This window comes from Sorghum bicolor, chromosome 10, assembly GCF_000003195.3.
Source record: "Sorghum bicolor cultivar BTx623 chromosome 10, Sorghum_bicolor_NCBIv3, whole genome shotgun sequence".
Taxonomy (NCBI): domain Eukaryota; kingdom Viridiplantae; phylum Streptophyta; class Magnoliopsida; order Poales; family Poaceae; genus Sorghum; species Sorghum bicolor.
This window is the reverse complement of record NC_012879.2, coordinates 12,084,743-12,156,831: the sequence shown is the minus strand read 5'-3', so window position 1 is coordinate 12,156,831 and position 72,089 is coordinate 12,084,743. Positions and strand designations below refer to the sequence as shown.

The 72,089-nt window shown below is 43.1% G+C and overlaps 4 protein-coding genes across 7 annotated transcripts; 3 read left to right on the top strand and 1 right to left on the bottom strand.

Moving 5' to 3' along the window:
* Positions 26,225 to 33,762, top strand: LOC8062093 (ankyrin repeat-containing protein At5g02620). Of its 4 annotated transcripts, none has more exons than XM_021448678.1 (6): positions 26,225 to 26,442; positions 26,645 to 26,779; positions 27,867 to 28,463; positions 28,681 to 29,225; positions 32,656 to 32,870; positions 32,959 to 33,762. In XM_021448678.1, the coding sequence occupies exons 3-6, from the start codon at positions 27,902 to 27,904 to the stop codon at positions 33,326 to 33,328; spliced, it is 1,692 nt and encodes a 563-aa protein (XP_021304353.1). In that variant the 5' UTR covers positions 26,225 to 26,442; positions 26,645 to 26,779; positions 27,867 to 27,901; the 3' UTR covers positions 33,329 to 33,762. The 4 variants fall into 4 exon arrangements, with proteins under 4 accessions (XP_021304353.1, XP_021304352.1, XP_021304354.1 ...); XM_021448677.1 differs by having other exon boundaries at positions 26,225 to 26,534; XM_021448679.1 differs by having other exon boundaries at positions 26,225 to 26,534; positions 32,945 to 33,141.
* On the bottom strand, positions 33,534 to 35,138 carry LOC8065793 (tetraspanin-8). The gene is made up of 2 exons (XM_002436806.2): positions 34,181 to 35,138; positions 33,534 to 34,064 (listed from the first exon to the last, which is right to left on the bottom strand). The coding sequence occupies exons 1-2, from the start codon at positions 34,694 to 34,696 to the stop codon at positions 33,726 to 33,728; spliced, it is 855 nt and encodes a 284-aa protein (XP_002436851.1). The 5' UTR covers positions 34,697 to 35,138; the 3' UTR covers positions 33,534 to 33,725.
* On the top strand, positions 37,885 to 39,951 carry LOC8065792 (protein trichome birefringence-like 21). Its single transcript, XM_002438182.2, has 2 exons — positions 37,885 to 38,789; positions 39,003 to 39,951. Exons 1-2 carry the CDS (start codon positions 38,241 to 38,243, stop codon positions 39,777 to 39,779), a joined length of 1,326 nt encoding a protein of 441 aa, XP_002438227.1. The 5' UTR covers positions 37,885 to 38,240; the 3' UTR covers positions 39,780 to 39,951.
* Positions 46,769 to 48,167, top strand: LOC8062092 (protein trichome birefringence-like 19). Its single transcript, XM_002438181.2, has one exon. The coding sequence runs from the start codon at positions 46,870 to 46,872 to the stop codon at positions 48,052 to 48,054; it is 1,185 nt and encodes a 394-aa protein (XP_002438226.1). The 5' UTR covers positions 46,769 to 46,869; the 3' UTR covers positions 48,055 to 48,167.

The following is a 72,089-nucleotide window of genomic DNA, read 5'->3' as shown; positions in this document are numbered from 1 at the left end:
GAACTTCTTTGGTAGCACAAAAACCTCTCCCAAACCTATGAATTTTACAATCCATCGGCCTTAGCCCGTCAGCTAGCTTTCGGTTAGTTGCCGATTGCACTTCCTTATGCCGATGTGATAAAACCCAGAGAACCCATCACCAACTTTCTTGAATGGATTCGAGTAGCCAACTACCACCAAATGCCGATACAGATGTAGATCTGTCAGAATGGGTTCCAGCTGCCTTTATTACTCAGGCATACAAGCTATGGTGGGCAGAATGGAAAGAGCATCTATTCTGCAGATCGGCCCTCTCATACCGCGGCATGATCGACCCTGAATACGAAGTCCCCGATGACACTGTAAGTATTTTAAACCGATGTTTCATTTTTCAATACTATTTCCATCGGTAGTTTACCCTTGTATTCTTTTTGCAGGTTGACAACATTCCCCCATCGGTTAGTAGGAGTAGCAAGCCGATCGACTTGTTTCCATCAGGCCCGATCTCCACAATCGGCCACAACGCTCCCACTCTGGCTTCCGTCATGCATCAGGGTGTGCGCCTCAGGAAAGTCACCACCAAGAGAGCTCAGACATCACCTACGGTAGCTGCTTCCACTCTGGCGCAGGCTTTCAAGGAAATTTGTCAAATCTTCTTCTTTTACACTGACCATCTTTATATCGGCTACATCTGCGCTTATAAACCCCTTTTCGTTGTTGCAGCAAACCGGTGTATCGGCAAAAGCCAAGCGCCAAAGTGCCGATGCCCCCCAGTCTAGCCAGCCAAAGAGAAAGGGCACCAAAGGTGCTAAGGCTGGAACAAAGCGCCAGAAAGTGGCAAGTCCCCCTCCTCCTCCGGTGTCTCCAATTCCGGTGGAGTCTTCTCCTTCTTCTCCAGGAGTCCAGATACAGCAAGCACCATCTCCCCAACCAATGCAGAGAGCACCACAGATGGAAGAACCCTAGCAGGAAGAACCTCAAACAGAAGGTACATCAGCTGACGTGGGTGAACAAACAACTGGCCCGACAGGTCCAATTATATCATCGGCGGTTCCCCTGATTCAGACAACTGTTGTTCCTCCTCCAGGTAACATATTTCAACAATACTTCCGCTGATAAACTTATTCTCATTTAGTCTCATAACCCTTCCTGTCTTCTTTAGTCGATATCGTCCCATCGGCAACCTTAGCCGATCATCCTGCGTCTCCATCGGCATCTTTCAGACAAAGGCAGGAAATAGCCTTAAAACAAGTAAGCCACCCAACCTTTACCAGCATTATTTGCCGATTCTCCGAGTATGAACTAATTTTGCTCTCCCTCCCAGGAACAAGATTCTCTCGACAGCCTGTTCTCCTTCGCCATCGATCTCTCTGAAGAAGAAGGCGAAGAGGCAAGCTCTTCTCAGACAGCTGGCATTACATCGGCAGAGATCAGGACCAGACTGGAGGAATTGCCAGCTCTCCTTCACCAGGACACAGCGCAGTTGGTTGACAACTCCGACCCTACCAAGACCTTGTTCAGAACTCTCAGAGGCCAAATCCCAGCCGACGTCGAAGAAAGCCTTTTCCAAGCCGCTCATTTGGAGAGTCGCCAGCTGCAGTACCAGAGAGCTTCTCGGCGTCTTGCCGATAGAGCTGCTCAGACTCAACTCTCCGACGAAATGAGGAAAGAGAAGCTCTTGACCGATGAGAAGCACAAGAATATCGGCATTCTGAGATCTTCAGGAGACGCGCTGAAGCAGAAAATATCCGATCTATCGACAAGAAGAGAATCCTTGTTGGCAGAACTCAAGGAAGTAGAGGACGCCTTATCCCAAGCTCAACAGGAAGAGAGCCAACTACCAGAGACCATCAAGCTTCTTGAGCACGAGCGAAACGTTCATGGTCGCAAGGCACTTCAGCTGAAGAAGAAACTGAAGCCGATAGAGGGTTCTGCCGATGATGACATTAAGGAGATAGAAGCAGCCAACCAAATCCGGCTACGTGCTATATCGGCAATCCAGGGGCGCTGGTTAACACATAAAGTCTTCATCGGCATCATATCTGTGCTTTCCTGCTTCCTCAGCTTTCAGTCTAGCCGATAGGACTGTTATCGGCATTTTTTGAAACACTAAGCCCCCAAACATTTGAATCTAGCCGATAGGAGTGTTATCGGCATTTAAACTTTTATGCATCGACCCATATGCTGGGGTAGTACTTCTTTAAATATTTGCCATTTAATGCTCTAGGAAATTCAACTCCTTCGAGAGTTTCTAGAATATAGGCATTACCAAGAGCTGATCGACTTATCCGATAAGGACCTTCCCAATTAGGAGACCACTTTCCAAACTTCGCACTTTTAGTCCCGACTGGCAAAATTAATTTCCATACCAAATCCCCATCGACAAACTCCTTAGCCTTCACTTTCTTATCATACCATCTAGCAACTCTCTTCTTATTTTCTTCTATACTCATTAAAGCTTTTAACCGATGCCCTGCTAGATCATCCAACTCATCGGTCATTAAAGTAGCATAATCATCGGCGGTTAACCGATCTTGAAAAGATAATCGCCTGGATCCGGCCTTAATCTCCCAAGGCAACACTGCATCATGTCCATACACCAATTGATAGGGTGACACCTTGGTTGATCCATGACAAGCCATCCGATAAGACCACAGTGCTTCATTTAACAATGTATGCCACCGCTTAGGACTTTCTTCAATCTTTCGTTTAATAAGCTTGATAATCCCTTTGTTAGATGCCTCGGCCTGCCCATTGGCTTGAGCATAATAAGGAGAAGAATTCAACACTTTAATCCCCATACCGATTGCGAATTCATCAAACTCCCTCGATGTGAACATAGTGCCCTGATCGGTAGTAATTGTCTGAGGAATCCCAAATCGGTAAATAATGTGTTCCTTCACAAAATCAATCATATTGGCCGAGGTGACCTTCTTCAAAGGAATAGCTTCAACCCATTTAGTGAAATAATCAGTGGCAACCAAAATAAACTTATGCCCCATACTAGATGGTGGTTAAATCTGGCCGATCAGATCGATAGCCCATCTCCGAAACGGCCAAGGCTTGATAATAGGATTCATAGCCGATGCGGGTGCTCTTTGAATGTTACCAAACTTTTGACAACCTTGACATCCCCTGAAATACTTAAAGCAATCCTCAAGTATAGTCGGCCAAAAATATCCATTCCTTCTAATCATCCATTTCATCTTGAAAGCCGACTGATGTGCTCCACATACCCCTTCATGGATCTCTCCCATCAAACTCCTAGCTTCATCATCACCCAAACATCGGAGAAGAATTCCATCAATAGTTCGATAATACAATTCATCTTCGAGGAGCACATATTTGGTTGCTTGAAATCGAACTCGTCTTTCAACTTTCTTGGAAGGATCCTTTAGATAATCAATAATTTCCTTCCTCCAATCATCGGCACCGATTGCCGATATTGCATTAATCATAGGCTGATATCCCGAGGCATGCTGAGCTAACCGATTGGCCTCTTCATTATGCAATCGAGGAATATGCTCTAATCGGAAATCTTTGAATTCTTTCAGCAGTCGCATGCTTTTCTCGAAATGAGTTATGAGAACTTCACTTCGGCATTCATAGCTCCCGGCCAATTGATTTATAACCAACATAGAATCCCCAAAAATTTCAACAGCATCAGCACGAACTTCTCTTAACAACTCCAATCCCTTGATGAGAGCTTGATACTCAGCCTGATTATTTGTCGATGTAGCAACAATCGGCAAGGAAAATTCATACTTCCTCCCCTTAGGGGAAACTAATATAATGCCGATTCCTGCCCCCCGGTCACATGTAGATCCATCAAAGAAAAGTGTCCAGGGCACAATTTCCAAGGCCTCCACTACACCGCAATGCTGAGTCACAAAATCGGCCATAATCTGTCCTTTAACTGCCTTAGCCGATTCATAACGCAGATCGAACTCCGACAGTGCTAAAATCCATTTACCGATCCTGCCACTCATAATCGGCATAGACAGCATGTATCGGACCACATCATCTTTGCAAACAACAGTGCATTCGGCCGATAATAAATAGTGCCTCAATTTAATACACGAAAAATATAAGCATAAGCATAACTTCTCAATGGCCGAATACCTGGTCTCAGCATCAATTATTCTCCTGCTCAAGTAATAAATTACACGCTCTTTCCCTTCAAATTCTTGAATCAAAGCCGAACCGATAACCGTCCCATCGGTAGACAAATACAATCTGAAGGGTTTTCCCTGCTGAGATGGAACTAGAACTGGAGGATTCGCTAGATATTTCTTAATTTCATCCAAAGCCAACTGCTGCTCTTTTCCCCAAATAAACTCTTGATCGGCTTTCAACTTAAGGAGAGGACTGAAAGCACGAATCTTACCACACAGATTGGATATAAATCTCCTGATAAAATTTACCTTGCCGATCAAGGACTGGAGCTCAGTCTTGTTGGTAGGGGCCACTATTTTATTGATGGCATCAATAGATCTTCGACTAATTTCAATCCCCCTTTGATGTACCATGAAACCAAGAAACTGCCCTGCCGATACACCAAACGCACATTTATTGGGATTCATCTTCAACCCATGCTTCCTTGTGCACTCCAACACCTTTTGTAAGTCGGCAAGATGCTTTGAAAAATCCCCAGACTTAACCACCACATCATCAATATAGATTTCCACCAGCTTGCCGATGAACTCATGAAATATAACATTCATGGCTCTTTGATAAGTAGCACCAGCATTCTTCAACCCAAAGGTCATGACTATCCATTCAAATAACCCAACATGACCAGGACACCTAAATGCGGTTTTTGGAATATCTTCCTCTGCCATGAATATTTGATTATATCCTGCATTGCCGTCCATAAAGCTGATGACCCGATGACCAGCCGCGGCGTCAACCAACAGATCGGCAACAGGCATTGGGTATCCATCCATCGACGTAGCTTTATTGAGATTCCTGAAATCAATGCACACCCGAAGCTTCCCGTTTTTCTTGTAAACCGGAACGACATTGGAAATCCATTCGGCATACCGACGCTGCCGAATAAACTTAGCTTCAATAAGCTTAGTGATTTCGGCCTTAATATCAGGTAGAATATTAGGATTACATCGGCGAGCTGGCTGCTGATGTGGCCGAAATCCAGACTTGATGGGTAACCGATGTTCAACAATTGATCGGTCTAAACCAGGCATCTCGGTATAATCCCAAGCAAAGCAATCTTTATATTCCTTTAACAAATTGGTTAATTGCTGCTTACACTCAGGATTTAACTTAGCACTAATAAAAGTAGGCCTAGGCTTATCACCACTACCTATATCTACTTTTACCAAATCATCGGCCGATGTGAATCCCTGGCCTAATTTTCCATCATCGGCGAACCTATCCATTAAAAACCGTCGTCAGAACCGACTGCTTGGATCGGTGGAATCTCGTAATCGGCAACTTTGAGAAAATCCTTCTCCCAAACTTCCCCTGAAATGCACCTAGTCCTCTCATAGGTATCCGCCTCTGCTGATGCAATCACATAAGAAGAATCTCCTGGGACAATCTCAATTTTATCGCCTACCCACTGAACCAGGCATTGGTGCATTGTAGACGGGATGCAACAATTGGCATGAATCCAATCTCTTCCCAACAACAAGTTATAAGCACCCTTTCCACTGATTACGAAGAAAGTTGTCGGCAAGGTTTTGCTGCCGATGGTCAACTCCACACATATTGCCCCTTTGACTGGAGACACGTTTCCTTCAAAATCCTTGAGCATCATATCGGTCTTGGTCAAGTCCTGATCCCCTTTCCCAAGCTTCCGATACACTGCATATGGCATAATATTAATAGCAGCTCCACCATCAACTAGGATCTTGGTCATTGGCTGCCCATCAACCCTTCCTTTGACGAACAGAGCTTTGAGATGCTGTCTCTCGTCATCGGCAGGTTTCTCAAAGATAGCCGTCATCGGATCCAGAGCCAGCTGAGCTATCTGATCGGACAATTCCAACTCATCATCACTGGATGGTGCAAGGAACTCCATCGGTAACATAAAGACCATGTTAACTCCTGCCGATGGACCTCCTTTCTTAGGATCTGGTTGCTGCTGATCTCCAGACTGACCAGAATTTTCGCCCTTGTTTAGCTCCTCTTGCCTTTCACGCTGCAATCTCCTTTTCTGTGTCTTGGTCAACCCTTCAGGACACCATGGAGGGAGTGGCTTTTGCCTTACTGCCGGGCGTCGGTTCTCCCTTGACTCCATACGATACGAGTTAGCATCCCTGCAAAATATAAACTCATCGGGAACTCGCGCATTAGCCATTTCCTCGAGCTCTTCCTGGTTCCTGGGAAAATATTGGACACGATCACCAAGCCTATCGTGCACGCTAAGCCTGCCCCCCAGCCGATCATGAACCGATGCTCTTCCTCTGATCGGCCCATCAAATCGCCGATTGTCATCATGATAACGCCGATCAGTCCTGTCGTACCGATCATAACCATTGCACTCAGGGCAGTCTCTGATAGTAGGAAGTTTAATATTTTCCTCCCAACAATGGATGAAGAACGGGCAGTTCCAATGATCTCTATGCCGATTCCACTCTTGTCGGCGTCTTTCTTCCTCCCGTCGATAATCTTCTTGCTGGCGCCGATACCGATCTTCCCGTTGCTGCCAGTTCTCTCGAGGTCTTCTATGAGTTATAACGATACCAGACCGAGGGGGCCTACCCGAGCTGGTTCCTTCCTGGACCAAACCCTTACTTTTTGCATCGGCAGTAGTAACTTGATGCTGAGGGTCTACCGACGCACTTTTCTCGGCTGTTTCCGATGTTAAGACCTTGGCCTTCCCCTTGGCATCCAACATGTTTGTCGGGAAAGGATGTTGGTCTATCTTCATCGGCCTCTGGGTCTTGGAACTATCAAACTTAATCCTCCCAGACTCTATTGCCGATTGCAGCTGCTGTTTGAAAACTTTGCATTCATTAGTGTCATGAGAAGTTGCATTATGCCACTTGCAATATCTCATCCTCTTCAACTCCTCAGCCGATGGGATCACGTGATTAGGAGACAGCTTGATCTGACCTTCCTGGAGTAGAAAATCAAATATCTTATCGGCCTTAGCGGTGTCGAAAGCGAACTTCTCTGGTTCTTTCTGCCCAAAAGGACAAGACATCGGCTTCTTGTTTTTGACCCACTCTGCCAAGCCGATGACTGGTTCCTCATCCGAATCGGAGCTCGTTGCTTGATACTTTCTTGTTCCATGCTCTTTTGGGCTCGAAAGGCTTGACGTCTTGGTCAGAAATCCTCTGCACCAAATGACTTAAGCTTTCAAACTCCTGAGAAGCATACTTATCCCTGATGTGTGGCAATAAACCATGGAAAGACAAATCGGCTAGCTGCCGATCATCTAGAACCAGACTGTAGCATTTATTTTTAACTTCCCGTATCCTCTGCACGAAACCTTCAACTGATTCATCATTGCGCTGTCTCAACTTGACCAAGTCGGTGATCTTCTTCTCGTAAACCCCGGAGAAGAAGTATTTATGGAATTGTTTCTCCAGATCGGCCCAAGTGATCACTGAGTTGGGAGGTAATGATATGAACCAAGTAAAGGCCGATCCAGATAATGATGATGAAAATAGACGAACCCTCAATTCGTCCCTGTTACCAGCTTCTCCGCATTGAATGATGAACCTGTTGACATGCTCCATGGTTGACGTGTCGTCCTGCCTGGAAAATTTGGTAAAATCCGATACCTTGTACCGATGTGGAAGCGGAATCAAATCATATGCAGGAGGATACGGTGTCCGATAAGAGTAAGTGTTGACTTTGGGTTTTATCCCAAATTGTTCCCTCATTACTTCAGCAATTTTATCGGTCCAATATGCATCGGCATCCTGCCGATGAGGCGGCTGCGGGTCCGGCACTTGGTGGCGAACCTCCACGTGTCTGTTCGGGACGTGATCTGCACGAAGCATCGGATTGATCATCTGTCCTCCAATCTGCGGATCACCAAACTGCTGTCCACCGACTTGCTGTCCCCCGAGTTGCTGTCCAATATTCATTGGCTGGCTGGAGATCCCCTGATTTTGGAATCCGGGATAGATCTGTCCTTGCTGGAACCCCGTAGCCTGGTAACTTTGTTGGGGCGATTGTGGAAAGACTTGCTGTCCAAGCCATCCATTATTAGCGTTCATCGGCATAGGCGCTGCCGATGATTGGTAATTGGGTACCATCATTGAATTGACATATCCTGACTGGGCCATAGACCTCTGTTGCATCAGCATTGATTCTACCGATGCATTAGGCATCTGGAACATTGAATCTTGAGGATTCCCAGTGTGAGGCCTTGCAGTAGTAGTTGTCGTATACCGGGGACTCTGGTTCAACGGCGCATTGGGAAGCGCTGATGTCATAGGAGTCTTGCCCCTCATGTCGGTTATCTGTGATGTACCTGGCGTCAATTCTGGAGGCATACCATAACCCCACCAGTTAGGAGGGAGAGTCAACCCTGATATTGCCGATGCCAACATATCTGTAGTCAGCTTGTTCTGCCCACCTGAAGTCTGCGGGTTAGTTGTCATCGGCACAGATAGTGCACCAGTAGCTCCCGATGTACTTAGAGGGACGACAGATTGTGCACTTGCAGCCGTCAAAGTAGCCGATGGAGCCGTGACCTCTGGTGTCGTTGGCTGATGATGAGTGGGGCCCACATAATCTGGTGGGATTTGTCCTTCCTTGAAAGTTCTTGCCACGGCATTGAAAACCGTATTAGACAGTACACCAGCTTGGTTGATCAAAGCTCGGTTAATAGCACTGTCAACCATGTCTTGAAGCTTGCCAGGATTGGCTTCGAAGGTAACCTGCCGTGGTGCCGGCAATGCATCTTTCTGGATCACCTCGCCGCTCCTGTTTATGCTGAAAGACCTCAGGCATTGCAGCTTGAATTCTTCCATGGCTTGGGCAATAGCTTGCTTCTGCTCATCCTTGAGATTGGCCTCCGTCACGGGGATGACGTTCTCCTGATCGAAGTCAGCGATCGACATGTTGATCTTGATCTTGAATCTCGTCCCACCGGGCGTGCCAAAAGATGTGTTGATGCAAAACTGATCTGCAAACACAAAGGGCTAATACCCAATTCAAACGTTAAGGCGTGCCAGCCGATTTGACCTTACTATCGGCAAAGGTGATAAATCGAATACTTTAGTCCTGACAACAGCGATGCGCCCGGATGTCACGGCTAAGAGGTACTCACGCGGAACTTGAGAACACGCCGAGCTTAAGTCGACGAATTCCTAAGAACTCGTAATAAAAGGGAAAAAGTATGACGAAGTCGTCGAAAAGTAGATGCTGGAATATGAGTAAAAACGTGTGTTTGATTGATTGATAGATATCTCATTACAAAGCCCTAGGGTCCATATTTATACCCTGCTCAAAGAGCTATAACTAAACACGACCAGAATTCGAATTCCAAATTACACGGAATCCGTATACAAAACGATTTAAACAAATAAGGAAATAACTCAGCTATCCCTCGTGACAAATTGAAACTCTTCCACAACCCGATCAGCAGCTTCCAGACTCCCCCTCTGTATCATCGGCAAACTCTTTGCCATGGTCATCGGCAGACCTCCTCATCATAATCATCGGCACAGACACATCATCACCTGTAAACTTAGTCACGTCCAACCTCTCCTTTATCGGCAACCATCCTCATCGGCAACTCATCCTGTAAACCACATACTGTCATCTTATCCTGCCATCCTGGACACGTGCCCAAAAACGGTGTCAACACTTATCATATTTAATATGTGGCTAGATCAGATTAGTTATCCTTGTCACTATTATTATTTCATATATCTTTTATGTGACACTTATCCATGTATGAAGAGTTAGATATAATGTTCTCAATTATACATGCAATGATAGATGCTCAATCCCATATTCTATTCTGTAATCAATATTGATGATTGCTAATCCCTTCTCAGTGGTAAAAATATAAATAACGATACCTGGAATACTTCTCGGTTAAAATGCTGCATCGGTATTAATCTGTGCGCTTGCAAATCCCATTCATTATTTATTTAGAAGAGCAATTGCATATTTCAATACCGCGTCTCTTATATCATGCTGGGGATGACAACTTGGCTTAAGTGGTGTGAGGGATAGGTTTGGCATTTTTGGCACCGTTACTAGATTTAGAGAACTTAGTCTACTTTTGGTAATGATGTTAAGAATACCCAACAAGCATTTTTGGCGCCGTTGCCGGAGAAGGTTGATTACTAATCAGGAATGGAATAAAAGATTTTGAGTTATCATTCGCATCACTAATATGATTGAGCTTATCTATTCTCTCATACAGTTTTACCCCGATATTTTTCTATTTTATCTTATGCAGGGGAATGTATGAATAGAAGACATCTTACAGGAAATTTTGTTGACGACCCCGAAGCATTATTCAAGAAGACGAGAGCCAAGCTCAAGAAGAGATCATCAACACTTCACGAAGAAGCTTTATCCAATCAAGAAGATCACTGGAACTTGTCTTCAGAGTTCGAAGCCATGGCGAACAAATCAATCCGCGAGTTCTCAGCTCCCACTACGGACAACATCCGCACTGGACCTGCTGCAGAGATCGATGGCAACTTTGAGCTCAAGCCTGGACTTATCAACATGGTGCAATCCAACCAGTTCTGTGGGAAGGCACATGAAGATGCTAGTGCTCATTTACAACACTTCCTGGAGATTTGCAACACATTCACCATATCAGGAGTTTCCAAAGATGCTATACTATTTCGCCTCTTCCCATTCTCACTGTTAGGAAGAGCGAAGCAGTGGTTTTATGCTACAAAGGAGAAGAATACTACGTGGGCACTCTGCTCAACAAACTTCCTGGCTAAGTTCTTTCCCATGGGCAAGACAAATGCTCTCCGTGGGAAGATTACAAGTTTTCAACAACAAAATGATGAATCTGTTCCAGAAGCATGAGAGCGCTTTCAAGACTACATCCTAGAATGTCCCCATCATGGAATGGAGAGTTGGCTACTAATGCAGACATTCTATCATGGGCTCGGCAACAGTGCCCGAGAAACCATGGATGCTGCAGCTGGAGGAGCATTCTTATCACTTACTATACCACAAGCCACAGCTCTTGTGGAGAAGATGGCGTCCAACCAAAGCTGGAATGAAGAGAGGACCCAGACACGCAAGAGAGGTGGAGGTATGCATCAGCTGAAGGAGGTAGACATGCTGTCTGCAAAGCTAGACCTGCTCATAAAGAAGCTCGACGATAGAGCTGGAGACAAGAAAGAAGTTATGCACATCTATGACTCTCACATGACTTGTGAGGAGTGTGGAGACACTGGACACTCAGGCAACCACTGCCCTGAGATGCTTGAGGATGTGAACTACATCAACAACAACAACTACAACCGTCCTCAACAAAATCAAGGTTGGAATCAACAGAGGCCTAACTACTCAGGTAATTACCAAGGTAATATTTCTTACAACAATAATGCTAATAATTTTCCACCTTTGAGAGAGTTAGTGTCTAATCAAGGAAAGCTAATGGATAATCTATCTGAGAAATTGGCATCTAATGATAAAATGCTAGAAAATATAAATAATAGAATGGATAATTTTTCTACTGCCATCAAGAATCAAATTAGCTTTAATAAATTGATTGAATCCCAGTTAAATCAAATAGCTGCTGCTGTTCCTGCTACTAACCCCGGTATACCATCACAACCGGAAGGATTAGAATCTGCAAATCTTGTAGACATATTTGATGCAGGTAATTGGAGTAACCCCGTCACTGAATTCTCTACTGACCTTCTGCCGGTCAAGAGAGGAGATCCAGGACGCCCCGTCATCCCGATCTCCATCGGCATGGTGGACGTTCCAGAAGCACTCTGTGACTTTGGCTCCAGTGTCAACATTATACCCAGGGTACTCTATGAAATATTCTTTACATATCCTTTATTAGAAACAACCATGTGTTTGCAGTTTGCAGATCAGACGATAACTTTCCCAAAAGGAATAGTGAAGAACCTTTGTGTCCGAGTTGGTACCTTATATGCTCCAGCAGACTTCATAGTGGTAGAGACCAGAAATGATGAGAGAGCACCTATCATCTTAGGGAGGCCATTCTTGAACACCACGGGAGCTATCATCTACGCTAGTGCTGCCAAGATCAGTTTCTACGTCAAAGGGAAGAAGGAGACATTTTTCTTCAAGAACAAGACTACACAAATTCCAAATCAATCCAGACGTGAGTCAAGGAAGAGGACCAACAGGAGGAACAGGAATAAGCAAGTGTGGACCGAGTCAGCTAAGATGGTCACTGTAGTTCATGGAGGCCAAGATCACCAACTTAAGTCACCGCTTTTGACCAAGAAGGACGACCCAGGAATGCCAAGCATTTACTGCTCCATAAATGGATACAACTTCTACAAGACATTTTGTGACACCGGATCAGGCGTCAACATAATGGCCGCAGTCACCTATCGGCTCTTGTTCGGGACCATGCCACTAAGACCAACATACATTCAGCTCCAGATGGCAGATCAGACATTCCGAGAAGTCAAAGAAACAGTAACTGATGTCCCAGTCAAAATAGACGATCACTTTGTCTACACAGACTTTCAGGTTATTGACATGGGAGAAGACGAGTATGATCCACCCATCATCCTTGGAAGACCGTTCCTCAGCACCGTCAAAGCAATTATCTACATTGGAACCAGAGAAGTCCATATGCACTTCCCCTCAGAGAAGGTACGCCGTTATTTTACTGACCCTAACTATATTGTTGAAGAATCTAAGCAGGTCAGAAAGAGACGCAACCGCAACCAGAGGAGGCAGATCATCAAGGACGGATGGGCAGACTATGAAGGAGAAGTTGTAAGATCAGAAGACGTTGAGTTTAAACAGAATTATCCAGAGGAGATTGAAGCACCGAGTCAGGTATGGAAAATGAAGATAACTATACAAGAAGAGGAGGCGCTGCCGGAAGTACCGACTACGCCACCCAACGAACCTCAGGACGATTGAAAAAATAGAGAGTCCCGTTCGGAGGACTTAAAAACACCGAACGCCTTGCCAAGAGGTAAACTTGGTAGTTATCTTTTCTCTTTCAAATTATTTTAAATAGTTTACTTAGTTAATTATGTTCATACTATCCTAAAAAGAAAATAAAAATGAAAAAAACAGTAAGCCCCATGTGAGTATACGAGTGGCATAAAACCCATAAGTACATTCACTGTGGTGGCATAAAAATAAAATAAATATTTTTCTGCTTTATAAAATGAAAATATAAAAACAGGGAGTAATAATTATTAAGGAGTCTCAACATGATAAAGGCTAGATATTTATGCTAACACTTAATCAGTTCCACAAGCTTTGTTGTCTATTTGAGCTCCACAGAATTTAAGAATCAAGAAGACTAGCAGACGGAGGACATTCTAATCGCTGTCAGAATGCTGCTGACTTTCAAATACACCTCTGCCGCCTGTTAGCTACATCAAGAGAAATTACGTCAAAATTCAGCTTGGGGGAGAGCACCCCCATTTATCCCGATAAGTATTTCTATCTATCTTTATACTTATATTATTTTAGAATATAAATATACATAACTATGGAAAACCAAATAAAGAGTTTATGCTTATATATATACATATATATATATCTTTTGCTTAGTGTGTTTAATAAATAAATAAAGTGGCTATGCTAATCTGTATCTTAATAATAAAACTTAAGCATGGATATGATGAATAGTTGCTCTGCCTAATTTGCACATTTTAAGTTCTCTCTCAAGTTTAGATATAACTGTTATAATTTAAAGCTTGCTCTAGACCTAAACTTGTGGGATGAAAACTTGATCTAAAGTCTAAGTTGTTAACGGATAAGATATGGGAAGGTTGAGCTGCTGTTTATCTGTTCCTAGAGATGCTAGAATTCTGGAGAATTTTATCTTTGAAAATCTTTAAAATGTTGCATGATGAGTTCCTGTATGATGAGAGTTTTAAATTCCTACCACAGCCATATATACATGCTTGCTAGACTTTGAGCCACACATTTACTATTTACTGCTTATGAGTATTGAGTGTGGTCAAGCTGTGTAGACCCTTAGGAGCTTGTCATGTGGTTAAATCAAGATTTCACTTGCACATTCACTCATATATGCTACTTCTACTCCGGAAGTACCATCCACATATATCCACCCATTCCATCTCCAGAATCACCCAAAAATATTCTACTCCTAACCTGGGAGAGAATAACCAAAAATATTTCTGTTTTCCCTTGTGAAATAAATGCTCAAGTTATCTTGTTACTACCACTTGCTATATTATCTCAAGAGATGAATGGTCTAAAAAAAGGGAGAAATATGAGGATATAAAAAGGAGCAAGTGCTCGGAACCTCGAAAGAAAAGAAAAAGTGAGACGAGAGGTAAAAATGGACAAGTGTCCGACAGTAGAATTAGGGGTGCAAGATACCCACCTGAGAGAAAAGAAAAAAAAGAAAATCATCTCATTCTCCTCATAAAGTTTCAAAAAGCAAGGAAGGTATGTATCCCCTCAAAGAGCAAAAGTAGAATTAGACTTCCACCACCATTGTTTTCACCATTGTTATCACCATCATCACCATACACCATTCATTCGCCACACATGCACATCTTGATTTGACTTATTGATTTGTTTCTTTGGATCCATGGTTTGACTATGCAATAAATGTTTTGTAAGTATGTATATTTTATCTCCCACCTATGAGCTTCAGATATTAAAGCCTTATTAGAGTAGGGTGAGAGAGAAGGCAATGTCACTATGCCTTATACCACAAATACTACATATCTTGAGTGAAGGCATATACCATCACTGCCTTGGTAAGGATCCAGAAATACCACAAAAGAGAGACCTGAGAGAATCATACAAGGAATTCTGAGTTTTATTTGAAAATCTGCAAAAAAAAACCCTAGAGCTATAGCTGATCAAGAATAAGAGACATGACACTTGGCTAGACTGTTCTATCTTTTAACTGCTCAAGATGGAAGTGACGGTTATAAGTCCCATGGTGAAGGTAAAGTAAGTAAGTTTTAAGTCTTGACAGTTTACTCTAACTCAGAGATGAGATCTTATTTAAAAGCATGTGTACCATCAAATTTTTAAAAATATTGCAACAACTTATGATCCATAGCTGAGTCTATCCTTGCTCAGGGACGAGCAAGAGGTAAGCTTGGGGGAGTTTGTTGACGGTCCTTAAGTATCAAATTTAATTATCAAATAAATAAAGAAAAGGATCCGAATGAAATCAAGATCCAGACTTAGGGTTTTATCTGACAGAATTCCACGAGTTTTGGTGTTTGTCTATTTCTGCAGGGGGTTATCAGGAAATATGGAAGAAAGGCCCACACGTCGGGATTACGTAAAGATATTAACGTGCTGCACAATTATCTTACATCTAGAAGACTCCAGAAGCCACGAGACCGAAGCGGAGGCGAAACGGGGCCAGAGGCAGGGCGCCCGCCCTGTCCTACTGGGCGCCCGCCCTCTCCAGGAGTCCAATCAGGACTCTGCTTTGCGGGAGATTTCCACCGACCTAAAGGATGAATCTAAACCATACAATCTATGTCGGTTTGATCCAAGGGCCCATATTCACTTGAAGGGACTATAAAACCAGACCCCCTGGCCCCTGGAGGAGAGAGCCTCTCAACCCTAATTCATTGTTCCATCAAGGGAGAAGAAGCCTCTGATCAAGATTAGAGCCACCACATCAATTAGACATCTAGATTAGCATAGCTACATAGCATTAGAACTAGAAGGAGTCAATCTTCGATTGGTTTCCGGATCTGTCAAGAGGATTCTTGGTAATTCTCTAATTGTGCTTCTAATTGCTTTCTAATTTTCTTTGTTCTTCAATATTATGAATATGACTTTGTTCTACTTCAATATATTGCTTATGACTTTGCTCTACTTGCTTATATTCAAGATTATATTGTTCTTAGTTTATCATAGTTATGTACTTGGCTTAGTTAGATTAGATCTATATACATGCTTAGGATCGTATAGCGTTTATCCATCGGATCCATGGGTAAATGATAGATATTGTGTAGGCGTGGTGCTTATACCGTATTTATCTGCGATTGTACCCAATATGCCAGATCGTGGGGTGGTTCGTGATAGTGACAGCTTCATTGATTCTTATATAGTCCCCCTCTCGTGTATTGGGCTGGCAGAGCAACATTATTACAGGGGAGTGATTGCTATGTTTCTCATATTCCTTGCTAATATCACTATGCATGGGCGTAGTCTTGTCTCGCAATGATTGCTAAGTATGCTTGCACTAATTATGATAATGCTAGACTATATAGTTGAGAATAACTTAGGGAATATTCTTGTAGTTCGTTCTAATACCATGCTAATGACTTTCTAGAGTATCTAGTTGAGGTGCTTATCATATTTAATATGTGGCTAGATCAGATTAGTTATCCTTGTCACTATTATTATTTCATATATCTTTTATGTGACACTTATCCCTGTATGAAGAGTTAGATATAATGTTCTCAATTATACATGCAATGATAGATGCTCAATCCCATATTCTATTCTGTAATCAATATTGATGATTGCTAATCCCTTCCCAGTGGTAAAAATATAAATAACGATACCTGGAATACTTCCCGGTTAAAATGCTGCATCGGTATTAATCTGTGCGCTTGCAGATCCCATTCATTATTTATTTAGAAGAGCAATTGCATATTTCAATACCGCGTCTCTGTTGACACTTGCTAACACCACTTGAATACTAGGTTGTCATCCCCAGCGTGGCACTAGAGTGTACTATGGTATTTATACGCACACAGATAATCCGCAAGCGCACGGATACCGTTGAAGCTTTTACCCGGTTAAAGGTTTTATCGTATCCACAGGGAAACGGGAGAACTGATCTACGCTCTAACTTAACCAAGATAAGTAAATAGGTGTGAATAGGAAAGATGGTAGAATCGAATAAGAACAATATTAAAGGTAAGATAACAGTGAGTGATAATATGGGAATAGAGAGTAGAGCAATTCTAGTATATGGGCGATGGTAGCAGAATAGAGAGGATAACTATGGTTTCTCTACTTCAAAGGGGTATGTCTATGACTGGGACGAACCACCTGATAAGAGTACACCACAAAGGATGCTTATCCATAGGCCGATAAACCCTACCCGTCCTGCTAACGAGAGGTGGACTACAGGGGACCAACGTAACTGTCACCTACGCGGCCTACCACACGATCCAGCTAGTTAGGGGATATCCACAAGTAATCTAGGTCTAAGCACCACGCTTACACCTATACTACAACTCTAACCTATAGGGTCCTATAGATTAGAAGTACTCAAAAGAGTTGTGAACCAGAACATACATGATTAGTAATTGCATAATGAATTAGAAGTAGATTACCAGAGTCATCCCATGAGCAAGCTTGATTAGAGCTTGATCATGGCGAAGTACAACTGGAGGAAGAACCGACAGGCCGGCCTCTCCTCTAATCCTCCTTCGCTCTCCATCTCGCTACTATATAGATCTACTCTAGTTTAGAGAAGAGAGGAGAGCTCTCATCTCTAAACCCTAGCTTTTGCTCTGTCTATGAATAATGAATAATGATCAAGGGGTGCCTCCTCCAGGGGCCAGGGGGTCTGGTTTTATAGTCCCCTCAAGTGAACCTGGGCCGTCGGATCAAACCGACATTGATTGAACGGTTATTCTTGATCCTTTAGGTCGGTGGAGCATAATCCGCGAGATTGAGCGTGATTGGCCACAGGAGGTGGGCGGGCGCCCAGTAGGACAGGGCGGGCGCCCTGTCTCTGGCCCCGATTCGCCTCCGCTTCGGTCTCGTGGCTTCTGGAGTCTTCTAGATGTAAGATAATTGCACGACACGTTAATATCTCTATGTAATCCCGACGTGTGGGCCTTTCTTCCGTATTTCCTGATAACCCCCTGCAGAAATAGACAAACACCAAAACTCGTGGAATTCTGTCAGATAAAACCCTAAGTCTCGATGTTGTTTTCATTTGGATCCTTTTCTTTGTTTATTTGATAGTTAAATTTGATACTTAAGGACCGTCAACAGTCTCTTATATCATGCTGGGGATGACAACTTGGCTTAAGTGGTGTGAGGGATAGGTTTGGCATTTTTGGCACCGTTACTAGATTTAGAGAACTTAGTCTACTTTTGGTAATGATGTTAAGAATACCCAACACTCGGTGTTTTTTCAATTGACGCCAAGGTAGGGGGCCAAACCTGGACCTCTCTGGGTGCGCGGTGATCGCCACGCCGAGGTTGCCAACCTGAGCGCGCAGCTAGGTCACGCCGAGCATGATGATTTTTTTTAACTTCGCTTTACATTAATTTTTTAGTTACCTTTTCTAACATATGGAAATTGGACTCGTTTTTAGTTACTACTATTTAGTAAATTTTAATTTTACTTAAGTATTTACAAATTATAATATATACAGATTGTTTAATTAGGTTTTATTTTTTCATTTGTTTGGAGACCAAACTATTAAATTTTTCATTATAAAATAACTTATTTAATAACTTCAAGTTGGACTCGTTTCCCCTCAACAAATAATCGTTGGCGAAGTCACAAGGACATGTACCACTAGTGGGAGAAGCAATCCATGGCGTCGCACAAAAGTCCTCAACATACATAGACATGTACCACTAGTTCGGACTTGCATATAAAGAATCCATTACATCCTCAAATACTATGGACCTCTAACCAGAAACGTAGCCAGGTTGCAAATCGTCGTCGTCGGACTCACAAGCCTCCACCACCACTCCTTTTGCCTTTTCCGCCTTTTGCCTGTAGTAAGCAGCCTCAATTTCATCCACGGCTTGTGTTAACCATTCCTCGTCCTCCTCCTGCTCTACCACCACCTTCTTTTGGCTATAGTAAGCAGCCTCCGCCTCATCCACGGCTTGTGTATACCATTCCTCCTCCTCCTCCTCCACCTGCAACACAAAGTCCGTAGCGCGGCTGGTTTCGCCTGCATTGTGCACATGTACATTATGGTCTTGTTGAGCCATCTTAGAAGCATCATGCTCAAGCACAAGTTCGGCGAGAGCGTCCAATCTCGAGTTGTCCTCCTCATCCATGTTGTTGTCCGCCTCTTTGACTTCATCCTCCTTCATCTTGTCCGTAGCTATCTTCTCCAAATAACTTGAACGAGCCACATCAGCGGCCCAATCTCCGGTGCATCCAATCTCTGTAACAATGAAATTGCAATTGTTAGAAAAACAAAAGACATGAAACAGACATTAAAATTATTATTACTTACTAGCACACAATCTTTTCTCTAAACCCTTCATTTCGTCATACTCTTGAAGTACAGCTCTCCAAGAGTTCTCCTCTTCTTTTTGCTTGATACCTTCAAGCCTCCATTTCTCCCACATTACTTTTGCGGGGCTATTGTGACGGCCCTCTCTTGCTTCACGACGTGCGTCCTCTTTGTAGTACTTCACATAGTTGTCCAACAGCTGGTTCCCGCATCGAAGCTTAATGCCTAGTGCTTTCTTTTGCTCGCAGGTTTGGTAGAAGTCTCTTTTCCCATGCCAATACTCCCAGTCACATTTCCTAGTGCTCAAATGTTGAATAAGAGATGATAATTAGTAAGAACACATATTGTTGTTCTAACACTATCGAAAAAAAAACAGGAGCTCACCACATCGTAGTCTACCATATGACCACAAAAATATCCGACTCCAAGTTCGGAAGGAACTAGGCCGTAGCTAGCCTCAACACCACACTTGCACTTAACCGGAGGCGCTGCGGTAATAATCCTGTCCTTCTTTTTCTTCTTTTCCTCCGGCCAATGAGACTTCGGACCATATAGCCACTCTCTAAAACGACACTTTTCCATAGAATAATCCTGCCACAATTCAAAATCAATGGACTTCGAGCATACTATATAAATTACTTGTAAGAAACCAAAAGTGGTATACTAGGAAAAGTGACTTACTGGATGCTTGTTGGGACACACAAACTCAAGACCTCGCGTCAGCTCTACCATAGCTCTGTCACCACAAAAGCACTTAGGAGGGTCATCAAGGCGTCTTGTCGTAGCTACTTCCTTCTCCTCAGAAGTCATCGGTGGGGGGTTTGGTGGTGGCGGCACCCAACGTTTGAAACGATCACGTGGAAACTTCCCGTGGCAAATACCCGCAAAAAGCAAGAACCGTGGGTCAAACTTGTCGGGGCCGTCGATCCACTGGAAGAAGAAGCACTTCTCATGGTCCTAGAAAAACAAACAAATAAATCATGCAAAGCGTTGGTGCAACCATAAGCTACATTTTGAACATTCAAACACAATTTCATAAACTTACATTGAATTGGCCACATGTGTAGAAACACCGTGCAGCGGTGTCAGGATGCCTAGATTGCATCACTTCTGCCGGCTTTTGACAATCACAATTTGGAACCAGGAGGTCCGGAGGTACCGGGGCATCCACACAAGAGGCGTCCGCATATAGCTCCCTCGGTCGACCGCGTTTTTTCCAATACTCTACTCGGTACAGGTTCATCATCTACATAAACAAGTGTTACTATAACTAATGCCACAACTAATACACCAAGACATACAACACTAAGAGAGGACATGAATCGTACTTACTAAAAAGTTAACAAAGTGGCCCAATGCACTAAAGATTAGCAAAACCCTAAAGAGTAGTAAACCCTAAACCATAATCCACAACATACAACACTAAATGAGGACATGAATCGTACATACTATACCATAGTAAACACGCATTTGAGTCAAATACTCATTGGATAAAAGGCATTTCAGAAATGACATGAAGCAAACCATTAATGACATATTCCATAAAAAAAACACCACTAAAACAAGATCCCAATGGATGAAAGGGAAGAGAGGAAGGAGTAGTACCTTAGAAAACCGTTATAAGCCTCGATCCGACACCTCTATGCCCGGTTTTAGGATTTAGGGTTCGTGGGAAGAGAGAGGAAGAGAAAAAAGGGGATGGGCACAAAGAAAGAATGAATAGAGGAAGAAGAAGGGGCCTTGGCTCGGGCTGGTTAGGCAGAGCTCGGCGTCGAGTCATGTGACGCCGAGCTATGAGGCTAGGCGATAAAGGGCAAAACGTCGAGGTATGTGGGCCGCCGTGCGAATTGGGCCTTGTTGTGTACAACGCCGAAAAACGGTCTATTTTTAGAAATTGTTTCGCGAGGGGTCTAATTGTAAAAATTGTTTCAAAAAAAGGCCAAATTAAAAAAAAAACTACCCGGCGAGCAGCCTGGTGGTGGCGTGGGTCAAAGGAAGAGAAAGTGAAGCTAGGTTCTTTTTTCCAGCGGTGGATGATTTATTTTGTTTCAAAGGGTCCTCATCCGTCAGATTGCAATCAACATTTCAGATCAAGCCGTCCATCCACGCTTTTTTCTGTTTTCCGTCTCCGTTTCATCTCCAGTTTTACTTTTTTATTTATTTCTGTTGGTTGGGAGATGCTCCGTAGTCGTGTCTTGCTGCCTTTCTTGCCGAACTGTGGCTCAATGTGCCATTATTTTCATGATTTTTTAAATATATATATAAGTCTACCTTTTTCTTATAATAACAATAAAAATAAGTAGTAAGCACAGTATTAGGGCCTTCGAACCATTACCTAATACATTGTAAATATAAATATTTCTATCCTTAAGCTGTCAATGTAATTTGATTATAAATAAATAATTGTGATTACATATGGCCTAACTAATCATACTGTAAACTAAAATATTCGTCCGTCTGTCATCCAATCTAATCAAATCAAATGTTTCTCCAAGTTATCTGCATAAATCGGTGCAAATCTATATGTTGTTGAATCAAAAAAGACATCTACAACAATATGTTTATTTCATTCATGCCAATATTACTAGCATGGTTGCTAATATAGAATGAGAGAACGGCTGGGTTATGGAAGATTTCTTTTTTCAAACCTAGGCATGATTTTTTCTTTATTGCCGAATCAAAAAGATGTCTACAACAATTTGTTTATTTTATTCAAGTCAACATTACCAGTATGGTCACTAATATAGAATTAAGGGATCGGCTATATTTTAGGTGTCAGTTTATTTGCTTCAAGCCACACTAGCATGTAGCCACAGACATGTTATGGCCATGAGGTCGATTTAAAGGATGTGTTATGTTTTAGGTGTTTGAAATATACTAATTGTACGTTAACGAATTTCTCCGTCAGATTTAAACATCTCTCATGGCGCCCAAAACTTGGAGAAGGATTATGGAATCACATGTCATCTGCACAAAAGAAGAATTTCAACGACTAGTATCCATAGGAAACTGTAGAATTAAACACACGATTAGCATGTGTTCAACTACGATATGGAAAAAACTATATAACTAACTAAGATGTATGATGTTGTCGTTAAATCTCCAAGCTATAAATTTCTTTTTAATTTGACCATGCAAGATCTACATCCCGTTGTAACCTACGGGCATATTTTCCTAGTTTAACTTCTAAAATGTGAAACTTGTAGCTCCATCCACCTAATTCATCCCTCCCTGGCAGAACAACATAAAAATCTCGAATAAAAACAAATACAACATCACAAAACAAGTACTGCAATATTAGGCCAAATTACCGAAACACCATGACCAATTTATTACAACAAGAATAAAAACAAGTGCAACAACACGGACCACCTACTACAATATTAGGCTGAAGTATTATTGCAGCAACGCGGAACAACTGCTACAACATTAGGTTGAAGCAGCTAAAAACATCATGAACATATTATTGCAATAGACCAACTGCTAAAACATAAGACTGAAAGCAACTGAAATAATTGCTAAAGTATTATTGCAACAAAAGTGCAACATCTCCGATCTACTTCCACAACATCCATATGATTCTACTACACATACCTCTAAAAACTTATGAAACAACTGAAACAATTTGAAAAGTATTATTGCAACAAAAGTGCAACATCCCCGATCTACTTTCACAACATCTATATGATTCTATTGCACATGCCTCTAAAAACTTATGAAACAACTGAAATGACCTATACAAATAAAATATGGGAGGAAGAGAAAGAGATCCTGGCGTAGGGAGCACCATGGCCACCGGATCTACGGGTGTCCTAAGGGAAAAGGGCATCACCGGGGTGAGGAGCTACGTTACGCCGATACTTCACTGATTCGCCGTACCGTTATCGTGATACGTATCCGATACGCCGATAGGGCGCTGATATGGTATTGTTGAAGTATCGGAAAAATAGAGAAATAAAAATAAATAAATTAAATCCTGATACTTTATCAATACAGACTGATACTTGCCCGATACTTCGAAGCCCATAACCCATTAAATTGAAGTCCATAATCTCAGCAACCATTTTGATGGCTCATTTAAGCCTTGTTTGGTTGCTCGTGTTTTTTTTAACATCTATCATATCGAATATTTGGACACATGCATGGAATACTAAATATAGATTATTTACAAAACTAAAAACACAACTAGAGAATAATTTGCAAGACGAATCTTTTAAATCTAATTAGTCCACGATTTGACACTAATTTGTCAAATAAAATAAAAATGCTATAGTACGGTAAGAACTGGTTCAGGCTACTTCTATCTTGCTTTAGTACTCGCAATCACTTTAGTAATTAGAGCACTAGCAACGGCTATATTTTGCCATTTTTATTTGTATATTTGCCGTATCGGTATATTCTTGTTTTTGGAAAATGCCGTATCACCGTATCGCCGCATTGCTATCGGCGTATCTGTATCCCGTATCGGTGCAACCTAGGTGAGGAGGAGGAAGCCGAGGTGCGGGAAGGAACTGCCGCTGAGAAGGACGCTGGGGCCAGGGAAGGAGCAGTTTGGGCAGCAGTGGCGGAGCCAGAATTTTAAACTTGGTTATTCCCACTTCCACAAAGTCGAATTTATAGGCTTAAAATATAGTCAATCATACTGCAAGTCAGCAACTTTAAACTAATATTTGTTTTCTAGAATATAGATTTCTAATTGAAATGCCAGTTTTTTATATGTTTAAGCTCAAATGTGCGAAAATACTATAGATTATAGCATTATACATTTATATATATAAGGATATACATATATTTACATAAAAGTGTACCAAAATAGTTGGGTATTCCCGAGAATGGGGAATAGCCCTAGATCCCCCATGTCGATTTTTTTTTATTTTTAGCCCAAATTTGAAACAAATTTCAATTTTGACACGCTTTCGAAAGTATTTTCAGAAATAGGCCGTTTGGCCCCGCCACCATGCATGGCGGGGCAAATACACAGTACCCCGCCATGCATGGCGGCGGGGTAGGGATGCCACGTGGCTGCTACCTGCCAGCTCGTGCTGACGTGGACCCCGTCACGATCCATGGCGGGTTAGCCGACCCCGCCGTGGATCATGGCGGGTTGAGGAGAATGTGACGGAAGCCGGCAAGGCCTTGTTTACTTCACTCCAAAAACCAATTTTTTTAAGATTTTCCGTCACATTAAATTTTGAAGCACATGTATGAAGCATTAGATATAGTTGAAAATAAAAACTAATTGCACAGTTTACCTGTAAATCACGAGACGAATCTTTTAAACCTAGTTAGTCCATGATTAGATAATATTTGTCAAATAAAAACGAAAATGCTATAGTGCTAAAATCTGAATATTTTTCGGAAGTAAACAAGGCCAAGGTCATTGCATCATGGCGGGTCTTTGCATGCAGCAGGCAGCAGCAGCAACACGGGCCAGCCTGACGCCTTGTTTAGTTTACAAAATTTTTTAGATTTTAATACTGTAACACTTTCATTTTTATTGGACAAACATTGTCTAATTATAAAGTAACTAGGTTTAAAAAATTCGTCTCGCGATTTACAGATGAACTGTGCAATTAGTTTTTATTTTTATTTATATTTAATATACCATACATGTACCGTAAAATTTGATGTGACGAGAAATCTAGAAAATTTTAGGAACTAAACAAGCCGAACGTCATCATATGCTGCAGGCCTGAACATCATCATAGGCCTGAACACCACAGAACCAAGACCCCAAGTCTTGTCAGCCTTGTTTAGTTCCAAAAAATTTGTAAAATTTTTTAGATTCTCAGTCACATCAAATTTTTAGACGTATGCAAGAAGTATTTAATGTAAATAAAAATAAAAACTAATTATACAGTTTGATCGAAATTGATGAGACAAATCTTTTGACCCTAATTAGTCCATGATTAGACCATATTTGTAAAATAAAAACGAAACTGCTACAGTACCAATTTCCTAAAATTTTTTGGAACTAAGCCTCTCTGTCTCATGTGCATTGCATTGCTTGCCCATTTGCTTACGCACATAGGTCGTGTTTAGTTCTGTTTGTATAAAATTTTGTGACGCTGTAGTATTTTCGTTTGTTTTTTGTAATTATTGTCCAACTATAAACTAATTAGATTCAAAAGATTCATCTCATAAATTCCGACCAAACTGTGCATTTAGTTTTTATTTGCGTCTATATTTAATATTCCATGCATACGTTTAAAGATTCGATGTAATGGGGAATCTTAAAAACTTTTGAATTTTTAGGTGGAAGTAAACAAAGCCATACACTTGTTGGGTCGTTCCATGCATTGCAACGCAGCTCGTAAGTACCCCGCCATGATCTATGGCGGGGTACCCTTAACCCGCCGTAGTCCATGGTGGGGTACACGTTAGCAGCCTCGTCACCATGCACGCCACGTGGTGCTCTACCCCGCCACCATGCATAGCGGGTATTTGCCCCGCCATGCATGGTGGCGGAGCCAAACGGCCTAGTTTTAAAAAAAATTTCATAACCGGATCAAACTTGAAATTTGTTTTAAATTTAGGCTAAAAATAAAAAAATTCCCCATGTCGGGCAGGGGTGGCGCCACACGAGCAGCTTAGGAGTGCCTGCCCTGACGAGCAGCCTAGCGCGGAGGCAGAATTACCGATGTTCCAGCTCGGGCACCCTGCTTGGTGCAGAATTTGTAGCACGCGTTGTTACAGCGCTCGACGGTGTGTTTCAACGCATGTTTCATGAGAATGTTATACACATTAAATAGGGTGTCACATAAGCAAAATTGCTGACTTGGCAGGGTCATTAAATGAAAGAGTTTCATCAGATGAGAGAGGAGTTTCATCTCCATGGAACTCGTATGGCTCGGTTATCTAGTTTATAGTCTTGGTAACTGTGCCAAGACCGACGTCACGATACTCCGTCATGTTTGAGCAACAAGCTTCGACGCTTTCATCTCCCAGTTTAGTCAGCTCCGTGGCTCCGCCAGTGGGAGTGTGGGACCACCGGCAACCACGAGCCGCCTCCCCTCATCCTCAACACCGAGTAGACCGGCCGGCCGCGGCCATCATCGCGCCGACCACGGCCAAGAAGCTCCTCGCCTTCCCCGGTGTCGCCGTACTCGCAGCAGTTTCTTGACACATTGTGCTTCTTTTTCAGGTTAATTTCACAAGATTTTCTGCATCTTTATTTAGGTGCCCAGTCCCAGTCTTGAGCATCAACCAAGAAAAGAATCAATACACGTTTTGCAGGTCCCTACCTACCCCTTTAGCTCCGGGACCGGGAGCACGATTCGTTCTCAATGCTACGCAGATAGCTTTTTTCTCCCCTTTAGCTCCTTTTTTGCTTTGTCACTTGTCAGGCAGGGGAGGCAGTTTTGCTTTTGCTTCTATAAGAGACAGTGCGATTAGGCTGGGCAAGTGATAAACCATTGCTGGGATTTGTTGGACTATCAAAGTTGGTCGGATGATATCTCTTGGGTGAAATACTACGCCAGGTACTACTCTAATTCTTAATTATTCAGTGAATAGATGATATCTTTTTTTTCCAGCAAATAGTTTGGAATTGTGTATTGCGTTGCATATGCACTTGTGGGGCAAAGGAGATAGTACATAATACATTCTAGGGACAAGTTCAAGGACTGGAAAGTGTTGTTTTCTTGGTGAAGAACTATAAATTTCCTAGCCCATGGAGACCGGTGTTCTTTTGTTAGTTCCCAGTGTTAATCAAATGAGCACTGGTATGCATAAAAGAAATTCTTGAAATCAGACTTTTTGAAATTTCTTGGTGCGGCATCTTGTGTCTGACAAACAACTCTTGGGATAAAAGGTTCAACATAGACAACACCTTACCGACGATTAACAGTCATTTTAACATGTGCAATGATCCAAATTGAGTAATTCTGATGGGATCTTCAGTTTCTTTAGGTATCAGCTTAAATTAACCACCCCATAGTTCAGTTTGCTACGATCTTCTAGATTATTATCACACAAGACCTCTAATAGGGAAAACCAATCTATGCAAACAATCTCCCAAAATTCTTGGTCAACTTTCATGGGGAAACCATCAGGTCAAGCAGCCTTGTTGATTGTGATGTCAGAAATAGCCTTTTTAATTTCCTTGATATGAACAGGTCTATATGTGGAAGCTTTGCCTATTTCTGTTAATATTTTTCATGTTCTTATTAAAAAATTAACAGAAGTAGGTTAAATAAATTATCTTTATTTTAGGTTTTTTCCTATGTAGTTGACACTATTTATACTGTAAATATGTAATTTAGAGTGTTTTCCCTGCAGTCAATAAATCATCTTCCATGCATATTTTAGCAGCTAAGAGAATAAGGAGCCTCCTGCAAGATGCATGTCAGACATTTGAAAAATGCCAGTTTACGAAGTGATAAATCATTGTTGACAGTGTCCAAATCATTTTTATGCTTATATTAGCTTCAATTTAGTCTTAGTTGTTTTGATAGACTGCATAAATTAGAAGAAGAGAATAAGACTTGTAATATGTATGCAAGACTGTGGATCATTTGTAAAAACTATGTTTTTTTTTCTCATTTTGTTTTAATATATGGATGTCAGCCAGTATAGCTACAGCTAGTTTGCCAGGAGCTCAGATGGAGAGGCGGCTCCTGGAGGCAGCCATGGTTGGCAGTGCCACATCAATGAAGGAGATGGCTGCACAGGATCCAAGCCTGCTGCTTGGAACAACTCCTCAAGGGAACACCTGCCTCCACATCTCCTCCATCCATGGCCATGAGGGGTTTTGCAAGGATGTGCTGACGCTAAACAATTCTCTTCTCACTGTCACAAACATGGATGGTGAGACACCAATGCTCACTGCCATGACAAATGGCCACATGTCTTTGGCCTCTACTCTACTTGAATGCTGCTGCACACTAGGGTTCAGTGAAGCAATCTTGCAACAAGACAAGAATGGTTGTAATGCACTGCACCATGCTATTCATAGCGGTCACAAGGACCTTGCACTGGAATTGATAGAAAAAGAGCCTGCCCTGTCAAAAGCTGTGAACAAATACAGTGAGTCACCAATGTTCATAGCGGTAATGAGAGATTTTACAGATGTTTCTGAGAAACTGTTGGAAATTCCTGGATCTAGCCATGTTGGAACATACGGCCACAATGCCTTGCATGCTACTGTGAGAAATGGAAATGCAGGTTAGAATTATATGGACTATGAACTAAATTGCGTGCAGTAGTATTTATTTATTTATCCATTCATTATTTCAGAAAAAACTGGCAACATTATTTTTACAGCACAATCTATTCTTTAATTTTGTACAGGAAAGATTCTTTAATATGTGACTAATATAATTCGCCATTCTCCTTTGGTTAGTTTGTTGACAAGCAAATTGCTGCCTCAATTTGTTTTCAGTTATGGCTAAAAAAATTTTGGAGGGACGTCCTTGGCTAGTGAAAGAACGAACCAGAGACAAGAAGACCCCAGTCCTGATGACGGTAATTTGGGACAAGATAGACGTGCTCCGTGTGTTGTTGGAACATGATGTTTTTTTAGGGTATGAATGCTATGATGATGCTGGTAATCTGAGCCCTCTTCTTGTTGCTGCTGCATATCGAGGTCATGTTGATGTTGCTCAAGAGCTTCTCAACCACTGTCCAGATGCTCCCTATTGCGACAGAAATGGTTGGACATGCCTTCACGAAGCTGTAAAGGAAGGTCAGACAGAGTTTGTGGAATTTATCCTAAGGACACCACAACTTCGTAAACTCATCAACATGCGAAATAATAAAGACGGACGAACTGCTCTGCATCAAGCTGTCCGGATGTGCAATCCTAAAATTGTTGCCTCTTTGTTGTTTCATAAAGACACAGACTTCACATTGAATGATCACATAACTGGCGAGTCAGTGATTTGGCAATTACGGTGGGCTTCAAAGCATGCCAAGACTTTAAACTGGGTATGTACCGCCTTCATATCATTTGTTATCGTGTATATATTTACACCTACCTAGACCCTTTTTTTGAATAAGAAATACATAAAATGAATGCAGCTAATTTAGGATAAGAAAAGAATATGAGAATTGAAGGAAACCAATAAAATGCAAAACTAGTTTATATGTAGAACATGTAAACTGGGAGGTAGAAACATAGAAAGTCATGGAAGGCATGCTGCCCCAACAATTTCAAATAATTTCCTGTTTTCACTCGGTATTATGACATATATCACTTCGCCCTCATGAACATGCAAATCACTGGAACACATATCCCATGTAGAGGCATTTTGCACAAGGCATATCAAACGTTCATGGGATGGGAGATGTTTTTTAGGTATTCTATAAGCTGTTTCCCAAACAAAAATCATGTAGAAGAATTCTTTAGACAAACAATTTTAAAAATCAAGGTATCGGCTACTATTTACCGAAGTTTAAATAACACCTTTCTTTGCATTGGAAATGATATTCCCCTATATTATATCGAAAATAAGTCTACTTTACATCCCTGAACTTTCATGAACTTCAAACAAGACACTACTCAATCTTACATCATTTATTTTTTTTAACTCTGTTACACATTTAGGATAGTTTTGAGTGACGCTGCCATATGGCCTGAGGCTGATGCAATTTTTTGATGTATAAAATAAATAAATTACTTTTTTTATGTATACAAATTCTCTGTTGTGCACCTAGACAAAAGCCAAGTAACCTAGCTATAAAGCAAATCCACATTGTTGGGCAAAAAGGCAGCCCCAGAAAAGGTGTTGTGCAGTTTCTTCTTCCCCAGTAAGGCAGATTTCACAACTGTATGAGTCAAGAGTCATTTTCTTCCTTCTGAGAATGTTTCTAGTACTTAGTTTGTCATTTAGGAGCAGCCAGCCAAAAACCTTATGTTTAGGTTGACAAGAGGAGTTCCAGATCCATTTGATGGCTGGGTCTACTGTTTGATGGCCCATTAGTTTCTTGTGAAATCCTTCATATCTGAATTGTGCGTTTCTTCCAAAGTAAGACCATGTGTCACAGAGTTGTTCATCCAGAGTCAAGTTGTTCATTCTCTGTTGGATGCGTCAAGTTGTTCATTCTCTGTTGGATGCTAACAACCTGTTGATAAGCTACTTCAGGTAGAGGTAGGTTGAAAAGTTCATTGAAATCTTCTTGTGCAAAGGCTGCATGAACGGTAGCAAGTTTATTCTTTGCAAAGGAGTGTGCTTGAGGAAAAGTTTCTATGAGTGGATGCGAGGACCATTTGTCTTCCAAGTATAGGCAGGTCTTTCCATTTCATACTTGAACCTGGGCATACTCTTTGAATTTTTGAATTAGTTTTAAGACACCCCTCCACCGGAAAGATCCTTTTTTAACTTGCCCAGGTAACTTGCCATTTTTGTAATGTTTTTCCCAAACCAAGTTTACCCATGGGACATCTTTCCTGTTGAAAAACTTGTCCAAATTCTTCATTAGTAGTGCTTGATTCTGTGTTTCCACACTTATGACGCCTAGACCCCCCTCATCCTTTGCCCTACAAACCATCTTACAAGTTGCCTTGGGTTGTCCCCTTCCATTCACATTGCTCCCTCTCCATAAACAATTTTTTCTGAATTTGTCTATTTGCTTAATCACAGCTTTCGGGATCTCTAGAGTACACATGTAGTATGTCGGTAGTGCGGATAGAACAACATTGGTTATTTGCAGTCTACCAGCTTGGTTCAACATAGATGAAATCCCTCCCAGTCTTCTCTCACGTTTGCTTACCAAAGCTAAGTAATCTATTATCTTCGGCTTTGTGGTTCCCAGAGGTAAACCCAAGTACGTAAAGCGCAAAGTACCTTTTGCGCAACCAAACGTTCTTGCGAGCAGCTCTAACCTTGCTTCTGTGATGTTGATTGGTAGCATTAGTGACTTGCTGTAGTTTACTTTGAGTCCAGTAGAGTCTGAAAAATTATGAAGAATAGCTTTTAGCGACAAGAGTTGCCTTGGGTCACCTTCTATGATGATAAGCGTATCATCTATATACTGGATTATGGGGAAGTCAGTGTCACTCTCCAGCGGTTAGCGAGAAGAGTTGCCTTGGCTCACCTTCCATGATGATAAGCGTATCATCTGCATACTGAATTATGGGGAAGTCAGTGTCACTCTCCAGCGGTATGGGCAGTTTCAAGAGACCCAGATCTTTAGCCTTGTTGACCAGTACTGTAAGAAGTCTGCTGCTAGCACAAAAAACAATGGAGATAAGGTGTCACCTTGTTTGACCCCTCTTTTGCAATGAAATCTTTTTCCTGGAATACCATTAAGGAGGACAACTGAGGTTCCATAGCCAAGAATATTTTTTATCCAACATATCCACTTGTGACCAAACCCTTGAGCCTGCATGATGCTTATCATGGCTTGGTGTTCCATTTTGTCAAAGGCTTTTTCAAAGTCAAGTTTGAGAATGACTACTTCCTTTTTAGATTGATGGCAGAGATGAATATATTCAAAAGCCCAGGCTAAACAATCTTGGATTGTTCTTGACCTTATAAATCCATACTGATTTTTGTGAATCAAAGATGTGATTGAGCTTTGTAGTCTGACTGCCAAAATTTTAGTGAGCAACTTGACTGAAGTATTCAGTAAAGATATGGGTCTAAAGTCATTGGCAAGTTGTGGGATGTCCACCTTGGGGATCAAAGTGATATAAGAGCTATTAATGCTTTGGAGGCAACGGTTGTTTTCAAAGAAACTTCTGCACAAATCATAGAAATCTTGCTTGATAGTAGGCCAAGAAGCTTTGATGAATTCATTATTGAATCCGTCTGGCCCAGGTGACTTGAAGTTAGGTAGATTTCTCATGATGGTGTCAATTTCTTCCTGGATGAAGGGGTTCTCAAGGTGCTGAAGGTTGCCGTTACTCTGAATTAGTTCAGAGGGGTTTATAGTGAACCCAGTGAATTCTGAAACCCCCATTCTCGCTTAGGGTTAAAAGACTCATATCACAAAATTCGATGTGATAGAAAATATTTTTTTTTTATTTTTGGATAAACTAAACAAGGCCTGAACCACCCCATGCAGAACCGTGTTCACCGCTGCCGGCCGCAGGAGTCCAAGATGGTACCCACGGCAACAATATAGGAATCATTGCAACACTTAACTAAACTTGTAATATAAATTAGCCCTTATTTAATTTGTGAAAAGAAAAATAAATTAGATATTATACTGTAGCATATTTGTAACTATAACAATTAGGATTAAAAGATTTATCTCGCAAAATACATACAAATTATATAATTAATTATTTTTTTAATCTATATTTAATGTTTCATACATGTATCTAATATTCGATATGATGAGACTAAAAGATTTTGATTGGAAACTAAGCAGAGCCTTATACCTTGTTTCAACATCGGGTAAACACGGACAGACAACATTCAATCAAAAACTTCAACGGCGGAACTTAGCATGGCTACCACACCGATCCACAGGGCAGTACTGGCTTGGGTCTAGGGACGAAACGATGACATTCAACATCTTCAGCCTGAACTTATGGAGAAGAAAAACAACAAGAAAAGGAGAGTGGGTACTTTTGTACTCGCAAGCCACGCAAAATGTGATTATGCAAACTACAACGGAAGGCTGGTCTGTTTAGTTTATATATTTTGGTGTTTGATCTATCTATATACAAGACTAAATTAGACAAATGAATTTGCAAGTGTTTGTTTTGTAGTCCAATACACTACGGCAGACAGCGCCTTTGCCTAGCGCCTGGTTATTTGCCGAGCGCTATTCATCGAACGCTCGGCAAAGGCCACCTTTGCCTAGCGCAGGGCCCTCGGCAACGACAGCGCTCAACAAAGATTTCTTTGCCGAGGGTAGTGCCCTCGGCAAACGGAGACGCTCGGCAAAGAACGTCTTTGCCAAGCGCCAAGCGCTGGGCAAAGGCCCGCTCTTGGCAAAGAACATCTTTCCCAAGCGCCAAGCGCTCGGCAAAGGCTTGCACTCGGCAAAGAGATAGCACAGGTAACATGGGGTACCTGCCGTCACCTTTTGCTGAGCGCCCTCCGTTAGGTGCTCGGCAAAGGCATCTCTTTGCCTAGCGCTGACGTTTGGCGCTCGGCAAAGGCATCTCTTTGCCTAGCACTGACTTTTGGCGCTCGACAAAGATTTTTTTTTTTAATATTTGCTTTCAAACTTTTTTGTTTTGTATTACACATTATTTAATAGCGCCGACGGTGACTGCTCGGCAAAGGCTTTTTGTATTACACATGACTTGGACGAAGGCGACGTGGTCACCCGATCATCAACACCTCAAGTAAACCATATATTTTCAAAACCGTCGCTGGAGTTTGGAGTCGTCCTCTCTCTCCAAAACCCAACAGAGCGGTAGTTCTACAACTCTGAACTTCGAATCATCATCTACCTTTGGGTTTGTAACCTAAACCATATATATTTTCAAGTCGATATCTGAGTTGCATTGGCCGATCGCTAGCTAGCTCATGTTTGGTCAGGGCCACCGCCATTGCGGGAACGACTACTGCCACCTCTGCTGCGCAAGGCGCAGCACCCGATCGTGTAGACAAGGATGAGGAACGCGAGGAGGGAGACGTTGACGATGGCCACTGTCTTCCACTTCTTCTTCACAGTCTCCAGCACGCCGGCCTTGCACGCGTCGCACTCGAAGCAAAGCACCTGCTGGTCGTTGCTCCATGCCCGGCAGTCACCGTCGCTGGCTGCCGCCGGAGACGACAACGACGACCCCGGTCTCGGGGCCTCCCAGAACATGCCGTTCACGTACCGGAACCCGCACCACGTCGGCGGCTTGCAGCAGCCGGACTGCATGCGCACCATTATTGCATGCCAACAACAAATTAACACGTATGAGACTCACGGTCGTCGTTTCAGGTCGATCTATCTACTACGAGAGACGATCTGTTGATGAGAATCTGTACCTGGATTGGCGACAGGTGTTGCCTGTAGAATTCCATGGCGCCCTGCCCCATGGCACCACGGAGGCGGCCGCCGCACACGCGCGCCTCAGAGAGGCAGCTCTCGACTTGCCGCCACGTCTCCGGCTCGGCGATCCGCGCCTGCAGCCAGTCGGAGTAGTCCCCGAGGCGGTGCTCCCTGTAGTACCCGCGCCCGGACGGCACGGCGCCCTGGCTGGTGACCACGAACGCGAACACGGTGAACGCGAACACGGCGACGACGAGCAGGAACAAGAAGACCACGTACACCCAGAGGAACGGCGCGGCGGCGTCGCGGCGCCCGCAGGCGCCGGCGAGGCCGACGAGCGAGAGCAGCAGCAGCGCGCAGCCGAACGCGACGACGGGGATCTGCAGGGCGCGCTCGCACTCCGTGGTGGTGGCGCGCGTGAGGAAGAACACGCCCGCGCACAGCACCGGCAGGGACAGGAGGAGCGTCACCAGGTTCAGAGCGCCCAGGAAGCCGTGGCTCAGCCTCGCCATCGACGGTGACACCCCACCTGTGTGTTGGCTGCGTGTGCTGCAAATTTAACTTGCAAACTGCAGCCCAGATGCGTATAAACACGGACGCTGCATGTGTAGTAGAGATCACTTGGTATGATCTTGCAACACAAGCAGATAGATGCAAATATATTTCTCTGTCGTCAGTGTAAGATTGGGATTTCTGGCTGATCCTGATGTGGCTCTTGATTGGTGTTTTAATTTGGAGCAAGAAATGGGGAGAATTAGCAGTGTAGAAACGTGTAGTGGGTGCTTGCAGGAAAGAGTGAGCTTTGACGGTTGTTTTGTTCTCCTGTTGTTTTGCGGTTGAAGAGGTCAAGGACAAAACGCAGAAGAGGGAGATGAGGGGGGAACAAGTGTGTGCAAGAGGAGGCTGGCCTTAAACTGTGGAGCGTTTTTGCTCTACTTCATCTTGCTGTCGTTCATGGTCGTCAGTTTTCACGGCATGTAGGCGCAGGCGGGACAGGTGGCACAATGTGGTTTGCCGTGAGTGTGAAAGTTGTTTCATGAATTTGAAATATATTTATATTTTTTTGTCAACATAAGGTTGTTTCCGACGAATCCGTTGGGACCAAGGTGTTATTTAGAATTAATGCAACAAATTCAAAACTTTTTTTTTTACTTTAGAAGGTTCATCATGTCAAATTTACGAGTTCCGTATTTCAAATATACTATTTTAACAATTTGCAAATGAATTTGAAATCCTTAATCTGTTTAAAGTTGTTAAATTACAGTCAAATTGTTTAAGTTACAATAAAACTATTGAATTAGATTTTCAAAAATGTCGAAATAAGCATATCATTTTTAAGTGTCCAAAAATCACAAAATAAAGACAACTAGCCAATAAGAGTCAATTATTGGTTAATAAAGAGAAGATAAAATGGCAAATGAAATGTAAAGTGGAAATAAAAATGGATCAAATGTACGTATTTATAATGTTTATACGGTTGACTTGTGGAGTTGAAATGAAGAAAAGTAGAGGGCCCACATGATGAAATTGGAGAGAAAAAGAATAGCAAGGCCTCTTTAGAGCATCTCAAGAGTCCAAACCCACTCCCAATCTTAATTTTTTTTTGGCAAGATTGAAAACAAAAACTGCTCTCCAACAACTCCTTGTCTTTCTCCCAATCTTTCGGCAAAATCCAACTTATTCTGTAGATATATAGGCACACATATTCATAGCCAATCCGAAGGTGGAAGAACATAAAAAACCCTATGATTTTTCCTTGTCTAATCACGGCCGGCCAGGATCTGAAGCAGCAGCTCGTTCCACACGTCGATCGGTCCCAGGCCCCAGCAGGCATCAGTGCAGGCAATGGTCGCCGGTCGGGGTGCCCGTGCGGGAGGCGCAGCATCATCTTGGTCACGTCCATCATCCAAAGCCGCACGCCGTTTCCTCCTCGCGTCCTCCTCCGCCGCCGCGAACTCGTCCTCCACCTGCGCGGCTGCGCCTCGTAGAACTAGAAGTCGCGATCCGGCTCCGCCATCTCCAGCGGCGGGCCCTAATTGGCACTCCACGCCACCGAACCAATCGTCGTTCTTGTAGTGCGCGCGTCGGCGCCACCGTCCGCGCTCCGCAGGACGGCGGTCCCCTTGAACCCCTCCATCCCGGCCGCTAGCGCCCGGAGCATGGTGCGGAACGCGGCTCGCTGCGCTTACGTACTGCGGCTTGAGCGCGGTGACGTTAGCCGCCGTACCCGTGGCCGTGGCACCCGACGACGTGGCCGCCGCTGTAGTACAACGGCGGGGCGCGCGAACCAGTGCGACGCGGACACGACCACGGCCGCCGTCCACCGCTCGGATAATTCCGGCCACGAATGAATTGCTGGATCACCGTGAGTTTATGGCTAGCTAGGCCGCCCCCTCGGCCCTGGCAGGTGCTGATACTGTGTTGGGCTGTAGTGTTAGAAGCAAGTTGGGCCTTTGCACGTGTTGCCAAAATTTTGCATTTTACTGTGTGACGACCGCTTTTGGATTTACTACCAAAAACTTATCAATTATCTTACATTTTGCATCGCCAAATCTGCGTCAAACTGACAATTATTTATGTTCAACTTACGACACTTTCTTCTTGTTAAAAATTCTGCATGATACGTTTCTAGTAGTAGCAAACGAAACAAGCCTTTGTTTCCGTCTCTCTTGCCACAATAGTACTCTCGGACCGGTAGAGAAAAATATATAGTTTGTTGAGCGTCTGGCCGGAGCCGCGGGCGAGGCAGTGTGATTGACCATTGCCGGGCGGTAGTGCTTCCGATCATTACCGGCGCTCGATTCTGATGGACCGACCAACCATGTCAGGCGGGACACGGTGGCAGGAGGACTTGCTTCTCTTTAGGTGACACATTGATGCCACAAGCCACGCCATCAAACTATATATATATATATATATATATATATATATATATATATATATATATATATATATATATATATATATATATATTCTATACCTATTAATTTCTATAAACACTATGTATAAAAACGGTAGTTCCAATACATAGTTTTTATACAATAATTTTTTATCCAATCACATTTATTTTTTCTCCATTCTTCACCAATCATACCACTTTATGTCTTGGATCTCGTGTAGACATGGTTTCTAACTTAGACTTAGTTTCTATGATTTTTGCTCTCTCTCTTTAATAATTATATTGCCACATCAACAAAATGCTTAGGTAACAGCATAATTAATGTCTATAAAAACTACGATAGTTTCTGTATTACGAATGCTCTTATTTTTTTTACACGGTCGTCACGGTCTTTGTGAATTCATTTCACAACGTTTTGTAGTAGTTTGAAAAAAAAGAAGAAATTCATAACGTTTGTGTTGTCGGCTTCTCGACAATTCCCAGCCATCAAGGTGCGAGATTGCGCCGGAGCGTTTAAGGCAACTGCAGATGAAAATTTTTTGTATGTCATATAGAAAGATTTTGGGAGAGGTTTTTAGAAACTAATAAAAAGACAAATTACATAGCTTGTCTGGAAACTGGAAGGCAAATCTATTAAGTATAATTAATCTGTTATTAGCACATGTGGGTTAACGTAGCACTTAAGGCTAATCATAGACTAACTAGGCTTAAAAAATTCGTTTCGCGATTTTCAACCAAACTGTATAATTAATTTATTTTTTTATCTATATTTAATGTTACATACATGTGTCTAAAGATTCGATGGGATGGATTAAAATTTTTTGAGTGGGAAACAGGGCCTAAACAAAAACGGAGCTGCATCATCCACTTGATCACATGGGCCGGACTGCCACGTGACCAAATACAAATAGGCCCTAAAACGCTGCTGCGGTCGGAATAAAGTGTGTCCGAGCTGACTGACAGGGTGGTGCTCCACACATCACATGCGCGCAGCGGACCATCATATCTGTCCTTGGATATAATTAATTTTTACTAGACGCCAGCCGGCAACCCCGGCGGCCGGCCGGCCACATTTTTTTTACTGCGAGAGGTTACTTCTTCGTCTTGCTCTATCTGGCGGCACTTTGCACCACCATTAGCGCTTCTTCCAGCTCAAAATGCGAGCAAAGATCGAGCAGAAACGCAGCAGCCTGCGGCATCGGCTGCTGCGCATCTTGTCCGATCTGCCGGTGCACAAGCTCCACCAGCTCGTCGTCACCCCGGCCGCGGCGTCGCTGCCGGCGCTCGCCGTCGTCGCCCTCGTCCTCTTCCTCGCCACGGCGCGCCGCCCGTGGTCCTTCCTCGACGCGTACCGCTCCGGCGTCTCCCTTCCTGCTTCTCCGTCGTCCAGGCCCCACCCCGCCGCCGCGCGGGTCCGGGTGCCCAGCGGGTGCGACATCTTCCGGCCGGGCGAGTGGGTCCCCGACGACGACGCGCCCTACTACACCAACCTCACCTGCCCGTTCATCCAGGAGCACCAGAACTGCATGAAGTACGGCCGCCCCGACCGCGGCTTCCTCCGCTGGCGGTGGCGACCCGACGGCTGCGACCTGCCCCGCTTCGACGCCGCCGCGTTCTTCGACGCCGTCCGGAACTCGTCGCTGGCGTTCGTCGGCGACTCGCTCGCCAGGAACCACATGCAGTCCCTCATGTGCCTACTGTCCAAGGTGCCCAATTTTTACTCTCCATTATTGCCTTGCCTTGTCTCCGCCGCTCCTTCAAATTGCAAAACAAAAACATTCTTTTTTTTGATTGACATTCTGTGCAGTAACTACAGTAGTAATTTCGACGATTAATAAAAACTGAACTAAATAATCGAGATTCATCAGTTGCCCAATTGTGATTTCTGATGTTTCTCTGCTAAACAAAACTGTTTGCAGGTGGCGCACCCCAAAGACATCTCGACGACGACGAATCCAGAGTTCCGGACGATGCGCTACGAGGCGTACAACTTCACCATGGCCATCTTCTGGTCGCCGTTCTTGGTCCGGGGGCACCAGCCGGACCCGCGGCGGTGGATGTGGGACATCTACCTGGACGAGCCGGACGCGGAGTGGCGCGACGCCGTGTCGGGCTTCGACCGCGTGGTGCTCTCGACGGCGACCTGGTTCACCCGGCCGGCCATGTTCTACGCGGGCGGCGGGCGCGTCGTCGGGTGCCACTACTGCCTCGTCCGGGGCGTCCCGGACCTGACGCTGCGCTACTCCCTGCGCATGGCGCTCCGCACCGCGCTCCGCGTGCTGACGGCGGGGCCCCGCCGGATCAAAGGGACGGTGATCCTGCGGACGCTGTCGCCGACGTCGCACTTCGAGGGCGGCGAGTGGGACCGCGGCGGGGACTGCCGCCGGACGCGGCCGTCGGCGGCCAACGAGACGCGGGTGGCCGGGCTGGACCTGGACCTCCACGCGGTGCAGGTGGAGGAGTTCGCCAGGGCCAAGGCGGAGGCGGAGGCCAGCGGCGGGGGAACGACGAGGCTGGTGCTGATGGACACCACGGCGGCGATGGTGCTCCGGCCCGACGGCCACCCGAGCCGGTACGGGCACTGGCCGCACGAGAAGGTGACGCTGTACAATGACTGCGTGCACTGGTGCCTGCCCGGACCCATCGACGCCTGGAACGACATGCTGCTCCAGATGCTCCTCCAGGATCCGTCGTGATCCATTCACGCTGACGCAACTCCACATTACGTAGCCGTGGGTGTGTTTCTTCCGCTCCGCTCCTTTTTGTTGTCCCAAGAAAAAACAAACTAAACTAATTGAGCGTGAAAATTTACAAAACTACTAGATCGACACATAGGAGAGTACTGTCCAGTGCCCACTGTTGTGCATATTTGCCGTTTGCCGTGCCACTATTGCAATTTGTATCAGCTTAGCATAGCGAACATCCACCACATGTTGCGGGCCGGAGTACAAGCACAACTTCACCGTGGCCTAGCAGTAACCTTAAAGAGCCGGACGCGGCGTGGGCGCCAAGGAGTCACGGGGTTGGGCTCAGGGTAATTTTGCGAATTTCGGTAATTTCGATGGTGGCCGAAAGAAAAATCCGAAATTTTATTATATACTAATACATGTGCTATATAACTTTAGACTCATATTTTCTATTGTTTATATTGCATATTCTTCTATTCAATAGATGTGTAATCATAAATCATATTGATACTTGTTTAGATCTAATTTTTTTAAAAATAAAAGCATACTTCATGTGCTAGTCTCTAAAAAAATTTCGGCGAAATTTCGGCCGAATTTCGCGAAATTCGATAATTTCGGTGGTGGCCAAAATTTTTGCGATAACGAAATTAAAAACATGGTTGGGCTACGCTGTCGTGTTCGTGTTGATAGAAGAGGATCCAATCCAAAGGCATATTATAAAATTGGATTAAGTCCACTTTTAGCCCCTCAACTGTTGGCCGAGTTTAATTTTAACCCTCAACTACAAAACCGTCTGTTTCTCACCCTCAACTATCAAAACCGGTTACTTTTAGCACCAACTATCAAAACCGGTCACTTTTAGCACCCGGAGAGAGGACAGAGCGGTTTTGAGCCACTTTGAGCGGTTTTTCTTTTTTCTGTTTTATGGTTAAATCTGTGAATTTTATAGTGAATTGTTTGAGCATGGTAAATTCATCAAATTTTTTGGGTAGCCTTGTCATGATGTTCTCTATGCAGAAAAAATATAAAACTATGAAAGTAAGTATCTTTTGGATGCTAAAAAATTAGCTCTTTTAATTAATAAATACATGTTCTATGATTTTTGTAGTATAATATATACATCCTATGATCATGAAACTTTTTGCATAACTGTTTTATACTAAGATAGACCTTCAAAAAAAGTTTAAGGTTAATTTAATGATGTTTGCTTGTGTCCCTAATTTATATGTAATTAATAAAGCATATAAATTAGGGATATAAGCAAACATCATCAAATTAATCTCAAACTTTTTCTGAAGGTCTATATTAGTATAAAAAAGTTATGCAAAAAGTTTCATGATCATAGGATATATATATTATCCTACAAAAATCATAGAACATGTATTTATTAATTAAAAGAGCTAATTTTTTAGCATCCAAAAAATACTTATTTTCATAGTTTCACATTTTTTCTGCATAGAGAACATCATGACAAGGCTACCCAAAAAATTTGATGAATTTACCATGCTCAAACAACTCACTATGAAATTCACAGGATTAACCATAGAAAAGAAAAAAGGGAAAACCGCTCAAAGTGGCTCAAAACCGTCCTGTCCTCTCTCCAGTGCTAAAAGTGACCGGTTTTGATAGTTGAGGGTGAAAAACAGACGGTTTTGTAGTTGAGGGTTAAAATTAAACTCGGCCAATAGTTGAGGGGCTAAAAGTGGACTTAATCCTATAAAATTTTTCATATTCTTTGTCACATCGAATCTTGCAGCCTATGCATGGAGTACTAACGATTTGTTTAGGCCTTGTTTACTTCCAAAATTTTTTACAAAATATAAATAGTGACACTTTCGTTTGTATTTGATAAATATTATCCAATCATAAACTAACTAGGGTCAAAAGATTCGTCTCGTCAATTTTGACCAAACTGTGCAATTAGTTTTTATTTTCGTTTATATTTAATACTCTATGCATGCGTCTAAAGATTCGATGTGATGGAGAATCTGAAAAATTTTGCAAAATTTTTTGGAACTAAACAAGGCCTTCACCCAAAAAACTAAAAAGTTTTCAAGATTCTCCGTCACATCGAATCTTGCGGCACATGCATAAAGCATTAAATATAGATAAAAACAAAAATTAATTACACAGTTACCTGTAAATCACGAGACGAATCTTTTGATCATAATTAGTTCATGATTGGATAATATTTGCCACAAATAAACGAAAGTGCTACAGTAGCGAAATCCAAAAACTTTTCGCATCTAAACAAGACCTAAATATAGATAAAAGAAATAACTAATTACACAGTTTACCTATAATTTGCGAGACGAATCTTTTGAGTATAGTTAATCTATAATTAGATAATATTTGCCAAATACAAATGAAAGTGGTACTATTTCTATTTTATAAATTATTTTGTAAGTAAATAAGGCCCGATCTCCCCGACAATTTTCCACCTACAGAAACAAAGTCAGGCTACTACCAAAACCAAATGCTGTTGGGGCGCGCTTAATCAGCTGCAGCCTGCAGGAATTTGCGGCGAGTGCCCGTGGCCCCGTGAACAGATGATGGTGGATGGACACGACACAGGCCATTTTTTATATAAAGTTCATATATACTCCACGAAAAGATTTTAACCGATGAAAGTTATAAAAATTATCGAGTACTATAACTTTCTTTTTAGTAGTTTTCTTCATTCGAGGCTGTTTAAAAATTTGAAATTTCAAACATGAAAAATTCAAACACAATTTTTCCAGGATAAATGATTTTAACTAGATCAGCTGGTTGGATTCCTTGAACCTGTTTATCTAGGTTTATGTCCTCTACTTGACTTGCGTTTTTCTAGATTTATTTCAAGATTTAATGGCGGCTATGCTTTTAGTGGTAGGCAATATGTTCGTCGATAGCGAGGAGCTTATGGTGACTTCGTCAATCTCGAGATTTGCCGGTCCTACTCGGTTCTTTGGAGGTGCTAGTAGGGGTAAGGTGTGCGTGCACGCGTTCATAGGAGCGAGTGTGCCCTCGTGTATGTGAACGTCTGCGTCTGTAACTAGGTCTCATAAAAATACTAAAAAGTTATATCAACTACAAAGTTCTAGAGATTTATGAGATAACTTTGGTTTTTACCGTTTCTCTATCCGAGGCCACTTGAAATTTCAGAATTTCAATGTGTGAGGACTACAAAAACTAAACTTTGGGACCAAAATATTTTATTGGAAAAGGTTCTCAAGTGCAACATTTTATATGTTTTCAAGATTTGTAACTTTGATTTAGATCATTTCTTGAACTGAGGTTGTTTGAGAAACTAAAAAAGTTTGAATTTTAAATGTGAGAACTTCAAGCTAAATTTGCAGAATTTAAATAATTTTAAATAAAAAAAATTGTCAACTATACAAAAAATCTAAATAATTCTCAAAATGAAAGATATCAAAACTTGAACTTTTATCTATTTCGTCCAAATACCCCAACTTGGCACTTGTGTTCTCCTTGCTCCATCGATTGCAACTGAGGTAAGAAGATCTTTCCATTGATAGGATACATTGTGGACAATATGCTAAGGCCTTGTTTAGTTCACCCTAAAAACCAAAACCTTTTCAAGATTTCCGTTATATCAAATCTTGTGGCACATGCATGAAGCACTAAATATGGACGAAAACAAAAACTAATTGTATAGCTTACCTATAAATCGCGAGATGAATTTTTTTGAGTCTAGTTAGTCCATAATTGGACAACAATTGCCAAATAAAAATAAAAGTGCTACAATACCCATTTAATTAACCGTTTAGCCCGTTTACTGGACTGTTTAGCCCAAATAATGGCTAAACGGCAAGTGACCGACTGTTTACCGTTTAACATTTAGAAAAACATTACTAACAAGTGGGTGCGTAGTGAAGTTCGGCCCACCTCACTATACCCACGAGTCTATGCTCCTCGGGCTCATGTCCATCGAAGCTCACAACATACCTAAGCATTTGACCTAACTTAAACCCAAAATACGTCTTTTGGGTTGAATTAGTATTGGAGCCCATGTCTGAAAAATCTCACGGGCCATATGGTGATGGGGGAGCCCACTAACATTTTGGAGGTCACATGGGTTGTGTGTAACATGGAGCGTTGGATTTAGGGCCTGTATAACGTGTTCTAAAGATCACATGGTGTAGTATGATGTGAAGAGTTAGGTCTGGTGTGTGATGGAGGAGAGTTTAGTTCCACACCGATTTGTGGTATCCGATAGACATAGGGTCGATGGATGCCGGCTCATGGATACAGTGAGCTAGACCAAATTTCGCTGCGCACTCTGACAAAAGACTTCGTAATTCAGTGGTGGCAGCCGTTCTTTCCAACCATTACTCCACTAGGCGGTGGGTTTGATCCCCTAATTGTTTACTTTATTTCTCTGGTTCAGTTGTACACCTAATGTTTTGACTAAACCAAACTAATTGGGATTTCGGTCCAGTTCTTTTTTTTTTGGGTTGGGGTTTAATAACTATGACTTTGGCCCTCGTGTGCCTTGTGGCCCATGGACACACACTCACAGGCCATATCTCCCCTTCGGCAATTTGGCATCAATTACACACTTCTGTTCATCTTCACCTGTGGCCTCCAATTTGAAGTATTTCTCTAATGCCTTGTTTAGTTCACCCAAAAAACCAAAAGTTTTTTCAAGATTTCTCGTCACATCGAATCTTACGGCACATGCATGGAGCACTAAACATAGATAAAACTAAAAACTAATTGCACAGTTTGTCTGTAAATCGTGAGACGAATCTTTTAAGCCTAGTTACTCCATGATTGGACAATGTTTGTTAAATAAAAACGAAAGTGCTACAGTGTCGAAATTTAAAAAAATTTCGGATCTAAACAAGGCCTCCAATTTTCAATTCCAAACATTTGTAGAAATAAAATGAAAGTAGATATATTTGTTAACATGCATGTAGTGCATTGTCGTGGCAATCAGAAACTTTCCTTTATTTTAGCTACTCAATGTGTAACATTAAGGGAAAGTTTTCACTGCTTGGAAGTGGCTCTGGTGGCCATGTTCGGTTCCTAGCGAATTACCCCCTGGAACCAATCCTGTCAGGAAAATGTTTTATAAATTATATAGCTAACTTTTACTAGAATTAATTCCTGTCAGGAACAGGTCTGAATCTGAAATGAACGAGCCCTAAATATAGTTTCTAGGTTCGCCACTGGCGACAGATCTAGAACGAAAGAGATTTGGAACGGTTGGTGAACTCGAGTCCGATGATCTTGACAGACCGGTCAAAGATAACGGGAGCCAAAGGAGAGCTACCACCGCTAGGCATATTTACAGGTAGCTTGGCCTGGAAAACCCCCACACCACCTGTTTAACACCGAGACCTTTCCATTGTTCCTCGTTGCTTTTTCACGATCCGGAGGCCCTAAGAACTACTAACACCTGGTTCTCAAAACCGCACGCGTGGAATCCACAATTACAGGTGTTCGCCACTGCTAAATTACGTACCACTGTGGAACGTAAATTTGTCACTAGTACCATTTTGGACATGACCACATGAGTTGCATAAACGCGGACTGATGTTGCATTAACACAGATTCCCCATCATCAGATATATAATCACCTCATGAACGTTCAAGAAACGGTAGGCGAAAAAAAAATCTATATATACACACACCTAGATGTACCATCCATGAACAATATATTCTGATTCGTATGTGTGACTTGTTTCACTCTTGGTCTAGCATGTTTTGTTACGTTACCACAACGGAAATACTATAGACCGGGCGTCCGGCCGCTTCGGACGCATGGCTCACACCCGTTCGCCTGCTCATACATGCTCCTCCGCACTCGTTTTTTTCTCCGTCTACTCCTCGCACTCTTCTCTGCTTGCTTTCTCTGAGCCATCCTGGGGTGAAGACACTATGCCCACGCACACGAGCTCGCTGTGTTCGCCGCCTACCTGTTCTCCCTCCCTCCCTCCCTCATTCACTCCCTCCTCCGCGACCTCCAATGCACCTCCACTTTTTCTGCAACTCAGCTCCTACACCTCCATCGGAGATGAGGCTCCTACACCTCCATCGGAGATGAGGATAACGACAGCTCCCATAAGGTAGGTCGCGGAGGGATCTAGATCTGAGGTCTCCTTCTCCTCCTCCTCTAGATCTGGATCAGGAACTGAGCCCTTCTTCAGATCTGAGCCCTTCTTCAAATCTGAGCCCTTCTTCTCCTCCTCTTCCTCCTCCTCCTCCTCCTCCTCCTCTGGATCTAAGGGATGCGGTGGTGCTAGGGCTATAATGAGCTCTCGGGTGAGATCTTGCCGTGTTACCATGGTTTTTTTATGTTGCAATTGTTCTTTGTGGATGTTGCAACAGATAATTTCAAAAATGTTGCAATGGGATTTTTTCGGGTTGTTGTAACAAATATTTTTGCGATTTGCAGTGCCACTACTTGAGATGTTGCAGTGCATTTTTTCGAAGGTTGCAACATAATTTTTGGTGTTGCATTACACATTTTTTGATGTTATAGTATATGTTTTTTTATGTTGCAGTGCATGTTTTCAATGTTGCTTTACACATTTTTTTGTTTTTTACAGTAAATATTTTGCGTTGTTGCAACAATTTTTTTTTATTGTTGCAGTGCATATTTTTTAGTGTTACATTACATATTTTTTGATGTTGCAGTACATATTTTTTGTTTGTTGAAGTAGATATTTTTTGTTGTTGCACTAAAATTTTTTCTATGTTGCAAAGCATGTTTATGAGTATTGTAGTCAGGGAAGGGGGTGTGTTTAGGGAAGGGGGTAGAAGCATGCTGGGGAGTAGAGCCGTCGTCAGGGACATGTCGGTGTGGGGCCTTGCGGGAGGTGCGAGAGGCGAACAGATGGGGATGAAGATGTAGATGGAGAGTGGGATGAGGTGCGGGGGTGCAAGCATATGCGGGGAAGGCGTCGATGGAAGCGAAAAGGGACATGAGTGTATTGGGAAGTGGAGAAAGAGTGGTTCCAATCTCTATTTTTGTTCCGTACGCGGTGGACGCGGTTCCGTGGAGAGGAGACAAAGCGTGGTACTAAAGTCCGGCGTCCGGACACTAGCGCCTCGGATCGGACGTCCGGGCGCTAGCAGTTCCGTTACCACAATGAAGAAGTTTCTTGAGTTCCCATACACCACACACTGTGCCATTCCCGCCGCTGTCCTGCTTGTGATCCTTGCGCTCGTGATCCTCCCTGACCGCGAGACGCTGCTACCACCGTTGCTCACCGACGGCGGCCATGGCGGCGGTGGCAACAACCTGTCATCATCATGCAACATCTTCAAGGGCGGCGAGTGGGTGCCGGACCCGGGCGCGCCGCGCTACACCACGGAGACGTGCTCGGTGATCCACGGCCACTACGACTGCATGCGGTACGGCAGGCCGGACCTGGACTTCGTCCGGTGGCGGTGGCGTCCGTCGGGGTGCGAGCTTCCCCGCCTCGACGCGGCGCGGTTCCTCCGCGCGGTGACGGGCAAGTCCATGGCGTTCGTCGGCGACTCGCTCGCCAGGAACCAGATGCACTCGCTGGTATGCCTCCTGGCGCGCGCCGAGCAGCCGGCGGCGGCGTCGGGGACCAGCGTGTTCCGCTTCGAGCGGCACGGGTTCGTCGTCTCCCTGTTCTGGTCGCCGTTCCTCGTGCGCGCCGTCGAGACGGACCCGGACGGCCCGACGCGGACCGGGGCGGGGCTGTGGAGCCTCCACCTCGACGAGCCGGACCCCGGGTGGGCGGCGCCGGCGCGCGCCGGCGAGTTCGACTACGTGGTGGTCTCGGCGGGGAGCTGGTTCTTCCGCCCGTCCGTGTTCCACGTCCACGGCCGCGTCGTCGGCTGCCACGGCTGCCTCGCGCCCAACGTCACCGACCTCACGCTCCGGTACTCCCTGCGGATGGCGTTCCGGACCGCGCTCCGCGCCGCAGCCAGGTCCAGGAGGACGGTGGTCGTGCGCACGCTGTCGCCGTCGCACTACGAGGACGCCGGCGACTGCGCGCGGGCGCGGCCGCTCGGGCGCGGCGAGTGGGAGATGAGCGCGGTGGAGAAGGACATGTACGCGATACAGGCGGAGGAGTTCGTGGCGGCGAGGACGGCGAGCAAAGGGGTCTGCAGGATGCTGCTGCTCGACGCCACGGAGGCGATGGCGCTGCGGCCGGACGCGCACCCGAGCAAGTATCGCCTGTGGCAGCCCGACAGGTTCAACGTGTCGCGCGACTGTTTGCACTGGTGCCTCCCCGGCGCCATGGACGCCTGCAACGACATGCTCATCCACATGTTGTTGCAGTATTACAGAGACTAGAAACAACAACGCGTAGCCATCCTCGTCAAAAAAAAAAAAAGAACACTACGCGTAGACATTCTTTTTTATCTTTGTGTTTGCTCAGCATGTTATATGATCAACAAAATTAGACTTATTGTTGTTAAACTTTAGTTCATATCACATCGGATATTTGGAAACATGCATGAAGTATTAAATAGAAATTATTTACAAAATTAAAAATATAGCTAGAGATTAATTTGCAAGATGATTTTTCGAAGCCTAATTAGTCCATGATCAGACACTAATTGCTACAGTAACACATGTGCTAATGATGAATTAATTAAGCTTAATAAATTCATCTCGTGTAGTACTGACGGAATATTAGTATCTAAATACTCCATGAACCACCGCATATAACATTCAATATTAAATTTTAGTTTCTACAACCAAACATCTGCTTAAACTGCATCCGTTAGACACTTTATTTGTCATGTGTCACTATCGAAATATAAGGTATCTTAGAAATGTTAAAACAAATTAGGGTACAAATCAAATAACTCTTGTTATAAAGAAGATATTGTGATTACTATATTTAAATTGGTTATAAACATTAACTAAAACTGAGCCAAATCTCGGCTTTTGGGTTGTTGGTTCAGTTTCGGATTTTAGTATATGAGATGTACAGTTATCGACTTTGGCTTCGGTTCCAGATCCCAACTGAAATGTAAAATACCAATATATTTAGGATTATATTTAGTTCCATCCAAAATGTAAAATTTATTATTTTTATTAGAGCCTCTTAAGATTCTTTTGGGATTTTTTTTGCCCCTTGAGACCAAAATTCAAAATTGAGAATGACAACTCTTTTTTTAAAAAAATTACATGGTGTTTAATTTCATTATGCAAAATATAGATCAACCCATGATTTTTTTGCGTGAAAGGGGACCTAAACACACTCCCTGAACCAATTACCTAAGTAAGAGTGTGTTTAGTTCCCCATAGAATACAAAATACAAAATATCAACTACTTCATAATGATAAAATACAAAATGTCAAAATTTTTAGAATTATGTTTAGTTTCATCCAAAATACATAATTTATTGCCCTCAGGGCCTCTTGACGCTCTTTTGGGTTTTTCCCCTCTTAAAACCAAAATTCAAAAATGAAGAATAGCCATCTTTTTGCCAAAAAATTACACGGTGTTTAGTTCCATTATGCAAAATAATAAACTCAAACCTAAAATTTTTTAAATGAAAGGGAACTAAAAACCCCCTAACTGATTCTATCCCCAAGTTCAGTTTCAAATAAAAAACTGACCCTAACCTTATGGGGTGTTTGATCACATGCATGGAGTACTAAATATAAGACTATTTATGAAACTAAAAACACAACTAGAGAGTAATTTGCGAGACGAATCTTTTAAGCCTAATTAGTCTATAAATAGACAATAATTTTCTATAAGACGAAAATATTACAATACATGTTAAACTTTACCAACCCAACCAAACACCCCCTTATCTCTTTCACGGCTCTACGAATCAATCCTCGCCTCCTCATTTTCTTTTTGGGCCTTGTTTAGTTCCCCAAAATTTTGCAAAACTTTTCACATTCTTCGTCACATTAAATCTTGCGACACATGCATAGAACATTAAATATAAATAAAAAACTAATTATACAGTTTGCTTGTAATTTGTGAGATGAATTTTTTAAGACTATTTAGTCTATGATTGGACAATATTTGTTACATATAAAGAAGTGTTATAGTGCTGATTTCCCAAAAAATTTTGGAAGTAAACAAAGCCCTGTTCTTCGGCTTCGGTTCCAGATCCCAACTGAAATGTAAAATACTAATTTTTTTAGGATTATATTTAGTTATATCCAAAATGTAAAATCTATTACTCTTATTATGGCCTCTTAAGGTTCTTTTAGGATTTTTTTTGCCTCTTGAGATCAAATTCAAAATTGAGAATGACAACTATTTTTTCAAAAATTTTGCATGGTATTTAATTTCATTATGCAAAATAATAGGTTTTAACCTAGAATTTTTTTGGCATGAAAGGGGAACTAAACACCCCCTGAACCAATTACCTAAGTAAGGGTGTGTTTATAGTTCCCTCATAGAATACAAAATATAAAATATCAACTACTTTAGAATGATGAAATACAAAATGTTAAAATTTTTATGATTATGTTTAGTTTCATCCAAATACAGAATTTATTGCCCTCATTAGGGCCTCTTGGCGCTCTTTTGGGGTTTTTTTTGGCCATTTAAAGCCAAAATCCAAAAATGAAGAATATCTATCTTTTTGTCAAAAATTTTATAGGGTGTTTAGTTCCATTATACAAAATAATAGACCAAAACCTAAAATTTTTTAAATGAAAGGGAACTAAACAGTAAACACCCCCTAACTGATTCTATCCCCAGGTTCAGTTTCAAATAAAAAACTGACCCTAACCTATAAATCTCTTTCACGGCTGTACGAATCAATCATCGCCTCCTCATTTCCTTCCTGCTCTCGGTCCTCAGACCATGCGTAGTGGCTTCTTTATGGTAGGGGCGTTCCCGTGCGAGGAGGGGTCAGGGGCAGCTCCTCGCCGGCAACCAGTGGGAGCGGCGCCGGAGAAGGGGATCGTGGCTTCTCTGTGGCATAGGGCGTGGCTGCGGAAGTGGGTGGAGCGGGGTGACGCGTGTGGCATCAATAGGGTGATGGAGCGCAGGAGTGGCATTGGTATGGCAGACGCTCCTACGGCGGCCGGTGGGGGAGTGCCATCGACAAGTTGAGGTAACAACGTGACATCGATGAGGCGGCAGACTTCTTGTATCTTCGTGGCGTTTGGATGAAGATTGGGATAGGAAAAGGGATAGAGATTTTCACCCTCCAAAGAGTAATATTATATCCTAGCCATTCATTCTTTACACTTCATTTAATCCTACCGTTCATCCATTTCTCTTTTCCTATGCCACTCCCTAAATCCCTGTATTCAATCGCCACCTCAGTGTTGTGTTGGTTCGGTTCAACCAAAAACCAAACCGAAGAAACTGGTACTAAACTTGTTGGTTTCTCTATGTTGCCGTGACAAACTGATCGACTACTAGATTCTAGGAACCGAAGTTTGCCCGCTCTTAATTTCAATAACTTGTTTTAAGCGAAAATGGAGAGTTACTTCACTAAATTCCGCAGGATTGCTGCGGCTAAAAACTTGCAACGCAATTCAACACAATATAAGAGTAAGAAAAAAATGGTATGTTACGAGTCTTAAATGTTTTTAAAGATCTAAGATTAAGAAAAAAGAAGTAAACAAAAGTTATGGAAGGATGACCACCCCATAGGAAATCGCAAAAACATCTGTCTACAAACTGCTGTCAAATTTAAAAGCTCCAAACACTATGGGCTTGTTTAGTTGAGAAGGTGAAAAGTTTTTGGGGACTCTAACATTTTTGTTTTTATTTTACAATTATTTTCCAACCATATAGATTCGTTTCGCAAATTACAAACAAACTATGTAATTAATTATTTTTATATCTATATTTAATATTCAATGCATGTGTCACAAGATTCAATATGACAGGAAATCTTGAAAAGTTTTTGGGTGAACTAAACAAGGCCTAAATAAATTACATTCGTTTTAACACAGACAAACTCTTGACAACGTACCCACTTTTACATCTCTCAGTTACAACTTCTAAGTTGTTGATATTAGCCTTCCAGTAAACCATTTATTCTCTTAATGCTAGAGCCTAGTACGACCAAATACTGTAAGCTACTCAAAAACTCTTATTTTGAGACTTCACTATTAACCATTCAACCATGCCCCCTCCACTTTTATCCGGGCTTGGGACCGGCATTGGCAGTGTTAGGCACCCCCTACCCACCTACACTACCCCCCTAGTATAATAAGCATATTAAATTAAAAAGAAAATAAATTCAACCAGCTTCGAGGCAAAGATAACCACAAACAGCTGAAGCAAATGCAATCATCCTAAGGAGAATATGCCTTGGAACCAAATAAGCACAATAGTTGAGATTTTATAGTACTCAAGTTTGCCATCAGGTGACCATCACTAGCATAGACCACCATTTCATGGGGCTCAACAACAAGAAACTATTCAAACTTCATTCCTCATTCCTGTCGTAAGTACAGTTAGCAAAAACCACCATTTCGTGAGACTCAACAACATGAAGCAACTATTCGTCATTTATTTGCCATAAGCCTATAACTATATATCAAAATATTTTCTATTAAAGTAGGTCTTCATGTTCTCTTTGTGATGATAATTTAGAGAAGAATTGCAAGAAATGGGTGAGACTCAATATTTGGAGAAATAAGACACAAGACTTTGGTGCCAATAAATCTAGCATGCACCTTGACCTAAGTCAAATGCAACACTATTAGAGAATACCACCATCAGACCTTTTTTTCTTTGATCGTGTCATCGATTCAGTCAGAGTTATGACTAAAAAAAGGCCTAGACCCTCATTTCCTCCAAGAGAGCCCAGGAACCAAATCAAACTACAAATGAAAGCTCAAAGAGAGAAGCTATGTGAATAGAAAAAAATGAAACTACCTGTTCAAAATGGAGCTATACGGACGTCTTTACGTATGTAAATGCATGTGTCCCCACAAACTGCAAAGCTACCCTCCCAATTTAACACTATTAGTTGCGCATCAGAGAAGAAAAAAGATCTTATCAATTCACTGCATTCTTTAACAAAGAGTAGTCTATACTTAAAGAAGTTCTTGTAGGAGTTAAACAAATACATGAAGATTGCAGACTGGAAGTTTACAGTTAAACAGATCATCAAATTTGCTAACTAAATTTTTTTGTTCTATACCATTACCATTAATGCGGCTGCTAGCAAGCCAAACCACAACCAGAAAATTATTAGTGAGGCAATGTAATTCAAGATACATAAGAAACAAAATTCATATAAAAAAGATCCTTGAAGTTCAGTATACATTAAAGACTGCAAATGAAATTTATTACTCTAATCGAGTCTTTCAGCTAGCACGTTAGACCAATATTCTTACATATCACCCACTTTCAAACTCATGTCCGCAACTACCATTAGAGATTAGAATGAACTGTGATGTTAGATCATTGTACATTATAACACCTTCAAATATATAGCATCACATCAGATGAGCAAACGTACCAATATTCTTACATATCACCCACTTTCAAACTCATGTCCGCAATTACCATTAGAGATTAGAATGAACTGTGATGTTAGATCATTGTACATTATAACACCTTCAAATACATAGCATCACATCAGATGAGCAAATGTCAAGTTGTCAACAGTACAACATACAAACTAGTGGCATGCACTTTGCACATGATACAGTCAACTAAATAATTTTTATTTGGCTAAGGTGCAAATCTTCCAAACATCTTATTATTGAATCAACAATGAAGTAGAATGTGATTTTACAACAAAATAAATACCCAAGAATGATCACAAATCATTTCAAGGAAGCACTCCAAATGCAACGCGACACAATAAGCACATGAAAGTAGCATATTATACAAACATAACCTAATTCTTATCTATCACAATATATTATATATTTTGTTGTCTAGCCTAAATGAGTTCTAGGATTAAACTAATGCCTTGTTCACATAATATTAGATTAACCTTGTTATTGAAGTTAAGAGTTAAATAAAGTACAAGACACAAATGTTGATTAGGCACACCAAGCTGAACTCAAGACAAACATAGCCAGAAACCACAAATAATATTGGGTACCAAACTCGTGACAACAAGAAAAGATGCAACTAAACGATCAATCAATAGGGACCAAATTGGAAGGTTTAACACCACTTTCCAAGTTAACACTAAATTATTTGTCATGTAGCACTACTACTCATCAAATATTGAGTTGCTTCAATCCACTGCATGCATACAAAATCTAAATCTAAACCAGTCAAATTTCCTACACTGAGACCTTGTTTTTTTCAGACGCGCTAATCAAAGCCTTGTTGTAACGTCCCGTCTCCACGAGGCCAGGCCCGCTTACATCTGGCAGCTTTTCTAGGATATAGTCAGTCCCCACAGACCAACACTAGTCTTTTCTGCACACTTTGTCTTCACTCGTGCACACCCAAAAAGTACTTCCCGGTCGGTCACCCATCCCTAAATTTCTCTAGGCCAAGCACGCTTAACTTTAGAGTACTTTAGATATCTGCTTTCGGAAAAGAAGTTGCAACTTGTTGGTATGAGTCTCCTATTAATCCTATTAAGCCCTGGGCCGGGTGTTACACTTGTCAACCCATTTCAATTATTGTAGTTGAACTTAATAAAGAACACTGCAAAGATCACAAGATATCAAATTAGGATTAAAAAGCATAGTAGTCTAGAATAACTTGACATTTCTACTTTGATCCAGAACCAGAGATGCTAAGCTATATGAATCTAATGTTTTACCTGACTGATTTTATATTTCCATTTATGCAAGTTGTAATAATGCTTCTACACAGACATCCATGTTAATTACAGGTCTTGAATGCTTCCAATCAGAAACATAAGTTACAAGACCATACAGAAGTTACAGACTCATTTGACATTATAATGAACGCAGCAGGAGATGAATAACATAAGCTGAACACCCGGACCACAGGGGTCCGTAAAGCCAAATGTTGACACCGTTTTTGGGCACGTGTCCAGTCCGGCAGGATGAGACAGCGGTGTTTTGTCTACAGAATGAGTTGCCGATGAGGATGGTTGCCGATGAAGGAGAGGTTGAACGTGACTAAGTCTATAGGTGGTGATGTGTCTGTGCCGATGGATATGATGAGGAAGTCTGCCGATGACTATGGCAAGAGAATCTGCCGATGATACGAAGGGAGAGTCCGGAAGCTGCCGATCGGTTTGTGGAAGAGTTTCAGCTTGTCACGGGGGATAGCTTTATTATTTCCCTAATTATTTAAATCGTTTTGTATACGGATTCCGTGTAATTTGGAATTCGAATTCTAATCGTGTCTGGTTGTAGCTCTTTGAGCAGGGTATAAATATAGACCCTAGGACCTTGTAATGAGACATCTATCAATCAATCAAACACACGTTTTACTCATATTCTAGCATCTACTTTTTCGACGACTTCGTCATACTTTTTCCTTTTCACTACGAGTTCTTAGGGATTCATCGACTTAAGCTCGGCGTGTTCTCAAGTTCCGCGTGAGTACCTCTTAGCCGTGACATCCGGGCGCATCGCTGTTGTCAGGACTAAAGTATTCGAGTTACCACCTTTGCCGATAGTAAGGTCAAATCGGCTGGCACGCCTTAACGTTTGAATCGGGTATTAGCCCTTTGTGTTCGCAGACTAGCTTTTACACCAACACATCTTTTGGCACGCCCGGTGGGACAGATCCAAGATCAAGATTAACATGTCGACTTCTGAGTTTGATCAAGAGAACGTCATCCCCGTGACGGAAGCCAATCTCAAGGATGAGCAGAAGCAAGCTATTGCTAAAGCCATGGAGGATTACAAGCAGCAATGCCTGAGATCTTTCAGCGTGAACAGGAGCTGTGAAGTGATTCAAAAGGATGCACTGCCGGCACCTCGGCAGGTTACTTTTGAGTCCAATCCTGGCAAACTTGAAGAGATGGTTGACAGCGCTATCAACCGTGCTTTGATCAACCAAGCTGGTGTACTGTCTAATACGGTTTTCAATGCCGTGGCAAGAACTTTCAAGGAGGGACAATTGCCACCAGATTATGTGGCCCCACTTATCACCAGCCAAAGTCACCAGTGGTCACAGCTCCATCGGCTGCTACAGCCGCTGCGGGTATGGAGATTCCTGTTCCGCCAAGCACGTTGGGAGTAACCAACGGACAATCTATGCCGATGACAACTAATCCACAGACTTCAGATGGGCAGATTAAACTTGCCACAGATCTGTTAGCATCGGCAATGACAGGTTTAACTCCTCCTCCCAACTAGTGGGGTTATGGCATGCCTCCAGAGTTAACGCCGGGTACATCGCAGACGACTGATATGAGAGGCAAGACCCCTATGGCATCGGCACCTCCCAATATGCCGATGAATCAGAGTCCCTAGTATACTACTACAACTACTACTGCAAGGCCTTACACTGGGAATTCTCAAGCTCCAATGTTCCAGATACCCAACGCATCGGCAGACTCGATGCTGATGCAACAGAAGTCTATGGCTCAATCAGGGTATGTCAATTCAACGATGATACCCAATTACCAGTCATCGGCAGGGCCTATGCCGATGAATGCTAATAATGGATGGCTTGGGCAGCAAGTCTTTCCGCAAACGCCCCAACAGAGTCACCAGGCTACAGGGTTCCAGCAAGGACAGATCTATCCCGGATTCCAGAATCAGGGAATCCTCAACCAGCCAATGAATTTCGGACAGCAGGTCGGCGGACAGCAGATTGGCGGGCAACAGCTTGGTGGTCCTCAGGTGGGAGGCCTAATAATTAACCCAATGTTCCGTGCAGATCATGCACCAAACAGACACGTGGAGGCTTACCAGCAGGTGCAGGATCCACAACCACCGCATCGGCAAGATGCCGATGCATACTGGGCCGATAAGATCGCTGAAGTAATGAGAGATCAATTTGGGATAAAACCCAAAGTTAATCTTACTCTTATCGGACACCGTATCCTCCCGCATATGATTTGATCCCGCTTCCGCATCGGTACAAGGTTCCGGACTTTACTAAGTTTTCTGGACAGGATGACACGTCAACCATGGAGCACGTCAATAGGTTCATTATTCAATGCGGAGAAGCTGGTAACAGGGACGAGTTAAGGGTTCGTCTATTTTCATCATCGTTGTCTGGATCGGCTTTTACCTGGTTCATATCACTACCTCCCAACTCAGTGATTACTTGGGCCGATCTGGAAAAACAATTCCACAAATACTTCTTTTCTGGGGTTCATGAGAAGAAGATCACCGATTTAGTCAAATTGAGGCAACGTAATGATGAATCGGTTGAAGGTTTTGTACAGAGGATACGGGAAGTCAAGAACAAGTGCTATAGTCTAGTTCTGGACGATCGGCAGCTAGCCGATTTGGCTTTCTAGGGTTTGTTGCCACACATCAGGGACAAATATGCATCTCACGAGTTTGAAAGCTTAAGTCATCTGGTGCAGAGAGTCTCTGATCAAGACATCAAGCCGTTTGAACCCAAGAGAGCATGGAACAAAAAGGTGTCGTTCGTCGATGAAGCAACAAGTTCAGATTTTGATGAGGAACCAGTCATCGGCTTGGCAGAGTGGGTAAAAAATAAGAAGCCAATGTCTTGCCCTTTTGGGCGGAAGGAACCAGAGAAGTTCGCTTTTGACACCGCCAAGGCCGATAGGATATTTGACTTTCTACTTCAGGAAGGTCAGATCAAGCTGTCTCCTAATCACGTGATCCCATCGGCTGAGGAGTTAAGAAGGATGAAATATTGCAAGTGGCATAATGCAACTTCTCACGATACCAATGAATGCAAGGTTTTCAGACAGCAATTGCAATCGGCTATAGAATCTGGGAGGATCAAATTTGACGGCTCTAAGACCCAGAAGCCGATGAAGATTGACCAACATCCTTTCCCAACGAACATGTTGGATGCTAAGGGAAAAGCCAAGGTCTTAACTTCAGAAGCAGCCGAAAGAGGTGCATCGGTGGATCCTCAGCATCAAGTCACTACTGCCGATGCGAGAGGAAGAGGCTTGGTCCAGGAAGGAACCAGCTCAGGAAGGCCTCCCCGATCTGGGATTGTAATAACTCACAGAAGGCCTCGGGAAACTTGGCAGCAACGAGAAGATCGATATCGGCGCCAGCAAGAAGATTATCATCGGGAAGAAGAGAGACGCCGACAGGAGTGGAATCGGCATAGGGATCACTGGAATTGTCCGTTCTTCATCCATTGCTGGGAGGAGAATATCAAGCTTCCTACTGTGAGAGATTGCCCTGAGTGCAACGATTATGATCGGTACGATAGGTCCGATCGAAACTATCGTGATAATGATAGGCGCTTCAATGGGCCGGTTAGAGGGAGAGCATCTGTCCATGATCGTTTGGGGGGCAGACTCAGTGTGCACGACAGGCTTGGTGATCGTGTCCCATATTTTCCCAGGAACCAGGAAGAGCTCGAGGAGATGGCTAATGCACGAGTTCCCGACGAATTCGTATTTTGCAGGGACGCTAATACACACCGGATGGAGTCAAGGGAGAGTCGACGCCCAGCAGCAAGGCAGAAGCCGCTTCCTCCGTGGTGTCCGGAAGGGTTGACCAAGACGCAGAAAAGGAGATTGCAGCGTGAAAGGCAAGAAGGGCTAAGCAAGGGCGAGAGCTCTGGAAAACCTGAGGATCGACATCAACCAGATCCTAAGGGGGAAGGTCCATCGGCAGATGTCAATATGGTCTTTATGTTGCCGATGGAATTCCTTGCGCCATCCAGTGATGATGAGGTGGAGTTTTCCGATCAAATAGCTCAGTTGGCTCTAGATCCGATGACGGCTATCTTCGAAAAGCCTGCCGATGATGAAAGACAGCATCTCAAGGCTCTGTTTGTCAAAGGAAGGGTTGATGGGCAGCCGATGACTAAGATCTTAATGGATGGAGGAGCTGCTATCAATATCATGCCATATGCGGTGTATCGGAAGCTTGGAAAAGGAGATCAAGATTTAACCAAGACCGATATGATGCTCAAAGACTTTGAAGGGAACGTGTCTCTAGTCAAAGGGGCAATATGTGTAGAGTTGACCATCGGCAGCAAAACCTTGCCGACAACTTTCTTCGTGATCAGTGGAAAGGGTGCTTACAACTTGCTACTGGGGAGAGATTGGATTCATGCTAATTGTTGCATCCCGTCTACAATGCACCAATGTTTGGTTCAGTGGGTAGGTGACAAAATTGAGATTGTCCTGGGAGATTCTTCTTATGTCATTGCGTTGGCAGAGGCGGACACCTATGAGAGGACCAGGTGTATTTTAGGAGAAGTTTGGGAAAAAGATTTTCTCAAGGTCGCCGATTACGAGATTCCACCGATCCAAGCAGTCGGTTCTGACGACGATTTTTAATGGATAGGTTCGCCGATGATGGAAAGTTAGGCCAGGGATTCACATCGGCCGATGATTTGGTAGAAGTAGATATCGGTAGTGGTGATAAGCCTAGACCAACTTTTATTAGTGCTAAGTTGAATCCTGAGTGTAAGCGACAATTAACCAATTTGTTAAAGGAATATAAAGATTGCTTCGCTTGGGATTATACTGAGATGCCTGGTTTGGACCGATCAATTGTTGAACATCGGTTGCCCATCAAGTCTGGATTTCGGCCACATCAACAGCCAGCTCGCCGATGTAATCCTAACATCCTCCCTGATATTAAGGCCGAAATCACCAAACTTATTGAAGCTAAGTTTATTCGGCAGTGTCGGTATGCCGAATGGATTTCCAATGTTGTTCCGGTCTACAAGAAGAACGGGAAACTTCGGGTCTGCATTGATTTCAGGAACCTTAACAAAGCTACGCCGATGGATGGATACCCAATGTCAGTTGCCGATCTGTTGGTTGACGCTGCAGCTGGGCATCGGATTATTAGCTTTATGGATGGTAATGCAGGGTACAATCAAATATTCATGGCTGAAGAAGATATTCCAAAGACTGCGTTCAGATGCCCTGGTCATGTTGGATTGTTCGAATGGATAGTTATGACTTTTGGCCTTAAGAATGCTGGTGCTACTTATCAAAGGGCCATGAATTTTATATTTCATGAGTTCATCGGTAAACTGGTAGAAATTTATATTGATGATGTGGTGGTCAAATCCGGGGACTTCGCAAAGCATCTTGCCGATCTACAAAATGTATTGGAGTGCACAAGGAAGCATGGATTGAAGATGAATCCCAATAAGTGTGCATTTGGTGTATCGGCAGGGCAGTTTCTTGGTTTCATGGTGCATCAAAGGGGGATTGAAATTAGTCGAAGATCTATTGATGCCATCAATAAGATAGTAGCCCCTACCAACAAGACCGAACTCCAGTCCTTGATCGGCAAGGTAAATTTTATCAGGAGTTTTATATCTAATTTGTCTGCTAAAATTCGTGCCTTCAGTCCTCTTCTTAAGCTAAAAGCCGATCAAGAATTTATTTGGGGGAAAGAACAGCAGTTGGCTCTAGATGAAATCAAGAGGTATCTAGTGAATCCTCCAGTTCTAGTTCCACCTCAGCAAGGAAAGCCCTTCAGATTGTATTTGTCTACCGATGGGATGGTTATCGGTTCGGCTTTGATTCAAGAATTTGAAGGGAAAGAGCGTGTAATTTATTACTTAAGCAGGAGGTTGATTGATGCTGAGACCAGGTATTCGGCCATTGAGAAACTATGCCTATGCTTATATTTTTCGTGTATCAAGTTAAGGCACTACTTTTTATCGGCCGAATGCACTGTTGTTTGCAAAGATGATGTGGTCCGGTACATGCTATCTATGCCGATTATGAGTGGCAGGATCGGTAAATGGATTTTGGCCCTGTCGGAATTCGATCTGCGTTATGAATCGGCTAAGGCAGTTAAAGGGCAGATTATGGCCGATTTTGTGACTCAACATTGCAGTGCAGTGGAGGCCTTGGAAATTGTGCCCTGGACGCTTTTCTTTGATGGATCTACATGTGACCGGGGGGCAGGAATCGGCATAGTATTAGTTTCCCCTAAGGGGAGGAAGTATGAATTTTCCTTGCCGATTGTTGCTACATCGACAAATAATCAGGCTGAGTATCAGGCTTTGATAAAGGGATTGGAGTTGTTAAGGGAAGTTCGTGTTGACGCTGTCGAAGTCTTCGGGGATTCTATGTTGGTTATAAATCAATTGGCCGGGAGCTATGAATGCCGAAGTGAAGTTCTCATAACTTATCACGAGAAGAGCATGCAACTGTTAAAGGAATTCAAAGATTTCCGTTTAGAGCATGTTCCCCGATTGCATAATGAAGAGGCCAATCGGTTGGCTCAACATGCCTCGGGATATCAGCCTATAATTAATACAGTATCGACAATCGATGCCGATGATTGGAGGAAAGAAATTATTGATTATTTGAAAGATCCATCTAAGAAAGTTGAAAGACGAGTTCGATTTCAAGCGACCAAGTATGTGCTCCTCGAAGGAGAATTATACTATCGAACTATTGATGGAATTCTTCTCCGATGCTTAGGTGATGATGAAGCTAGGAGTTTGATGGGAGAAATTCATGAAGGGGTGTGTGGAGCACATCAGTCGGCTTTTAAGATGAAGTGGATGATTAGGAGGAATGGATATTATTGGCCGACTATACTTGAGGATTGCTTTAAGTATTTCAAAGGGTGTCAAGGGTGTCAGAAGTTTGGTAATATTCAAAGGGCACCTGCATCGGCTATGAATCCTATCATAAAGCCTTGGCCGTTCCGAGGATGGGCTATTGATCTGATCGGCCAGGTTTATCCACCATCTAGCAAAGGGCATAAGTTTATTCTAGTTGCCACTGATTATTTCACTAAGTGGGTCGAAGCTATTCCTTTGAAGAAAGTCACATCGGCCAATATGATTGATTTTGTAAAGGAGCATATCATTTACCGATTTGGGATTCCTCAAACAATTACTACCGATCAGGGCACTATGTTTACATCAGGGGAGTTTGATGAATTTGCAATCGGTATGGGGATTAAAGTGTTGAATTCTTCTCCTTATTATGCTCAAGCCAATGGGCAGGCTGAGGCGTCTAACAAAGGAATTATCAAGCTTATCAAACGAAAGATTGAAGAAAATCCTAAGCGGTGGCATACATTATTGAATGAAGCGTTGTGGTCCTATCGGATGGCTTGTCATGGATCAACCAAGGTATCACCCTATCAATTGGTGTATGGACATGATGCAGTGTTGCCTTGGGAGATTAAGGCTAGATCTAGGCGATTATCTTTTCAAGATCAATTGGCTGCCGATGATTATGCCACTTTGATGACCGATGAGTTAGATGATCTAGCAGGACATCGGTTAAAGGCTTTAATGAGTATAGAAGAAAATAAGAAGAGAGTTGCTAGATGGTATGACAAGAAAGTAAAGGCTAAGGAGTTTGCCGATGGGGACTTGGTATGGAAATTAATTTTACCGATCGGGACTAAAAGTTCAAAGTTTGGAAAGTGGTCTCCTAATTGGGAAGGTCCCTATCGGATAAGTCGATCGGCTCCTGGAAATGCCTATATTCTAGAAACTCTCGAAGGAGTTGAATTTCCCAGAGCATTAAATGGCAAATATTTAAAGAAGTACTACCCCAGTGTATGGGTCGATGCATAGAAGTTTAAATGCCGATAACACTCCTATCGGCTGGATTTAAATGTTTGGGGGCAGGACTTAATGTTTCAAAAGATGCCGATAACAGTCCTATCGGCTAGACTAAAAGCTAAAAGAGCAGGAAAACACAGATGTGTTGCCGATGAGAGCTTCATGTGTTCAGCAGCGCCTGGATCGCCGATATGGCGCGTAGCCGGATTTGGTTGGCTGCTTCTATCTCCTTGATATCGTCATCGGCAGAGCCTTCTATCGGCTTCAGCTTCTTCTTCAATTGTAGTGCCTTGCGACCGTAGACGTTCCGCTCGTGCTCAAGAAGCTTGATGGTCTCTGGCAGTTGACTCTCTTCCTGTTGGGCTTGGGACAAGGCGTCCTCCACTTGTTTGAGTTCTGCCAACAGAGATTCCCTTTTTGCCGATAGGTCAGATATCTTCTGCTTCAGCGTGTCTCCTGAAGATCTCAAGATGCCAATGTTCTTGTGCTTCTCATCGGTCAGGAGCTTCTCTTTCCTCATCTCTTTAGAGAGCTGAGTCTGAGCAGCTCTATCGGCAAGACGCCGAGAAGCCCTCTGGTACTGCAGCTGACGACTCTCCAAATGTGCGGCTTGGAAGAGGATTTCTTCAACATCGGCTGGGATCTGGCCTCTGAGAGTCCTGAACAGAACCTTGGCTAGGTCGGAGTCATCGACCAGTTGTGCCGTGTCCTGATGAAGGAGGGCCGACAGTTCTCCCAGCTTGGCCCTGATCTCTGCCGATGTGATGCCAACTGTCTGGGAAGAGCTTGCTTCCTCACCTTCTTCTTCAGAGATGTCGATGGCGAAGGAGAATAGGCTGTCGGGAGAATCTTGTTCCTGGGAAGGAAAACAAAGTAAGTTAGTTCATGCTCGGAGAATCGGCAAATAATACTGATGAAGGCTGGGCGACTTACTTGCTTCAAGGCTATTTCTTGCCTTTGACTGGAAGATGCCGGTGGGGCCACAGGTTGATCGGCCAGGGTTGCCGATGGGAAAACATCGTTTGAAAGGAAGACAGAAAGAGTTATGAGGCTGAATGAGAATAAGTTCGTCGGTGGCAATATTATAAAATATGTTACCCTGAGGAAGAACGATGCTTGTCTGAATTGGGGGAACTGCCGATGACGTGATTGAACCTGCCAGGCCAGTTGTTTGCTCACCTGCGTCAGTCGATGTACCTTCTGCTTGGGGTTCTTCTTGCTGGGGTTCGTCTGCTTTTGGTGCTTCCTGCGGATAAGGGGGAGATGATGCTTGCTGGATCTCTACATCTGGAGGGGAAGGAGAAGATTCCATCGGAATAGGAGATGCCGGAGGAGGAGGAGGAGGAGGAGTTGCCACTTTCTGGCGCTTTGTTCTAGCCCTGGTACCCTTGGCGCCCTTCCTCTTTGGCTGGCTGGACTGGGGGACATCGGCACCTTGGCGTTTGGCTTTTGCCGATGCACTGGTTTGCTGCAGCAACAAAAAGGAGTTTATGAGTACAAATGTAGCCGATATAAAGGTAATCCGTATAAATAAAAAAGGTTCGACAAATTGCCTTGAAAGCCTGTGCCAGAGTGGAAGCAGCTACCGTTGGTGGTGTCTGAGTTCTCCTGGTGGTAACTTTCTTAAGGCGCACACCTCGATGCACAATGGTAGCCAGAGTGGGAGCATTGTGGCCGATTGAAGAGATTGGGCCTGGTGGAAACAGGTCAATTGGCTTACCACTTATGCTAACCGATGAGGGGGTGTTGTCAACCTACAAAAAGGATACAAAGGTGAGTTACCGATGGAAATAAGATTGAAAAAATGGAACATCGGTTTGAAATACTTACAGCATCATCGGGTACTTTGTACTCGGGGTCGATCATGCCGCGGTATGAAAGGGCTGACTTGCAGAATAGATGCTCCTTCCATTCTGCCCACCATAGCTTGTACGCCTGGGTAATGAAGGCGGCTGGAACCCACTCTGACAAATCTGCATCTGTATCGGCATTCGGTGGTAGTTGGGCTACTCGAATCCACTCAAGAAAGTTGGTGATGGGCTCCCTGGGTTTTATCACATCGGCATAACAGAGTGCAATCGGCAACTGGCCGAAAGCTAATTGACGAGCTAATGCCGATGGGTTGTAAAATTCATAAGTCTGGGGGGAGGTTTTTGTGCTACCAAAGAAATTCACTGGTATGGCTCTAGGAGTCACAATTGCCATCATCACTTCATTATCCCTGTCAAGAGCTTCATCAAATGGGTTGAAAACCAAGGGGAGCATACTGTCTGGGTCATCATAGGCCAACCATGGTCGTTCATCTCTGGCCAGGCCCTCGTACAGAGTCTGGAAGAATCGGCTAACCTGATCTGGATTACCTCCTGAACCAGGCAGAACTATGACGGCTTCGCCGAAGTTTAAAGGAGCGCGTGTTGCCGATTCCTCTTCACCCAACACATGATTTTCAGCTATATCTCTTGGGAAACGCTGTGTGAACAAGTTAAGGTTGAGGCGCTTGTGCAGATGCAGATTAAGCCACATGTTGATAAACCACCAGGGGCCTCCCAAGTTGCTAGTGGACTGGCCGAGCAGGAGTTTCTTGGCTACCTGATGAAGAAGGTGGTAGGCAGCGCCAAGCAAGTATCGGTCGAGAGGGAATCGGCCACCGTTAGCCAGTCTCTCTGCTGCCGATAGATAGACGAAAGTCGGTCCTGCCGATCGACCACAGAATACGAATTTGTCCAGCCACATGTTCAGAAAGGTGGTTTGTTCCTTTATGCTGACGGGCCCCATCCCACGGTACTTCTGAATGTACCCCGACCAGCCGCCGATGGAGCGAGTTTCCACTTTGGCACTAGGAGCGGTGTCAAAAAAGTGGGTGCTATCGACGGAAGATACATCTAGACCAGTGAGCATGGCTACATCGACAAGAGTAGGGGAAGCAGGGCCGTGGCCGAAGATAAAAGCATTGAGGGTGTCTGACCAAAAGTAAGATGCAGCTATCAACAGTGACTCATTCCTCTGCATATCGGCAATGGACAACCTAATGCATTGATCTAGCTTTCTCTCACCCCATTGGACTTCATTGGAGTTGCTGACCCTCAAGAACCAGTCTTTCCACCCCACAGTAGGGCTGGGCCAGGAACGGAAGGTGTCTTTTCACAGATCTAAAGAAAAGTTTTCAGTTCTAAAAGGGATCCTGTTGGTTTCTGCGTTAATGAGATCGGTTGGATCTGGATCCCCTAGCGGGCCGAGGCATTGAAGGTGTGGTTGATCGGTGGGGATGACAATTTTGTTAGGCAATTCCTAGTGGTTTTGGAGATAAAAAAAAGAACACAAAAAAAAGAAGAAAGAAAAGGAAGATGTTCAGTAAAATGAATTGCGAATGAACAGGGATGCGAGGAAAAGTACAGGAGATAGGATGAAGAGCTGACCTCAGGGACGATGAAGCTAATGGCCATCTTGCCACGAGGAGAACGTCTGAGGGCTCCGGGGTTGGTGAGGAAGAGTTTTGGTCGGAGGTCTTGGAGATCTTGAATGGCGCCGCCGCTGGGAAAGTAAAGTTGGGATGGTGGAACGATGTGATGGAGAAGGAGTACCCGAGAAGGAACTATTTATAGGATAAAACGGGCAAGGGCAAATCTGACTTATCTCTTTGCCGCATCCGAGAAATCCGAGGGTGCTCAGGTAGATATGGTAACTGTTCGCACGATAATCAAGGGATTGTGCAGGTGATTTGACGGGAAGCGGTCATTATCCGGAGATATTTTACTGTGCGGGATCTCCTGGTCGGTCCATCGGTAGCGTCCTGTAACGGTCATATTGCCGATGGGCGAATAAAGTGAAGATAGCCGTTTGTACGAACGTCCTGATCAGTCCATCGGCAGATCTTCGTAACGGTAATATTGCCGATGTACGGCTGAGAAGGAAATGCCCGTTTAGGAAGTTGAGGATTTCAAGGAATCTGCAGAAGAATAGGATCAGAGTTGTTCAGATTGAGGTTGTCGGTTACCAGATTAGGAGCATTAATTGCGGGAAAAGGCATCATTACTGCAGAGAATTTCGGAGCATTAATGATTTCATACTCCGAAATTGGGGGGCATGTGTTGACACCGTTTTTGGGCACGTGTCCAGGCCGGCAGGATGAGACGGCGGTGTTTTGTCTACAGGATGAGTTGCCGATGAGTATGGTTGCCGATGAAGGAGAGGTTGAACGTGACTAAGTCTATAGGTGGTGATGTGTCTGTGCCGATGGATATGATGAGGAAGTCTGCCGATGACTATGGCAAGGGAATCTGCCGATGATACGAAGGGAGAGTCCGGAAGCTGCCGATCGGTTTGTGGAAGAGTTTCAGCTTGTCACGGGGGATAGCTTTATTATTTCCCTAATTATTTAAATCGTTTTGTATACGGATCGCTGTTGTCAGGACTAAAGTATCCGGGCGCATCGCTGTTGTCAGGACTAAAGTATTCGAGTTACCACCTTTGCCGATAGTAAGGTCAAATCGGCTGGCACGCCTTAACGTTTGAATCGGGTATTAGCCCTTTGTGTTTGCAGACTAGCTTTTGCACCAACACCAAAGTTTGAACCCAAATTAGTTCACAAATTTAGAAGATCCAGATCAAAGCTCATGCAGAAATAACAACAAATTGGCAACCAAAAAACGATTGAACTCCACACCTAAACAACCATCTACCTTCTGACACTGACTCGTCCCCAAATTGACAAATCTATTATTATTATATATAAACAATAAACAGAACCGAAGAAATGAAACAAAAAAAATTCCCCGGTCCTGCAATGTGGCAGCCCAGGCAGGACCCTTTAAAACCGGTTGGTATAACCAACCGGTGTTAAAGGGGTGGCTATAGCCCCAGATCCCTGAACCGGGACTAAAGGGTGGGCCTTTAGTCCCGGAAGGGCAGCACCGGCTTGGAAACCGGGACAACAGGCCCTTCCCGACCGGTGCTAATGCCTGAACGTGCAATAGTGCATGTGTCACTCACTCATTTATTCATGCAGTGACCATTGAATTGTTTTTATATTTCTCCCTTCGAAGGGAGGGCGCTTGTCATAGACTCTTTACATGTTCCTCCAGAGAAGTATAAACTATTCTTAGTTCAATTAGAAAGGTGAGCCAACATGCAACCACATGCGTACTTATATGAATTAGAGTTTCAAAATAACTTTAGTGATTTATATTCGATATCTACAGGGCATGGTGATTTTATAAGAAACAAAAAGGACCGGTCGATGCCGCACGCTCAGATCCTAGGGTGCCATTGACGATACAACACCACAATGCGGTAAGTTGTCCAAACATATTTCATCATATAAATTATACATAAGGCATGACAATTTTAGAATAATCTGTTGCTCATTATATAGTGCCACAAGCAACCACCAGGATCGGTCTATTGTGGGTACTATATCTATAAGTTTATAAGGCAGCGTGGACGATACGTCAGGGACAAAAATATGGTGTTGATATTTGGTAACGCAATAAGGAAACGATCCGCAAGCGCACGGATATCGGTGAGCATTTCACCCGGGAGGTTATCCAGAGTTATCGTATTTATATTTTTACCACTGGGAGAAAGGGTGCATCTGACTAACCAAATCTATTGCTACTATCCCTTTAGGCTACAAAGAATGTCTTTCGATGTGAGTGATAAATAGAGAAGACTGCAACCGTAGTCTCCTTCTAACCTTGGTAAGGATGATCTACTGTTCTAATGGGGAGGCTAACGGAATCTAGACACCACAAAGGATGTTCAACCTGCACCTATAAACCCTATCCTTCCTGCTAACGAGATGTGATCTGCAAAGGTAACTCGGAATTGTCACGTTCCTCACTACTACCACGGTCCAGCTAGTCAGGGAATATCTATGAGTACCCCAGCCTAAACACCACGTTTACGCCAGCAATGATTACTCTAAACTCTACGCGAAGAGATTAAAGTAAACTCATAAACCATAAGAACAATAAAACAAGAACTTACTAGAATTTAGAAGTCGAAATACTGAAGAATCCTAGGAGCAAGCTTCGGGTTAGGAGAACTTGATCCCGCAGGTACAAGCTTGGAGTAGACACCGACAGGCCGGGCTTCCTCCAATCTACACCTCCACTCTATCTCTCTCAATCTAGTAGAAACTAGAAGATCTATTTCTACTTTACATTGGTTGCTAAGCCTAAAAAGAAATATTAATTAGAGAAGAGGTTTTCCTTCGAGGGCACCCCTCAATCTCTATGATAATTTCTTCATGTTATATAGTCCTCCCCTTCTATGTGTTTTTGGGTCGATAGGCGAGGTGGTACTATGTTATTCTGGATCCAATAGGTCGGTGGAGATCTCCCGAGAGAAAGAGTCCTGATTGGGCTCGACAGGTGGGCGGGCGCCCAAGGAAACTGGGCGGGCGCCCAGGTCCTGGCCCCGTTTCGCCTCCGCTTCGGTCTCGTGGCTTCTCGAGTCTTCTAGATGGTAGAAAATTACGCGGTGCGTTGATATCTCTATGTAATCCTGACATGTGGGCCTTTCTTCCTTATTTCCTGATAACCCCCTGCAGAAATAGACAAACACCAAAACTCGTGGAATTCTGTCAGATAAAACCCTAAGTCTAGATGTTGATTTCATTTGGATCCTTTTCTTTGTTTATTTGATAATTAAATTTGATACTTAAGGACCGTCAACAAACTCCCCCAAGCTTACCTCTTACTCGTCCCTGAGCAAGGATGAACTCGAAAGTTTCTGCAGTGGTTTCATTTCTTAAAAGTACACACACATTCAAGCAAGATCTCATCTCTGAGTTAGAATAAACTGTTAAGACTTAAAACTTACTCATTTTACCTTTTACCATGGGGCTTGTAACCGTCACTTGTGTCTTGAGCAGTTAAAAGATAGAACGGTCAGTCAAACACCATGTATCTTGTTCTTTGATCAACTATAGCTCTGGAGTTTTTGCAGATTTTCAAATAAAACTCAGAGTTTCCTTGTATGACTCTCTCAGATCTCTCTTTTGTGGTATTTCTGGATCCTTACCAAGGCAGTAATGGTATATGCCTTCTCTCAAAGTATGTGGTATTTTTGGTATGATGCATAGTGATATTGCCTTCTCTCTCACCCTACTCTAATAAGGTTCTGATATCTGGAGCTCATAGGTGGGAGACAGCTAATACATACTTACAAGACATTTATTGCATAGTCAAACCATGGATCCAGAGAAACAAGTCAATAAGTCAAATCAAGATGTGCATGTGTGGCGAATGAATGGTGTATGGTGATGATGGTGATAATGATGGTGCAAGTCTAATTCTAATTTTGCTCTTTTGAGGGGATACATACCTTTCTTGCACTTTGAAGCTTTTTGGGGAGAATGAGATGCTCTATATTTTCTTTTTCTTTCCTCTCAGGTGGGTATCTTGTACCCCTAATTCTACTGTCGGACACTTGTCCATTTTTACCTCTCGTCTCACTTTTTCTTTTCTTTCGAGGTTCCGGGCACTTGCCCCTTTTTATTTTCTCGTATTTTTTTTTCTTCTTCTTTTTTTAGAGCACTCATCTCCTTAAATAATATAGCAAGTGGTAGTAACCAAAATATTTGCAGCATTTATTTCACAGGGAATAACAGGGATAGGAAAATGTTTTTGACTATTCTCTCCCGGATTAGGAGTAGAATATTTTTGGGTGATTCTGGAGATGGAAATAGATGGATATATATGTGGATGGTACTTCCGGAGTAGAAGTAGCGTATATGAGTGAACGTGCAAGTGAATCTTGATTTAACCACATGACAAGTTCCTAAGGGTCTACACAGCTTGACCACACTCAATGCTCATAAGCAGTAAATAGTAAATGTGTGGCTCAAAGTCTAGCAAGCATCTATATATGGCTGTGGTAGGAATTTAAACTCTCATCATACAGGAACTCATCATGCAATATTTTAAAGATTTTTCAAAGATAAAATTCTCCAGAATTCTAGCATGTCTAGGAACAGATAAACAGCAGCTCAACCTTCCCATATCATATCCGTTAACAACTTAGATTTCAGATCAAGTTTTCATCCCACAAGTTTAGATTTAGAGCAAGCTTTAAATTATAACAGTTATGTCTAAACTTGAGAGGGAACTTGAAAATTGCAAATTCTGCAGAGCAACTATTCATCATATCCGTGCTAGAGTTTTATTATTAAGATTCAGATTAGCATAGCCACTTTATTTATTTATTAAACATACTAAGCAAATGATATATATATAAGCACAAAATTTTTATTTTGTTTTTTCATAGTTTATGTATTTTAATATTCTAACATAATATAAGTATAAAGATAGGTAGAAATACTTAGCGAGAATAATGGGGGTGCTTTCCCCCAAGCTGAATTTTGACGTAATTTCTCTTGATGTAGCTAGCAGGTGGCAGAGGTGTATTTGAAAGTCAGCAGCATTCTGACAGCGATTAGAATGTCCTCCGTCTGCTAATCTTCTTGATTCTTAAATTCTGTGGAGCTCAAATAGACAACAAAGCTTGTGGAACTAATTAAGTGTTAGCATAAATATCTAGCCTTCGTCATGTTGAACTTCCTTATTTATTTAGCAGGATCATACACTTATTATTATTATTATTATTATTTTTATATATTTTTATTGTAAGATGAAAACTTATTTATTTTATTTTTATGCCACCACAGTGAATGTACTTATGGGTTTTATGCTATGAGCATACTCACATGGGGCTTACTATTTAACATTTTTATTTTCTTTTCAAGATAGCATGAACTTGATTAACTAAGCAAATTATAATTGAATAATTGAAAGGAAAGGGTAACTACCAAGTTTACCTCTTGGCAAGGCGTTCGGTATTTTTATGTCCTCCGAACGGGACTCTCTGTTTTCTCAGTCGTCCTGGGATTCACTAGGTGGCGTAGTCGGTGATTCCGGCGGCGCCTCTCTTTGTGTATAGTTATCTTCATTTTCCACACCTAACTTGGTGCTTCGGTCTCCTCAGGACAGTTCTGTTCAAGCTGTATGTCTTCAGTCCTTATCACTTTTCCTTCGTAGTCTACCCATCCGTTCTTGATGATTTGCCTCCTCTAGTTGCGGTTGCGTCGTCTTCTTGTCCTGACCTGCTTAGAGTCTTCAACTATATAGTTATGGTCAGTAAAATAGTTGCGTACCTTCTCAGAGGGGAAGTACATGTGGACTTCTCCGGTTCCAATGTAGATGATTGCTTTGATAGTGTTGAGGAACGGTCTTCCAAGGATGGTGGGTGGATCATATTCGTCTTCTCCCATGTCAATGACCTGAAAATCATCTGGAGCTGAATATATTGGTTGTAGGGGCATGGTTCCATGCAGGAGCTGATAAGTGACTGCGGCCATTATGTTGTCGTCAGATCCGGTGTCGTAGAGTGTCTTCTGAAAAGAGAATCCATTGATTGCGCACTCGATGCTTGGAACACCAGGATCGTCCTTCTTGATCAAGAAAGGTGACTTGAGTCGATGATGTTGACCTCTTCCGACAAGGATCCAATGTTTTAAGTCTTCTGGACAAGACTTTCCACCATCTTCATCCTTTAGGTGCATCATTTGATTAGGTGTGGACCTTGACGTCTGCACCTCTTGATACGGTGTCACCCATGTTCTTCTTTGCCCAGCAGTTCGAAGTATGGTGTTGGCAATATCCTGCTCAGTGTGTTTGTGCTCATAGATCCAGGTCCTTCACTTGGTGGAGTCTGGGAGTTGTAAAACTCCTCCATGTTTTGCTTGAAGTGTACCTGTTCATAAAGACAAGGCAGAGATCAAGTGCATGGGCTCTGTTGGTGGAAAACA

Coding starts and splice junctions, on each gene's coding strand:
- LOC8065793 (XM_002436806.2), bottom strand. CDS start 34,696: ATGGCGAGGCTGAGCCACGGCTTCCTGGGCGCTCTGAACCTGGTGACG. Junction 34,065..34,180: donor AACACCTGTCGCCAATCCAG/GTACAGATTCTC, acceptor GTGCGCATGCAG/TCCGGCTGCTGCAAGCCGCC.
- LOC8062092 (XM_002438181.2), top strand. CDS start 46,870: ATGAAGAAGTTTCTTGAGTTCCCATACACCACACACTGTGCCATTCCC.
- LOC8065792 (XM_002438182.2), top strand. CDS start 38,241: ATGCGAGCAAAGATCGAGCAGAAACGCAGCAGCCTGCGGCATCGGCTG. Junction 38,790..39,002: donor TCATGTGCCTACTGTCCAAG/GTGCCCAATTTT, acceptor AACTGTTTGCAG/GTGGCGCACCCCAAAGACAT.
- LOC8062093 (XM_021448678.1), top strand. CDS start 27,902: ATGGAGAGGCGGCTCCTGGAGGCAGCCATGGTTGGCAGTGCCACATCA. Junction 29,226..32,655: donor ATGCCAAGACTTTAAACTGG/GTATGTACCGCC, acceptor AAACACGGACAG/ACAACATTCAATCAAAAACT. Junction 32,871..32,958: donor CAAACTACAACGGAAGGCTG/GTCTGTTTAGTT, acceptor TTTGTTTTGTAG/TCCAATACACTACGGCAGAC.